The following is a 64069-nucleotide window of genomic DNA, read 5'->3' as shown; positions in this document are numbered from 1 at the left end:
GACCCCAAGAGAAAAACAAGGAAAGACGTTATGATGAACGGAGTGGAAGAATAGACACACACACGCACCCACACACGCACCCACACATGCACGCAAACACGCACACACAACGAGAGGAAACAAAAACTGTGAAAGATGTGGTACAGAGTTGGAGTATTTCTGTTTTCCTCCCTCTTTCATGAGGTCAAATATACTTTTCCTGAGCCTGCTGGTGCACTAAGCAGCACCCAGGTTTTACCAGGGGAGATTCCCACCTCCGGCCCTGCTGCGTGTCATTCCCTCCGTATTTCCACTCCCTGTCTGCCTTGGATTCACTATCCGGTCCATAAGACACGTGTTTTAGCCCAAAAATACAATTTTGGAGGTAGCGATGGACTGTGGACTGTGGGTAGCAATGGGCTATAGATCTGTGGGTGATTCATATGGATTGATTTACCTATAACAAATGTTCAGATATGAATTTAACAACAGGTGCAATAGACTGCAAGGGAAGATAAAAACAAGGAAATAAGTGACGATGAATGGAATGGAAGAATAGACAGAAGGATTCATACTCCAACTACAGACACAATACAGATTGCTTGCAGCTTTTCTGCGACTGTGTAAATATGTAACAATAGGTTCATTATCCAGAATGGCTTCTGGATAATAATTCACGTGACTCTCTGGTACGGTGTGGCATACATGGTGTATCACACTTTCCGCCGCCAGCCACCTACTGGGACATGGACTGTTTAAGTGTCACAGTGCCTACATAACATAAACACATAACATTACCCACACACGCACGCACGCACTCACCCACCCAAACACACACCCACACATCCACATATACACACCCACACATGCACCAACACATGCACATGAATCGAATGATTGAACAGTTTTGTGTGGATTGTGAACAGTTTCTTTGTAATGTGTGTCGCTGCAGGCTATGCACACATTTTCTGGCTGTTATGAATAAGCATACAGAGTCTCACACAGAGTCTAACAAAGAGTCTCACACAGTCTCACAGAGTCTCATGGGTGTGTCTGTATTAACCCTGTTGTTTGAAATGGCTTCCTGAACCTAAGGCTCTTCCCGCTTCATTTGTTTAGTATTTGCCTTTAGATCAGTTATTAGATCAGAGTTGTTTTTTTTACAGTTCATCCAGCTTTTTTTCAACTATTTGTGTGTTCAGCATGATAATTAGTCCTGTATTAGAATGTGTTGTACTGTATTGGATACAGAAACAGGGATACTGTATTCTTTATGTGGGGACAGCGCCCTCTAGCTTTCACCACCAACTCCACAGGTCATGCATTGCTCCTAGTTTTAAAGGAATTCCCAAATGTTCTTTTAATATCTGAACTTATACAATTCTATCCTACTATTAACTACATGACTAAAAGCGTCATCTTAGGACTTCCAGTGAATTCAGAGACAGGTAATTAAGGAGGAGGTATACTACGGATGAAACCCTGTATCTTTTGACTCCATTATCCCGTTATCCCATTCTGTACTTCTCTTTTCCCACTCACCCCTGGTCTTGGGTGGTCCTGGAGTGGTGTCGCTCTCCCTGGAGGAGCTGGGTCAGCGTTGGGACCGTCCCAGACTCCATCCCCGTCTCAGAGGTCAGTGTTGGGACTGTCCCAGAACCGATCCCGGGGTCAGAGGCCAGCTGGCCTGAGGAGGGGAAGGCCTCAGACAACACGTCCATCTGCACACACACACACACACACACACACACACACACACACACACACACACACACAGACAGACAGACAGACAGACAGACAGACAGACAGACAGACAGACAGACAGACACAAAAAGAAAGACCAGATGGTTAGGGGACTAGTAACACATCTCACAAATTAATTAAAATAAACATCTGTACAATACTTACCGGTATATATCATGTTGTATAGCAAGTTATTTACAGTATTAATATCTGAAGGAATGCATATTCAAAGTTGTGTAATAGCAATTTTCTTTTTTTATATTTGACTTGTGTCATTTTATGCCTGTAGGCCACAGAAAATGTTTTGCCTGGGAGTGGAAACCAGGTTGCCAGTGGCAAGCTGCTGGAGGGCTGGGTATGAAAGTTGACATTTCTATGATTGGTTAAATGCAGTTTGTTGCCAGGGTACAGCCAACAGCCCCAGGAATCTAGGAAAAGATGGGGCGCTCGCAGGGTGCTGTGAAGATGAGTCCTTGATGTTAACTACTGTGTGAAATGTCTTCCCTGAAAGCCCTGACACGGAATTCTGCTATTCCTTGTGCTGAGTAGGATTTTATGGTAAACTTCTTTCTGTAACCTTGGGGCCTTTTTGAGTTGCTTACAATATGCACTGCACAATGTACAAATACATTATATTAAAATTTTACTTCATGTAAGACCTGCCCAGGGTCTGCAGCTGTAAACTAGGCTTCTCAGACACATTTACAGAAATGTTTTTGATTGTGTACTGTCCCTGACTAATAAACAATAAATTGTATTGTGATCTCTAGTTCTCTAAGTGTGACACTTTCATATAATCATGATGGGTGGCCGAATATTTAAACATGATGATTTAAAAAGCATCAAGAAAATTAAACAGCAAGCTGAGGTTTATGAGGGGAGGTAGGAAGCAAGACTACTGTACCACATTCTGATTGGACGAGAGCCTCCCTCTCTGCTCTTCCCCAGCAGTGATTGGCCACAACTGTGCTACTGGGTCTCCACTCGCAACCAATGAGCCCTGAGAGAAAGCTGTCCAGCAGTCGTCTGATTGGTGGAATGAGTCGTCCGTCCAGCCAGATGTCCATTGGGTTAACTCCCCTGTAAATGACAAGCATTCATACACAGGCACACCCACACACATAACCATATTTAACAGACAGAATAAATTAAGATAAAATATTACCTATCGGAAATGTAACAAAAGAGATTGTAACGGTGGTTGAACACTACTGGGTGAGACATACAGTATGTATTGCTCCTAGAGCCACTTGTCAATCAGATTGACAGAATTGGATCACTTTGTGAACGGATTGACTAAACGTTCACAAAGTGATCCAATTCTGTGCTGAGCGATCAAAGAACAGCACAGACAGCAGGCTATCGATCAGGGCTGTAGCCCACGCCTTGGCAGCGAACAGTAAATGCATATTATGGGCTGTACAGGGAGGAGCTAAACTCTTTGTGTGTTATTCCTTTGTCTGTTGGTCTGAGAGTAGTCGAGAGAACTCCTAGAAAGGTTTTGTGTGTGTGTGTGTGTGTGTGTGTTTGTGATAGCCCTCATGGTAGCCACAGCTTGGGAGGCAATGGGTAGGAGAGGCAGCCACGCACAAACACACACACCTCTTAACCCTGTTTTGAATGATTTATACCACCCAACTAGTAATATGAGAGAGAGAGAGAGAGAGAGAGAGAGAGAGAGAGAGAGAGAGAGAGAGAGAGAGAGAGAGAGAGAGAGAGAGAGAGAGAGAGCGCGCTAAGGAGTCTAGGAATCCAGGTCACAGCAGATTATTATGTTCTTTTTCCACTGGAGGATCAAGAGCTGACCCACTCTGACCCACACCAGACCAGTGATTGAGACAAGACCCCATCACTGACACAGAAACACACACATCGAGTAAGAGCGGAATAAGTGGTGACATACAACTTAGCCAAACACGCTCCTGGTCTGGCCTTAGTTAGCCCATTAGCCCGGATTGGCCATAGTTATCCCTGTACTGGTCCTAGTTAGCCTTAGTTAACCCTGGTTGGCCTTAGTTAACCCTGGTTGGCCCTAGATATCCCTGGTCTGGTTTGACTGAAAGGCAGCCAACTGAAGCTAACACAGAACAGAGAAGACGCTTTTGGTGTGTTTATGTGTGTGTGTGTGGGTGCATGGGTATAATATGTATATTTAAAGTACATATACAGTTTATGTACTTTAGTTTATATATATATATATATATATATATATATATATATATATATATATATATAGCAATACATAAGCATATACAACTAAAAGCAGACACAAACATGAACATGTTTGTGAGGTTATACTGAACACCTGACCCACACAGACACTACACAACACAAACACTCCCATGGGCAAAGTGGAACTTAAGCACAGAAATCCTGCCATGTGGATACACTCCATTTCACATAATCATGCAAGTCATTTGGCTAATGCTGAATGGCTAAAGCTGTGCCCTCACACGGATCACAAATAAGTGTGTGTGTGTGTGTGTGTGTATGTGTGTGTCCAGTGACACTCGATAGTGGTCATTGTGACACAGCAGATACAAACTACAAGGTTACAAGCCATTGCGTCCTCACATGCACTCCTGCCAAATGACGATGAAGAGGGGTGGAAAAAGTGCCAGACTTTTATCACGAGCAATGAATACAAATAAAAAAATAGACAGAAAAAGGGATGCATTCAGTAACACACTGAGTGTATTAAAATCGCTTTACCTCTCTCATGTTATTAGAGGTTTGGAGATGTGATTTACAAAATCAGTGTGTGTAGACAGGTGTTTTAGTAGTCTAGGATTTAGTATTCTGTGCTTGTTTTGTTTTGGCAGACATCTTGAGATCTCAGGATATCTTAGGAGATTGTGTTTGTTCTCAGAGTACTTCTAGCCAACAACAGCTTTATCGGCTGTCACAAGAAGCCCACACTCATTTAAACAAACCCAGACAGACAGACAGACAGACAGACAGACACACACACACATGCGCACACACACACACACACACACACACATGCGCACACACACACACACACACACACACACACACACACACACACACACACACACACACACACACACACAAAATGAAGCAGGTGGATAGAGAAAGGAAGGGAGGTGGATATAGAGGGAGAGGTAGAAAGAAAGAGGGAAACATGACGAGAGATAACTAAAAGAAAAAGACAGAGGTATGTATGCAGGTCAAAAAAGAGATAGAGAGAAAGAGAGAGAGGGAGAGAGGGAAAGATAAATAGAGAGAGAGAGGAATGCACACAGGTTGACAAGAGAGAGAGCGATACAGATAGAAAGGGAAATTTAATGAAAAAGAAAGACAAAGAAAAAGAGACACAAAGAGAGAGAAAGATAAATAGAGAGAGAGAGAGAGAGAGAGAGAGAGAGAGAAAGGGAGTGAGAGACATAGAAAGCAACAGCGCAACAGAACAACAGAACTAACCAGGTACTCACCAGTGTTTTCTGTGTTCCCACAAGCCCCTGGAGCGGAAGGAGAAAATCCCTCGCTCCAGCCGGGCTCTGCGTCCGCCTGCATGAACCCCCCAAACTCATCTTCCTCCTCCTCCTCCTCCTCATGAGTCTCTCCGTTCTCCTCCGCCTCCCCCTGCCCCCTTTGCTCGGTGGCCACAATGGCGCTCTGCTCCAGGCTCCTCTCTTTAAGTCTCTCCTCCTCCTCCTCCTCCTCCTCCTCCTGACCGGGCTCCTCCATGCTCTCAGACAGCGTGGCTACCTGCCCCTCCTCCTCCTCCTCCTCCTCCTCCGGCACTCCTCTTACTCCCTCCCTGCTCCCTACTTCCACCCTGCTCTCCGTCCACGCGCTCTTCCCGCTGGCCCCCGGGCGTTGTGGGTCCGTTGCCATGGCTCCCGGCGGCAGAGGAGGGGGGGCGGGATTAGCCGTGGCATGGGCTTTATAGGGGGGATCAGGTAGGGGGGGGCCGGCGGCGGTATTTGTAATGGTAGGAATTAGTGAGAGGGGGCAACAGGTCACTCCAGCCTCTACAGGGTTTTGTCCTCCGTCTCTCCTCTGCCTCATCCCCTCCTCCTCCTCCTCCTTCAGTGGAGGTGGGGACAGAGAGGGTGCACAGCTTGCCTCTTGTGTCCATTCAGTGGCGAATTCCTGGAGTCGCTGTCCCTCTGCAGTGAAATCTGAAGCCTTCAGCACGTCTCGCCTTTCCCTCTTCTCCCGTTGCGGCTGCAGCCTGATGTATTCGGCCTCGCCCTCCCCTAACTTCCCCTCTGAGTTGCCGTGTTTTTCATCATCCGTCATCCCAGCACTGCCATCTTGAAGGCTTTCGTCGTGCTTATTATTCTCCTTCTTCTTCTCCTCTCCCGTAATCTCCGGGCTGCCATCATCCCCTCTAAGCTCTGGCACTGTCTCGCCATCAACAGAACTCTCCAAACCTGGCTCGGCTCGACTCTGTTCCTCTGCCAGCTCGTCTCCTCCTCTCCCCTCCTTAAACTCAACCCCCCTGCAATCCTCTTCATCTCCTAGCCTCTTATCTTCCTCCCCCGCTGCAGCCTTCGTCAACATCCCCCGGACTGCTTCTGGGACGGATCCTCCCTGGAGGCCGTCTACCTCTCTGAGCCCTGGGGCAGGGTCAGCGGTGTTCGCCTCGTCGTTACCCGCCTTCCCCTCATTTCTACAACTCAACGTTGCCTGATTACAGGAGCCCCTCTGCTCTTCTGATAACACCACCTCGGGTTCATTACAGTTTACATCGCCCTTCTCTTTCAGAGGCTTCCCCTCATGAAAAGGCTCTTTTGTGTATAAATCCCCAGAAGAGGATTCTCGTGGCATGAGCTGGTCTGATTTCACACACAACTCAAGTGGACGACCTTTACTATCGTCCTCCCGGTCCTCCTTCTCTGCACTGCCCCGCTCAGCGCTCTCTGCATGGCTGTTGTTGTGATTCGTGTCAGCAGTGCTGCTCGCTTGCTGCCCCTGCATGGTGTTGGGGCTTAGTTCAGCAGGGAAGGTGCTGCCCTCTACAGGTGTGGCTGAGGTAAGACGGTGTAGGCCCTCTTCACAGCAGGAGGCTGTTTCCACGGTGCACTCGTCGGACCACACTCGATGGTTTCCACCGTCCTCTTGTGGGTCCTCACAGGGACTTTTGGAGTCCTGTGTTGGTTCTGTGTCTGCTACTGCTGGGATTGTATCTACATTGAGCCTCACGTCTTCACAGTGTTTCTGCACAGGGTTCCGGACTACCAAGGTAGGAGATGAGGGGCCATCTGGTGGTGGCAGGCTATTGTCCAGGTACTCACTGTGGGGTCTAACATCATGAGTCAGAGGAGTGTTCCCCATGCCATTGTTGAGCTCCTCACAACTTGGGTTTCTCAGAGTCTGGCCAGCGTCTGTGTTCCTGGTGTTTTGGGAGCAGGGCTGTCCTTTGTTCTCTGAATAAGTGCACATTTTTGTCTGTAGGGGTTCATTTATTTCTCTAATGTCCTTGTCATGGCTTTTTTCAGACGCCTCGCTGTTGCTGGAGGATTCTAGGTAAAAGCAATTTGTCTGCGAGTCAGCGTTTGGCACCAACACAATGGAGTCAATAGGCTTTGACCTGCTCTTCTCCTCCTCCTCCCTCTCCTTCTCCTGCTCTCCCTTTTCTTGTCCACCATTTGTCTTCCCTCCGTCCTTGGTCTCCAGCCCGTTCATCTCACGCTCGTCCGCCGCCTGAATCTTGTATTCCTCCGGTCTCTGCCGCGCGCCTGACCGCACCGCTCGCCTCGCACATCGAGCGCAGTTCCTGGCCAAAGTGTTGTGACAGCATCGGCAGCTCCGTGTGCATCCTGCACCGCCCTCCTGCTTACGGCCTCCTCCGACCTCCTTAGCGCCCTGGAGGTTGTTGTGGAGCTCGCCTTTGTCTCCCCCTTCCTGTCTTTCTCCCAGGATGACTTCCGTGCCGGCCTCTTCCCGGCCTCTCCTCTGGCCGCCCGGGCCGGTGGTTTTGTTCTGTCCCGGGCCGCTGGCATTGCAGGACTTCCTCCAGCGCCGGCCCGAACGCACCCTGACCCGGTTCGACCCGCCGCTTTGTAGTGCCGCTGGAGGGGGAGGAAGAGGAGGCCCGCCGGTTCTTTTGCCCGCCTGGTGCCCCCCGCCTCCTCCTCCTCCTCCGCCTCCTACTCCACTGACCTTCCCTCTAAGCCAGCTCCCCACCAAGGCAGAGGCCCCGCCGGCGGTCAGGCCCGGGCCCTTCCCCAGGGACCAGCCTCCAGGCTTAGTCGTGGAGTAGAGGCAGCTTCCCTTCTCAGTCCGGAGGAACAGGCACTGGGTCTGGGTCTGCGTCTTCCCCCCTACCTCAGAGGTCTTCAGCGTTGCTACGGTGACCAGAGCACCTATTCCGGCCTGCCTGGCGTCCAGCCCCACCGGAAGCCCGTAGCCCATGCCGCCCAGCTCCCCAGCGGGGTACATGTCTGCAGGCCTGGGGCAGGAAGTCAGCCTCCCATGGGTGCTGGTGGTGGTGGTGGGTCCGATGGTGGGAGCATGCCCTCCACCCCCCAGCTCTCCCCTGGTCTTCAGGCGGTTCTTGGAGCAGAGGGCCCAGGCCCGGAGGCCCCTGACCAGCGGAAGGTCGCCCAGACTGAGCTCCATGCGGCTGGGGAAGGGCCCTGGGGCCCGGGGGCATGCCTGGAGGCCCTCTCCGCCTGTGGGGCCGGTCATGTTGAGGCATGGGTAGTTGTTGTTGTTGTTTTGCTGGAGCATCGCGCTCGACACAGGTCTCATATAAGGTTCAGCGACCGGGCTTTGTGTGTCTCTTATTAAGATCGTTCAGCAGCAATCACATGTATATTAGGATTTCAAAGAGCATGAGATGAGAGATGAAAAAATAACCCCAGCCATCATTGAGGAGTGAAAATATCTCGATCTCAAGGGCTCAAGGGAGAACTGCTCTACTTTACCAGTCGTACTGTCAGGGTTTCATTCCAATCGGACGCGCGTTGAGGCTGATCCGATGGTAAAAATGCTGACACTACGTCCCTCTCGTGTTAGGTCTTAGGTTCTGAGAAAGGACGAATAAAAAAAGGATCCAGACCTTTTCCTGGGAAGAAAGATGTGATCGGTGGTCACCGTTTCTCCGAGACACCGACGGGGCCACACTGCTTCTGAAGAGCAGGGAAAAAAACGGTCGTGGGTCAGGAGGACTGTAAACAGGAACTGTAAACACCGCCGAGGAAGATGAGGAAGACGAGGGCCGCGGGGGCCTGCTTCATCTCCCGCAGAGCTCCACAGTTTCCCTGCTGACAGCGCTGTGTGAGCGCTGGAGTGGGAGGCTGGCGGTGGAGGGGGAGCAGCGCTGGATCCTGTCAGAGCGACGAGGCAGAGCTCTGAGTCACACGCCCGCCACACAACCTGGAGGAGGGAGACACAAGGCTGTCAGACAGACAGGCTGGAGGGAGACACAAGGCTGTCAGACAGACAGGCTGGAGGGAGACACAGGGCTGTCAGACAGACACGCTGGAGGGAGACACAGGGCTGTCAGACAGACAGGCTGGAGGGAGACACAGGGCTGTCAGACAGACACGGTGGAGGGAGACACACAAGACTGTCAGACAGACAGGGTGGAGGGAGACACAGGGCTGTCAGACAGACAGGGAGGAGGGAGACACAGGGCTGTCAGACAGACACGGTGGAGGGAGACACACAAGACTGTCAGACAGACGCGGTGGAGGGAGACACACAAGACTGTCAGACAGACAGGGTGGAGGGAGACACAGGGCTGTCAGACAGACACGGTGGAGGGAGACACACAAGACTGTCAGACAGACAGGGTGGAGGGAGACACAGGGCTGTCAGACAGACACGGTGGAGGGAGACACACAAGACTGTCAGACAGACGCGGTGGAGGGAGACACACAGGGCTGTCAGACAGACAGGGAGCAGGGAGACAGGAGGCTGTCAGACAGACAGGGAGCAGGGAGACAGGGGGCTGTCAGACAGACACGTTGGAGGGAGACACACAAGGCTGTCAGACAGACACGTTGAAGGGAGAGTCTGTCTGACAGACAGCCTTGTCTGTCTAACAGCCAATCTGTCTAACAGTCTGTCTAACAGTCTGTCTAACAGCCGAGGCTGTCAGACAGACAGGAGACAGGGTTTTTGAGCTCTTAAGGGAATTGTTGTTTTCCGCCTCCAAACTAATAAAACTGTGTTCTCACAGATTGGAGCACAAATAATAATTTGGAAGCGGTTCAACCACATATAGGATTTTTTACAAGTGATTTATTGATTTGACTCTGGTTTGTCATATCACTGTCTGAGGATTAATTTGACCGGTAGGACTTAACATGCATGAGGGTCGAACCACGACTGCACATGGAGTAAAAGTCCCGGTCAACGTCCAGGCAGACCTCATACGCGCGGCACGGCACTGCGTGGGTGTGTGCCGTCAAAGGTCATCGAGCACAAAGTGTCCTTCTCACCAGCCGACCACGCACCCACGCTCACACGTGCAACACACACACACACACACACACACACACACACACACACACACACACACACACACACACACACACACACACACACACACACACACACACTCTCTCTCTCTCTCTCTCTCTCTGTCCAAAGCCAATACTGTAGGCTAATAAAAGACAGACTTTCAAAGCATACCACGGATATGGATATACGCACATCAAAGCCAGTAAAACCTGAATATCCAGCAGCGCATGTCAACATCTAGGGATGCTGTAGTACTTACTGATGTTCTGCTCCGGGGTTTACGGCGGGTTTTCACAGCAGTTTCAGCATCTAAAATCTCCCTTTCTTTGTTCAGTAGCCTAGGTGGAGAGCATCTTCTGTTATCGAAACGATACACCCTGCTTCGGTCTTCATGGCCCCATCCTCAGACTCACCACCACGACGTCCTCATCCTCTGACGATCGGCCTGCACGAAGACCCACAGCCGTCAGAAACCGTCAAATGTACAATATACGGGGGCCACCCACTTCCAATCCATAATTTTCCATCAATCCATCAAGCTAATAATCAATATTGTTTACCTCTCCGTAGAGCCATTGCGAATACGTTTATCCATCGCGGCGTAGCATCGTGCGTCGCCGCATCTTTACCGCAGTAGCCTCCGGAGCGTGCGCGCGCGGTGAGCTCAGCGACCAGGATGACGGTGGGCTATTTCACTTGCAGCCCACTCTCTCTCTCTCTCTCTCTCTCTCTCTCTCTCTCTCTCTCTCTCTCTCTCTCTCTCTCTCTCTCTCTCTCCCTCTCTCCCTCTCAGCCTCGTAGCCTACGTCCTCACCGCATCATCACCGCGACTCGTGAGTAGATCGAGTATGGACGAAAAAAGGAAAACACGGACACGGACACACAAGAGGGAGACGACGTCATGCGCCTCTGCGTACGGTCCCACTTGTCCACCACCGTCTCCTCCAGAGGTCCTCCTCCTCTCTCATCCTATCTCCTCCTCTGCTGCTGTCATCACACCTCCATCTATGGGTGGTACTGCCCCCCCCCCCCCCCCCAGAAGGGGTAGGCTAACTGGTTTACGCGTGGTTTTTAATACGTGAAAAAGGGCAGCAGGCAATATGCTGGGCTGACTATGAAGTCCACATGGAAGATAGAGGCCAGGTGACTGAGTTAGCTTAGGCTAGCTACTACCTTCACAATTGACGGTAGTTATCTAAGCTATAGTTGTTCGTCGTGTAGTACTAGTCAATATGCCTACAGCTCGCGTTCCTCGGAGGCTATATTTATTAAAGATCGAAATAAAGAATTTAATTAATCTGACCGTTTCATAATTGAGGGTAACTGTCATGGCTTTACGCATTATCGTCCGGAAGAGGGCGCTGTTTCATATTTCATAATGAAACATCCGTAGGCCCCTACATGGATCATGGATGTAAAATAACAACCTAGTCGGTAATGAATAAATAAACAGAATATAATATTATTATATTATATTATTATATTATATTCTTATTACACATCCATGATGTAGGCAGACTTTTTATTTTTCAATCTTATTTTTTAGATTGCTTTCATCCTTCCAAGAATAAGTAACTATGGATGGATGAAATCCTTCTCAATTATCTACATCCACTCTTAAGATACGTTCCTCTGTAATAATGTGAAAATGAACTGAAATCATTATTACTTTATTAAATCTGAATTTAATATTTTTTTAATAAAATAACAAAATACAACAAAACTCAAGACCATGCCATGCAAGGAAGAGGTGAAAAATCGAATGAAAACACTCAATTCATGGTTTTGTTTATATATATATATATATATATATATATATATATATATATATATATATATTAAACATCATTCTCTCTAATCCTCATAATTGACAAACAATTTCCTTTGGAAATCAACTTAAATTCTATATGAAAAACAATCTAATAGACTATTTATTTAATACAGTCTATATAAAGAATTGCAATGATGGAGATAGGCTACTGGATATATCTACTGCTTCTCAATACCATGATAATACAGACAATTGCGACTCTACGTTTGTTAAACTATAAATTGTCAGAATCGCTGTTTTGATGCAAATGATCACACAGTTCTAAGCTCACCAAAGCAGAAAACCACAAGGTTTCCATTCCAAAACCCTTTAAGTTATATCCACATATACATTTGGACAAAAAGATAATCTCAACATGAATGAAAACAGAGGAGACAGGTCAAACTACATGGTTTACAGTGGTTATGATGCTACTGCCACTGGCCACTGTGCAGATAAATAAATAAATAAATACAAACACAGATTCGGAACACAAACATTTTGTGGTGAACTATTTTCTAATCTCTTTTTTGTTCTCTCTGTTACACAATCAAGACAATTTTCAATAATCCCTCTTCGTGAATCTGTAATTAGATGCTTGAAATAAATGTTGATTGTTGAGAGAAACTTAAATCGCTCAAGTCGCAAGACTTGGAGGCCTTTATCTAAACAGAAAAAAACAGTTATTTTATGTATATATATATCAATGTATTGTAAATCCTTAATCTTAACTTTTAAAGAAAAGCTTGAATTGAGAGTGAAGCTTGCCAGATAATAAAATACACACAATTGGACCTAATGTGACTTGAACTGTGGATTTCTTACCAAAATAAACATACACAAAAGTTTAAAGTATACAGCACACTACTACTCTTTTGACAGTACAACTTGAATCCTATGCCCCGTTTTCATGCGGAACGATAACCCAGAATACTTGCAGGCTCCCTGCTACACTCTGCTGCTATGTGTTCTGTTTCCTGAAGCACGTCCATTTATTTTTGTTGCTGGTGATAAGAATGACATGTAGAACATAAACCTTAACATAAAATCAACCTATGCATTTCAAATTCACACAAACATATTTTCAAGACAAACATTATGAAACTTCAATCAAAAAACAAAAAATATTATAACTGAATTTGTATATGAAAATATCATTTTGTATTGAAAGGGATACTGCTTGAAACAGCATATTTATTCATTTATTTACATAAATATTAAACCTTTGTGTTTGAAAAATGCCATATTCTAGCTAGTGAGTAATTATATAATCAAATCCATTTTGTGTAGAGTAAGGAAAATATAGGATGGCAATCAACAGGTATTAAATCTGAACATTTCTAAAAAAACATTTACAGAAACCAGCAAAACCAACCTGAATATAATCATCACTAAACTCACAACTCTTACTTTTCAGTAACGGTAAAAATAAAATAGTGGTCACATAAAAAAATACATCAAAGAAAAATAAGAAATATATTACTCTATTGCTCTGACTGTAACAGCTGGTGAAGTATAGATGTTTTTTTTTTTTAGCAAACTCATAACTCACCTATTTTATTTTAATATACATATGCTGCACTTCACTGTTTTGTTACTCCAAAACCCAATTCCGTTGCACACGATTAGCATATAACCAAATGCCATCTTCGGCTAATTAACAAAAACGACTTTTACCCTCATTGCTCGTAATCCAACACCCTGTGCGTGGTCGTGGTGACTGACCCCTCGCCTGTCCGTGTTTCTGTGGCAACCACCTGTCGGGTGGTTCTGGTGGTCTTGGTCACCGTGGTGACGGACCCCTCCTGCACGGTGGAGACGTGATGCTGCTCGGACCTATGGCTGGAGCTGAAGTCCATGGCTGACGAGTGGAGGGAGAACATCCCGGAGACCCCTTCCTCGCCGCCGACCTCGCCACTGACCTCTGACCTCCGCTGGGCCCGGGGCGAACCCTCCGGGGTTATCTGGAGGAAGCCTTGGTGCGGAGGGGGTGCAGAAAGCAAGGAGGGGGTGGAGATGGAGGAGGAGGTGGATGGAGGAGAGGTAGGAGGAAAGAAGAAGCAGCAGGTATCAAGTCAACAGGAGCCGTAAAGAGATGTGAGAAAGCCATCAGTGGAAGGGTGGATGAGGTGTAGGGACAATGGAAGATGGGCAGAGTAGTTGTAGGGAGAGTATAATATATAATATAATATATAATATATATAATTATATATATTATATAATAATATATAATATTTGAGGAGTGTAGTGAAGACAGAGTAGGCAGTGGGAATTATGAAGTTTGAAAAAATCTCAGTCTAATAAAAGACAAAAAAAGAATGATGAAGAATGTTAACTGTAAACCCATGGTGACTTTGTTATAACAAAAATAATACCTAAAATCGAACACACACATTACAACACACCCACAAAGAGTTGCAGTCTGCTTCACTTAGTTTAAATTAATTTACCTAAATAAGTATTTACATTTAAATGAGTGTGACTATTGAATGCTAAGATTGTGTGATGCCTACCTGTTGAGTGTGGCTTTAGGCTAAACTTGGGGACCTTGAACCATGAAGAAGCCTCTGTTGCATCTGTCCCCTGGGTCTCCTCCCATGCTTGGAACTTTGTTGAGCTGAAACCCATGGAGTACCCAGCCATAAGCGGGTCTGGAGACTCTGAGCTATCCCTGTCTAGCATCTCTGATCTTGCAAGAGACTTCACAACATCACCCCTCTCTTCTGTTCCTGCTGTTTCTTTAGCGCACTCCCCACTTGTTGTCAGACTATACCCTGCAAAGGACACCTTGCCGGATTGCCCCTTCATTCCTTTTTCATGAGCAACTCTGCCTTCTGGTGATGAATCTGTAACTAGTTTTGCACTCAGTTCAGCGTCCTCCTCAACTGCTTCCGCCATCTTGGTGTATGGAGAGGTGAATGCCACCTTGGGCAGCTTCATTCTACCACTAGTCTTGGTTTTATCATCCTTCGATCCCATGTGGAATTCTTTCTCACCATCGAGGCCGGAACTTGAGCTCTCAACCTTAAGTGATACTTTGTCGTTGGCGCCCGTCTTCTCAAAAGTTGGCTTAATTTGGATTTTTGGTATTCTTACTTTGGCATCTCCTATTTCCAAGTTCCCAGTTCCTTCCTCATCGGGGACACTAGCAGACACGGCAAGCTCCTCTCCCTCTGTATTTACCCGCACAAACATAGCTTTTTTTACTTTGGGCAATGTCTCATAGTGTATGTCAGTCTGATGAACATCCATCCTTCCCTCAGGAGAGGAAATAGCTGGTAATGCAACCCCAAATTTAGGGATTTTGATTTTCTGGCCTTTACCCATTTTAGAATCATATTCCTGTGAAGCACTGATATCATAGTCTATGTCATGTGTGCTTGGTGCTTTAACTTCTTTAGCTAACGAGAAAGCACCCTCTCCATTTGAGCTGCCTGAGACCTCCATTTTACCACTCATCCCTTCAATCTCTTTGCCTTTGCCACATTTATTCAACTCTATATTTGCTTCACCACTGTTTTTCATTTTGGGCATCCCAATCTTGAATTTAGTGCCTTTAACCTTAGTGCCCTTGCCCTTTCCACTGGCTTCTGGTGTGTTGAGTTCGATATCAGGGAGTTCAATCTTTTTGTTAACTATATCCACATCAACCTTTAAGTCAGAGCATGGGACTTCTGGAATTGATATATGAGCAGATGGAAGTTTGCCATCTGGCCCCTTAAGTTTGCCCCCCTTAATCCTTTTCTCTGATTGCTCAAATTCTCCTGTTTTACCTTTGGGAAAAGATATGGCTACTTTTGGCATCTTGATTTTTGGTGTTTTGAACGTCAATCCTTCTTTGTCTTCTGCAGATTTAACAGAGGGCATACAGAGTTTAGGGTCAGGCCCTTCTAAATCTGATGTTACTTCTATACCAGGCCCTTTAAATTTGCATTCCTCTACCTCAGCTTCAAGATCCACACAAGGTTTATCTGACTTTGGTAATTTTCCTTTAGGTAGCGATATATGGACATTTGGCATTTTAAAATGCCCACCTCCCTTTCCTTTCATCTCCATTTCAACATCAGGTCCTTGAATCTTTCCAGATTGTCCTTGAGGAAGAGTAATGTCCACATTTGGCATTTTGATTTGAGGCTTGTTAAACTTTCCTTTCTTTCCTTCAACTTCTACTTCCGGTGAATTAATATCCCCTACCAATGTTTTTCCTTCCATTTCAGTGTTGGGTAAATCCACATATGGTGTATTAGCCTTTCCAATTTTTACTTTAGGCAAGGTTAAGTCAACGTTTGGTAGTTTGACATGGGGCATATTAAACTTGCTTCGTCCTTGTCCGTCTATTTCAACATCTGATACATCCAATTCTCCTGATCCTTTGAGTTCCATTTCTGGCCCTTTCATTTTTGCAGACATCCCTTTTGGAACTGATATGTTGCTGTCTGGAAAACTGACATTTTGGATTTTGAATTTTCCTCTTTCTTCCCCAGCCAGTGACACATCCATGTCTGTTTTGGGGGCAGACACATCAATTGTTGGCATTTTAGGGATTTTTAGGTTTCCTTCGTAACCTCTTATATCAGCTTCTGATACGTCTACCTCTACTTTGGGAAGAATAACCTCTGTTTCTGGTGTCTTTGTTGCTTGCAGTGACAGTTCGACTGCTGGTATTTTGACCATGGCCTTTGCATCAAGGTCTCCACTCGTCTTGCCCCTGCCTCCTTCCTTGGACCCAAAGCCTGAAAACCTGGGAAGTTGAATTGTGACGTTAGGTGCATGAAACCCACCCTTATGCATGTCTCCATCTAATGTTGCATCAACATCTCCCTCAGGGAGAGAAACAGATGCATTTGACGTCTTTTTAGAGATTCCAAATGAGGGCATTTTGATTTTAGGCTTGTTAACTTTGACTTTAATATTTCCTTCACCATCATCAAACTCTAATGATGGTGCTCTTATTTCACCTTCAGTAGGGCTGAGGGATATATCTCCCTTTGGAATTTTCCCCTCTAACTCTCCACTCTTGGGTCTCCCCCCAAATTTGGGAAGCGCAAACTTTGGAAGTCTGAGAGACACATCAGGCATTTCAAAACTGCTGCTGGAGGACGGCCTCCCACCTTCTGCTTTCAGTAGCTCCTGTTCCTCGTCGTCCTCCGTAGGTTTGGTCAAGTTGAAGTCAAAGTCCACCTTAGGAGCTGAGATGTCAACTTTTGGTAGTTTTACAGTGGGGAGTTTAATTGATCCACCTATGCCTTCTGTCTCCACTGGAGACATGTCAAAATGTCCTTCAGCTTTTCCTCTTGGGGGTAAAACACCTGGCATCTCCACCTTCATGGAAAACTTTCCACCTTTGATATCCGGGCCATCTATGTTGACATCAGGTCTTTTCCCTTTCATTTTGGGGACGGAGAGATCTATTGAGGGCATGTGGAATTTACCGCCTTTGGCACCGTGTGCATCAATGTCGATATCCCCTCCTGCTTTTCCTTTAGGGAGTGAGATATCGATGTTTGGCATCTCAATCTTCTTACCCTTAAGATCTGGGCCTTTCAATTTTAAATCTCCTTCTGGGAGGTTGATCTTTGGTAGTGAAACATCGAATTTGGGCATTTTAAATTTGCCGCCCTTTCCTTCAATGTTTATTTCACCCTCCGCTTTTCCTTTGGGGAGGGATATATCAACGTCTGGCATCTCCACATTCTCTTTCAAATCTGGTCCTTCCAGTTGAACGTTACCTCCAGGTAGATTTACCTTAGGTAATGAAACATCGAATGAAGGCATGGCAAACTTTCCACCTTTGACATCCGGGCCTTCTATGTTGACATCAGGTCCTTTCACTTTCATTTTAGGTAGAGAAAGATCTATGGAAGGCATGTGGAATTTACCTCCTTTGCCAACATGAGCGTCAATGTCGATATCCCCTTCTGCTTTTCCTTTAGGGAGTGAAATGTCAACATCTGGTATGTCCATCTTTCCCTTCATATCAGGCCCTTCTATTTTAACTTTGCCCTCAGGTAGTTTTACCTTTGGTAGTGAGATATCAAATTCAGGCATTTTAAATTTCCCACCCTTTCCTTCAATGTTCATTTCAGGCTCAGCTTTTCCTTTGGGAAGGGAGATATCAACATCTGGCATCTCCATCTTTCCCTTCAAATCTGGTCCTTCCAGTTTAACGTTGCCTCCAGGTAGATTTCCCTTTGGTAGTGAAACATCGAATGAGGGCATGGCAAACTTTCCACCTTTGACATCAGGGCCTTCTATGTTGACATCAGGTCCTTTCCCTTTAATTTTGGGGAGGGAGAGATCTATTGAGGGCATGTGGAATTTACCACCTTTGGCACCGTGTGCCTCAATGTCGATATCGCCTCCTGCTTTTCCTTTAGGGAGTGAGATATCGATGTTTGGCATCTCAATCTTCTTACCTTTAAGATCTGGGCCTTTCAATTTTAAATCTCCTTCTGGGAGGTTGATCTTTGGTAATGAAACATCGAATTTGGGCATTTTAAATTTCCCACCCTTTCCTTCAATGTTCATTTCAGCCTCAGCTTTTCCTTTGGGAAGGGAGATATCAACATCTGGCATCTCCATCTTTCCCTTCAAATCTGGTCCTTCCAGTTTAACGTTGCCTCCAGGTAGATTTACTTTTGGTAGTGAAACATCAAATGAGGGCATGGCAAACTTTCCACCTTTGACATCCGGGCCTTCTATGTTGACATCAGGTCCTTTCACTTTCATTTTAGGTAGAGAAAGATCTATGGAAGGCATGTGGAATTTACCTCCTTTGCCAACATGCGTGTCAATGTCGATATCGCCTCCTGCTTTTCCTTTAGGGAGTGAAATGTCATCATCTGGAATGTCAATCTTTCCCTTCATATCAGGCCCTTCTATTTTAACTTTGCCTTCAGGTAGTTTTACCTTTGGTAATGAAACATCGAATTTGGGCATTTTAAATTTCCCACCCTTTCCTTCAATGTTCATTTCAGCCTCAGCTTTTCCTTTGGGAAGGGAGATATCAACATCTGGCATCTCCATCTTTCCCTTCAAATCTGGTCCTTCCAGTTTAACGTTGCCTCCAGGTAGATTTACTTTTGGTAGTGAAACATCGAATGAGGGCATGGCAAACTTTCCACCTTTGACATCCGGGCCTTCTATGTTGACATCAGGTCCTTTCACTTTCATTTTAGGTAGAGAAAGATCTATGGAAGGCATGTGGAATTTACCTCCTTTGCCAACATGCGTGTCAATGTCGATATCCCCTTCTGCTTTTCCTTTAGGGAGTGAAATGTCGACGTCTGGCATGTCCATCTTTCCCTTCATATCAGGCCCTTCTATTTTAACTTTGCCCTCAGGTAGTTTTACCTTTGGTAGTGAGATATCGAATTTAGGCATTTTAAATTTCCCACCCTTTCCTTCAATGTTCATTTCAGCCTCAGCTTTTCCTTTGGGAAGGGAGACATCAACATCTGGCACCTCCATCTTTCCCTTTAAATCTGGTCCTTCCAGTTTAACGTTGCCTCCAGGTAGATTTACCTTTGGTAGTGAAACATCGAATGAGGGCATGGCAAACTTTCCACCTTTAACATCAGGGCCTTCTATGTTGACATCAGGTCCTTTCCCTTTCATTTTGGGGAGGGAGAGATCTATTGAGGGCATGTGGAATTTACCACCTTTGGCACCGTGTGCCTCAATGTCGATATCGCCTCCTGCTTTTCCTTTAGGGAGTGAAATGTCAACATCTGGAATGTCAATCTTTCCCTTCATATCAGGCCCTTCTATTTTAACTTTGCCCTCAGGTAGTTTTACCTTTGGTAATGAAACATCGAATTTGGGCATTTTAAATTTCCCACCCTTTCCTTCAATGTTCATTTCAGCCTCAGCTTTTCCTTTGGGAAGGGAGATATCAACATCTGGCATCTCCATCTTTCCCTTCAAATCTGGTCCTTCCAGTTTAACGTTGCCTCCAGGTAGATTTACTTTTGGTAGTGAAACATCGAATGAGGGCATGGCAAACTTTCCACCTTTGACATCCGGGCCTTCTATGTTGACATCAGGTCCTTTCACTTTCATTTTAGGTAGAGAAAGATCTATGGAAGGCATGTGGAATTTACCTCCTTTGCCAACATGCGTGTCAATGTCGATATCCCCTTCTGCTTTTCCTTTAGGGAATGAAATGTCGACATCTGGCATGTCCATCTTTCCCTTCATATCAGGCCCTTCTATTTTAACTTTGCCCTCAGGTAGTTTTACCTTTGGTAGTGAGATATCGAATTTAGGCATTTTAAATTTCCCACCCTTTCCTTCAATGTTCATTTCAGCCTCAGCTTTTCCTTTGGGAAGGGAGATATCAACATCTGGCATCTCCATCTTTCCCTTCAAATCTGGTCCTTCCAGTTTAACGTTGCCTCCAGGTAGATTTACCTTTGGTAGTGAAACATCGAATGAGGGCATGGCAAACTTTCCACCTTTAACATCAGGGCCTTCTATGTTGACATCAGGTCCTTTCCCTTTCATTTTGGGGAGGGAGAGATCTATTGAGGGCATGTGGAATTTACCACCTTTGGCACCGTGTGCCTCAATGTCGATATCGCCTCCTGCTTTTCCTTTAGGGAGTGAAATGTCAACATCTGGAATGTCAATCTTTCCCTTCATATCAGGCCCTTCTATTTTAACTTTGCCCTCAGGTAGTTTTACCTTTGGTAATGAAACATCGAATTTGGGCATTTTAAATTTCCCACCCTTTCCTTCAATGTTCATTTCAGCCTCAGCTTTTCCTTTGGGAAGGGAGATATCAACATCTGGCATCTCCATCTTTCCCTTCAAATCTGGTCCTTCCAGTTTAACGTTGCCTCCAGGTAGATTTACCTTTGGTAGTGAAACATCGAATGAGGGCATGGCAAACTTTCCACCTTTAACATCAGGGCCTTCTATGTTGACATCAGGTCCTTTCCCTTTCATTTTGGGGAGGGAGAGATCTATTGAGGGCATGTGGAATTTACCACCTTTGGCACCGTGTGCCTCAATGTCGATATCGCCTCCTGCTTTTCCTTTAGGGAGTGAAATGTCAACATCTGGAATGTCAATCTTTCCCTTCATATCAGGCCCTTCCATTTTCACTTTGCCCTCAGGTAGTTTTACCTTTGGTAGTGAGATGTCGAATTTAGGCATTTTAAATTTCCCACCCTTTCCTTCAATGTTCATTTCAGCCTCAGCTTTTCCTTTGGGAAGGGAGATATCAACATCTGGCATCTCCATCTTTCCCTTCAAATCTGGTCCTTCCAGTTTAACGTTGCCTCCAGGTAGATTTACCTTTGGTAGTGAAACATCGAATGAGGGCATGGCAAACTTTCCACCTTTGACATCAGGGCCTTCTATGTTGACATCAGCTCCTTTCCCTTTCATTTTGGGGAGGGAGAGATCTATTGAGGGCATGTGGAATTTACCACCTTTGGCATCGTGTGCCTCAATGTCGATATCCCCTTCTGCTTTTCCTTTAGGGAGTGAGATATCGATGTTTGGCATCTCAATCTTCTTACCCTTAAGATCTGGGCCTTTCAATTTTAAATCTCCTTCTGGGAGGTTGATCTTTGGTAGTGAAACATCGAATTTGGGCATTTTAAATTTCCCGCCCTTTCCTTCAATGTTTATTTCACCCTCCGCTTTTCCTTTGGGAAGGGATATATCAACGTCTGGCATCTCCACATTCCCTTTCATATCTGGTCCTTCCAGTTGAACGTTACCTCCAGGTAGATTTACCTTAGGTATTGAAACATCGAATGAAGGCATAGCAAACTTTCCACCTTTGACATCCGAGCCTTCTATGTTGACATCAGGTCCTTTCACTTTCATTTTAGGTAGAGAAAGATCTATGGAAGGCATGTGGAATTTACCTCCTTTGCCAACATGCGTGTCAATGTCGATATCCCCTTCTGCTTTTCCTTTAGGGAGTGAAATGTCAACATCTGGCATGTCAATCTTTCCCTTCATATCAGGCCCTTCTATTTTAACTTTGCCCTCAGGTAGTTTTACCTTTGGTAGTGAAATGTCGAATTTAGGCATTTTAAATTTCCCACCCTTTCCTTCAATGTTCATTTCAGCCTCAGCTTTTCCTTTGGGAACTGAGATATCAACATCTGGCATCTCAATCTTTTCCTTCAAATCTGGTCCTTCCAGTTTAACGTTGCCTCCAGGTAGATTTACTTTTGGTAGTGAAACATCGAATGAGGGCATGGCAAACTTTCCACCTTTGACATCCGGGCCTTCTATGTTGACATCAGGTCCTTTCACTTTCATTTTAGGTAGAGAAAGATCTATGGAAGGCATGTGGAATTTACCTCCTTTGCCAACATGCGTGTCAATGTCGATATCCCCTTCTGCTTTTCCTTTAGGGAGTGAAATGTCAACATCTGGCATGTCCATCTTTCCCTTCATATCAGGCCCTTCTATTTTAACTTTGCCATCAGGTAGTTTTACCTTTGGTAGTGAGATATCGAATTTAGGCATTTTAAATTTCCCACCCTTTCCTTCAATGTTCATTTCAGCCTCAGCTTTTCCTTTGGGAAGGGAGATATCAACATCTGGCATCTCCATCTTTCCCTTCAAATCTGGTCCTTCCAGTTTAACGTTGCCTCCAGGTAGATTTACCTTTGGTAGTGAAACATCGAATGAGGGCATGGCAAACTTTCCACCTTTGACATCAGGGCCTTCTATGTTGACATCAGGTCCTTTCCCTTTCATTTTGGGGAGGGAGAGATCTATTGAGGGCATGTGGAATTTACCACCTTTGGCATTGTGTGCCTCAATGTCGATATCGCCTCCTGCTTTTCCTTTAGGGAGTGAGATATCGATGTTTGGCATCTCAATCTTCTTACCCTTAAGATCTGGGCCTTTCAATTTTAAATCTCCTTCTGGGAGGTTGATCTTTGGTAGTGAAACATCGAATTTGGGCATTTTAAATTTCCCGCCCTTTCCTTCAATGTTTATTTCACCCTCCGCTTTTCCTTTGGGAAGGGATATATCAACGTCTGGAATCTCCACATTCCCTTTCATATCTGGTCCTTCCAGTTGAACGTTACCTCCAGGTAGATTTACCTTTGGTAGTGAAACATCGAATGAGGGCATGGCAAACTTTCCACCTTTGACATCCGGGCCTTCTATGTTGACATCAGGTCCTTTCACTTTCATTTTAGGTAGAGAAAGATCTATGGAAGGCATGTGGAATTTACCTCCTTTGCCAACATGCGTGTCAATGTCGATATCCCCTTCTGCTTTTCCTTTAGGGAGTGAAATGTCAACATCTGGCATGTCCATCTTTCCCTTCATATCAGGCCCTTCTATTTTAACTTTGCCCTCAGGTAGTTTTACCTTTGGTAGTGAGATATCGAATTTAGGCATTTTAAATTTCCCACCCTTTCCTTCAATGTTCATTTCAGCCTCAGCTTTTCCTTTGGGAAGGGAGATATCAACATCTGGCATCTCCATCTTTCCCTTCAAATCTGGTCCTTCCAGTTTAACGTTGCCTCCAGGTAGATTTACCTTTGGTAGTGAAACATCGAATGAGGGCATGGCAAACTTTCCACCTTTGACATCAGGGCCTTCTATGTTGACATCAGGTCCTTTCCCTTTCATTTTGGGGATGGAGATATCTATTGAGGGCATGTGGAATTTACCACCTTTGGCACCGTGTGCCTCAATGTCGATATCGCCTCCTGCTTTTCCTTTAGGGAGTGAGATATCAATGTTTGGCATCTCAATCTTCTTACCCTTAAGATCTGGGCCTTTCAATTTTAAATCTCCTTCTGGGAGGTTGATCTTTGGTAGTGAAACATCGAATTTGGGCATTTTAAATTTCCCGCCCTTTCCTTCAATGTTTATTTCACCCTCCGCTTTTCCTTTGGGAAGTGATATATCAACGTCTGGCATCTCCACATTCCCTTTCATATCTGGTCCTTCCAGTTGAACGTTGCCTCCAGGTAGATTTACTTTTGGTAGTGAAACATCAAATGAGGGCATGGCAAACTTTCCACCTTTGACATCCGGGCCTTCTATGTTGACATCAGGTCCTTTCACTTTCATTTTAGGTAGAGAAAGATCTATGGAAGGCATGTGGAATTTACCTCCTTTGCCAACATGCGTGTCAATGTCGATATCCCCTTCTGCTTTTCCTTTAGGGAGTGAAATGTCAACATCTGGCATGTCCATCTTTCCCTTCATATCAGGCCCTTCTATTTTAACTTTGCCCTCAGGTAGTTTTACCTTTGGTAGTGAGATATCGAATTTAGGCATTTTAAATTTCCCACCCTTTCCTTCAATGTTCATTTCAGCCTCAGCTTTTCCTTTGGGAAGGGAGATATCAACATCTGGCATCTCCATCTTTCCCTTCAAATCTGGTCCTTCCAGTTTAACGTTGCCTCCAGGTAGATTTACCTTTGGTAGTGAAACATCGAATGAGGGCATGGCAAACTTTCCACCTTTGACATCAGGGCCTTCTATGTTGACATCAGGTCCTTTCCCTTTCATTTTGGGGAGGGAGAGATCTATTGAGGGCATGTGGAATTTACCACCTTTGGCATTGTGTGCCTCAATGTCGATATCGCCTCCTGCTTTTCCTTTAGGGAGTGAGATATCGATGTTTGGCATCTCAATCTTCTTACCCTTAAGATCTGGGCCTTTCAATTTTAAATCTCCTTCTGGGAGGTTGATCTTTGGTAGTGAAACATCGAATTTGGGCATTTTAAATTTGCCGCCCTTTCCTTCAATGTTTATTTCACCCTCCGCTTTTCCTTTGGGAAGGGATATATCAATGTCTGGAATCTCCACATTCCCTTTCATATCTGGTCCTTCCAGTTGAACGTTACCTCCAGGTAGATTTACCTTTGGTAGTGAAACATCGAATGAGGGCATGGCAAACTTTCCACCTTTGACATCCGGGCCTTCTATGTTGACATCAGGTCCTTTCACTTTCATTTTAGGTAGAGAAAGATCTATGGAAGGCATGTGGAATTTACCTCCTTTGCCAACATGCGTGTCAATGTCGATATCCCCTTCTGCTTTTCCTTTAGGGAGTGAAATGTCAACATCTGGCATGTCCATCTTTCCCTTCATATCAGGCCCTTCTATTTTAACTTTGCCCTCAGGTAGTTTTACCTTTGGTAGTGAGATATCGAATTTAGGCATTTTAAATTTCCCACCCTTTCCTTCAATGTTCATTTCAGCCTCAGCTTTTCCTTTGGGAAGGGAGATATCAACATCTGGCATCTCCACCTTTCCCTTCAAATCTGGTCCTTCCAGTTTAACGTTGCCTCCAGGTAGATTTACCTTTGGTAGTGAAACATCGAATGAGGGCATGGCAAACTTTCCACCTTTGACATCAGGGCCTTCTATGTTGACATCAGGTCCTTTCCCTTTCATTTTGGGGATGGAGATATCTATTGAGGGCATGTGGAATTTACCACCTTTGGCACCGTGTGCCTCAATGTCGATATTGCCTCCTGCTTTTCCTTTAGGGAGTGAGATATCAATGTTTGGCATCTCAATCTTCTTACCCTTAAGATCTGGGCCTTTCAATTTTAAATCTCCTTCTGGGAGGTTGATCTTTGGTAGTGAAACATCGAATTTGGGCATTTTAAATTTCCCGCCCTTTCCTTCAATGTTTATTTCACCCTCCGCTTTTCCTTTGGGAAGTGATATATCAACGTCTGGCACCTCCACATTCCCTTTCATATCTGGTCCTTCCAGTTGAACGTTACCTCCAGGTAGATTTACCTTAGGTAATGAAACATCGAATGAAGGCATGGCAAACTTTCCACCTTTGACATTCGGGCCTTCTATGTTGACATCAGGTCCTTTCACTTTCATTTTAGGTAGAGAAAGATCGATGGAAGGCATGTGGAATTTACCTCCTTTGCCAACATGCGTGTCAATGTCGATATCCCCTTCTGCTTTTCCTTTAGGGAGCGAAATGTCAACATCTGGCATGTCCATCTTTCCCTTCATATCAGGCCCTTCTATTTTAACTTTGCCCTCAGGTAGTTTTACCTTTGGTAGTGAGATATCGAATTTAGGCATTTTAAATTTCCCACCCTTTCCTTCAATGTTCATTTCAGCCTCAGCTTTTCCTTTGGGAAGGGAGATATCAACATCTGGCATCTCCATCTTTCCCTTCAAATCTGGTCCTTCCAGTTTAACGTTGCCTCTAGGTAGATTTACCTTTGGTAGTGAAACATCGAATGAGGGCATGGCAAACTTTCCACCTTTGACATCAGGGCCTTCTATGTTGACATCAGGTCCTTTCCCTTTCATTTTGGGGATGGAGAGATCTATTGAGGGCATGTGGAATTTACCACCTTTGGCACCGTGTGCCTCAATGTCGATATCGCCTCCTGCTTTTCCTTTAGGGAGTGAGATATCAATGTTTGGCATCTCAATCTTCTTACCCTTAAGATCTGGGCCTTTCAATTTTAAATCTCCTTCTGGGAGGTTGATCTTTGGTAGTGAAACATCGAATTTGGGCATTTTAAATTTCCCGCCCTTTCCTTCAATGTTTATTTCACCCTCCGCTTTTCCTTTGGGAAGGGATATATCAACATCTGGCATCTCCACCTTTCCCTTCAAATCTGGTCCTTCCAGTTTAACGTTGCCTCCAGGTAGATTTACCTTTGGTAGTGAAACATCGAATGAGGGCATGGCAAACTTTCCACCTTTGACATCAGGGCCTTCTATGTTGACATCAGGTCCTTTCCCTTTCATTTTGGGGATGGAGATATCTATTGAGGGCATGTGGAATTTACCACCTTTGGCACCGTGTGCCTCAATGTCGATATTGCCTCCTGCTTTTCCTTTAGGGAGTGAGATATCAATGTTTGGCATCTCAATCTTCTTACCCTTAAGATCTGGGCCTTTCAATTTTAAATCTCCTTCTGGGAGGTTGATCTTTGGTAGTGAAACATCGAATTTGGGCATTTTAAATTTCCCGCCCTTTCCTTCAATGTTTATTTCACCCTCCGCTTTTCCTTTGGGAAGTGATATATCAACGTCTGGCACCTCCACATTCCCTTTCATATCTGGTCCTTCCAGTTGAACGTTACCTCCAGGTAGATTTACCTTAGGTAATGAAACATCGAATGAAGGCATGGCAAACTTTCCACCTTTGACATTCGGGCCTTCTATGTTGACATCAGGTCCTTTCACTTTCATTTTAGGTAGAGAAAGATCGATGGAAGGCATGTGGAATTTACCTCCTTTGCCAACATGCGTGTCAATGTCGATATCCCCTTCTGCTTTTCCTTTAGGGAGCGAAATGTCAACATCTGGCATGTCCATCTTTCCCTTCATATCAGGCCCTTCTATTTTAACTTTGCCCTCAGGTAGTTTTACCTTTGGTAGTGAGATATCGAATTTAGGCATTTTAAATTTCCCACCCTTTCCTTCAATGTTCATTTCAGCCTCAGCTTTTCCTTTGGGAAGGGAGATATCAACATCTGGCATCTCCATCTTTCCCTTCAAATCTGGTCCTTCCAGTTTAACGTTGCCTCTAGGTAGATTTACCTTTGGTAGTGAAACATCGAATGAGGGCATGGCAAACTTTCCACCTTTGACATCAGGGCCTTCTATGTTGACATCAGGTCCTTTCCCTTTCATTTTGGGGATGGAGAGATCTATTGAGGGCATGTGGAATTTACCACCTTTGGCACCGTGTGCCTCAATGTCGATATCGCCTCCTGCTTTTCCTTTAGGGAGTGAGATATCAATGTTTGGCATCTCAATCTTCTTACCCTTAAGATCTGGGCCTTTCAATTTTAAATCTCCTTCTGGGAGGTTGATCTTTGGTAGTGAAACATCGAATTTGGGCATTTTAAATTTCCCGCCCTTTCCTTCAATGTTTATTTCACCCTCCGCTTTTCCTTTGGGAAGGGATATATCAACGTCTGGCATCTCCACATTCCCTTTCATATCTGGTCCTTCCAGTTGAACGTTACCTCCAGGTAGATTTACCTTAGGTAATGAAACATCGAATGAAGGCATGGCAAACTTTCCACCTTTGACATCCGGGCCTTCTATGTTGACATCAGGTCCTTTCACTTTCATTTTAGGTAGAGAAAGATCTATGGAAGGCATGTGGAATTTACCTCCTTTGCCAACATGCGTGTCAATGTCGATATCCCCTTCTGCTTTTCCTTTAGGGAGTGAAATGTCAACATCTGGCATGTCTATCTTTCCCTTCATACCAGGCCCTTCTATTTTAACTTTGCCCTCAGGTAGTTTTACCTTTGGTAGTGAGATATCAAATTTAGGCATTTTAAATTTCCCACCCTTTCCTTCAATGTTCATTTCAGCCTCAGCTTTTCCTTTGGGAAGGGAGATATCAACATCTGGCATCTCCATCTTTCCCTTCAAATCTGGTCCTTCCAGTTTAACGTTGCCTCCAGGTAGATTTACCTTTGGTAGTGAAACATCGAATGAGGGCATGGCAAACTTTCCACCTTTGACATCAGGGCCTTCTATGTTGACATCAGGTCCTTTCCCTTTCATTTTGGGGAGGGAGAGATCTATTGAGGGCATGTGGAATTTTCCACCTTTGGCACAGTCTGCCTCAATGTCGATATCGCCTCCTGCTTTTCCTTTAGGGAGTGACATATCAATGTTTGGCATCTCAATCTTCTTACCCTTAAGATCTGGGCCTTTCAATTTTAAATCTCCTTCTGGGAGGTTGATCTTTGGTAGTGAAACATCGAATTTGGGCATCTTAAATTTCCCGCCCTTTCCTTCAATGTTTATTTCACCCTCCGCTTTTCCTTTGGGAAGGGATATATCAACGTCTGGCATCTCCACATTCCCTTTCATATCTGGTCCTTCCAGTTGAACGTTACCTCCAGGTAGATTTACCTTAGGTAATGAAACATCGAATGAAGGCATGGCAAACTTTCCACCTTTGACATCCGGGCCTTCTATGTTGACATCAGGTCCTTCCACTTTCATTTTAGGTAGAGAAAGATCTATGGAAGGCATGTGGAATTTACCTCCTTTGCCAACATGCGTGTCAATGTCGATATCCCCTTCTGCTTTTCCTTTAGGGAGTGAAATGTCAACATGTGGCATGTCTATCTTTCCCTTCATATCAGGCCCTTCTATTTTAACTTTGCCCTCAGGTAGATTTACCTTTGGTTGTGAAATATCGAATGAAGGCACAGAAAACTTTCCACCTTTTACATCCTTGCCTTTCATGTTGACATCAGGTCCTTTCACTTTCATTTTTGGGAAGGAAAAGTCTACTGAGGGCATGTGGAATTTACTGCCTTTGCCAACATGTGCGTCAGTGTCGATATCCCCTCCTGCTTTTCCTTTAGGGAGTGAAATGTGAACTTCTGGCATGTCCATCTTTCCTTTCATCTCCTGCCCCTCTATTTTAACGTTGGCCTCAGGGAGACTTATCTTTGGTCGTGAAATATCGAATTTAGGCATTTTAAATTTCACACCTTTTCCTTTAATGTTTGTTTCAGCCTCTGCTTTTCCTTTGGGAAGGGAGATATCAACAACTGGCATCTCCATCGTTCCCTTCAAATCTGGTCCTTCCAGTTTAACGTTTCCTCCAGGTAGATTTACCTTTGGTGATGAAACATCAAATGAAGGCATGGAAATATTTCCACCTTTGACATCAGCGCCTTCTATGTTGACATTAGGTCCTTTCCCTTTCATTTTGGGGAGGGAGAGATCTATTGAGGGCATGTGGAATTTACCTCCTTTGCCACTGTGTGCCTCAATGTCGATGTCCCCTCCTGCTTTTCCTTTAGGGAGTGAAATATCGATGTTCGGCATCTCAATCTTCTTACCCTTAAGATCTGGGCCCTTTAATTTTAGATCACCTTCTGGGAGGTTGATCTTTGGTACTGAAACATTGAATGAAGGCATGCCAACCTTTCCCCCTTTGACTTCTGGTCCGTCTATGTTGACATCAGGTCCTTTCACTTTCATTTTAGGTAGAGAAAGATCTATAGAAGGCATGTGGAATTTACCTCCTTTTGCAACATGTGCATCAATGTCGATATCCCCTTCTGCTTTTCCTTTAGGGAGTGAAATGTCAACATCTGGCATGTCCATCTTTCCCTTCATCTCTGGCCCTTCTATTTTAACTTTGCCCTCAGGTAGATTTATATTGGGTAGTGAAATATCAAATTTAGGCATTTTAAATGTTCCACCCTTTCCTTCAATGTTCATTTCAGCCTCAGATTTTTCTTTGGGAAGGGAGATATCAACTTCTGGCATTTCCATCTTTCCCTTCAAATCTGGTCCTTCCAGTTTAACGTTGCCTCCAGGTAGATTTACCTTTGGTAGTGAAACATTGAATGAGGGCATGGCAAATTTTCCATCTTTGACATCTGGGCCTTCTATGTTGACATCAGGTCCTTTCACTTTCATTTTAGGTAGAGAATGATCTACAGAAGGCGTTTGGAATTTACCTCCTTTGCCAACATGTGCGTCAATGTCAATATCCCCTTCTGCTTTTCCTTTAGGGAGTGAAATGTCAACATCTGGCATGTCAATCGTTCCCTTCATATCAGGCCCTTCTATTTTAACTTTTCCCTCAGGTCGATTTATATTGGGTAGTGAAATATCAAATTTGGGTTTAAATTTCCCGCCCTTTCCTTCAAAATTGATTTCACTTTCAGCTTTTCCTTCGGGAAGGGAGATATCAACATCTGGCACCTCCATCTTTCCCTTAATATCTGGTCCTTCCAGTTCAACGATACCTCCGGGTAGATTTAGGGCAGGTACTGAAACATCGAAAGAGGGTATTGAGAATTTTGTGCCCTCTCCTTCAATTATCAAGTCACCCTCAACTTTTCCTTTTGGAAGTGAGACATCAATGTCTTGCATTTCCACATTTCCTCCTTTTAATTGGCCCTTGGGGAGATTCAGGCCAACTTTTGGTAATTTGAAACCTGCCTCTATTTCTTGGCCCTCCATTTTTAAGTCTCCCTTTGGAGAATGCATTTTTGGGAGAGATATGTCGAATTCAGGCATTTTGAACCTTCCATCTCCTCCCATGTAATGTTCCATTCCCAAATCTCCTCCATGAAGTTTATTCTTTGGAGGGGATATATCAACTGAGGGACAGTCAATTTTAATTCCACCTTCTAGACTTTGAAATTCCACATCTGGTAATTCAATCTTTGGCAACGAGATATCTGCTTTTGGCACACTGATATTGGGCCCTTTGAATGAAGGGCCCTCAATTTCATCAGGAACTCTTCGACCAGTGTCAAAGTCAAAACTGACTCCAGGCACTGATACATCTATTGAGGGCATTTTCATCCCCTCTTTCTCACAATGGGAGACCTCCATATGAGATTTTCCCTTCCCTTTTGGCAATGAGATATCCACAGATGGCATTTTCACTGATGGCTTTTCCTTAGACACTTCCATCTCAGCAATACTGCCATCAACCCCCCCTTGGACCTTTGTTGTAAGTACTTTGATATCTCCTCCAACCATTCCTTTCATTGGTGACAGAGAACAATCGACATCTACAGTAGGAGGTGCTACATCAATATTGGGCATTTTTGTACTTTCAGCCTTCATTTTAAAGTCACCGTCAATCTCATCAGAGTGGCGTGAGAGTCGTACTTTTGGTAGTTTCAGCTTTGGCATTCGTACTTTTCCATCTCCTTTCCCCACATCTGCATCTCTGCTTATCTTTGGGACTTTACATTTTCCTCCAAGGCCCTTTGCATTAATGTCTCCTTTAATGTCAACTACAGGAGCCTTGATTTCTACTTTACCTTTGGACACATTGGGCAAAGATGCTTCAGCTTTCCCTGAAGGGAGAGCAAACTCAACCTCTGGTGTATTAACCTTAGCCCTTCCCTTTTCCATGTCCAGGTAACCACCACCTTTATTACCTGACAAACAGAATTCTACTGATGGTGGGTGCAGTTTCATTTCTGGTGGTTTCAACTCCACTGAGGCTGAGGATGGGACAGAGGTTGTGGTTTTGGTCTTCGGGAAGGTAATTCCAAATTTGGGGCCTTTGACCTTGCTGTCGACTTTAGTTCCAGATACATCCACGTGTTCCACGAATGGTCCTGTTTCCACTTCTGTGCTTGCTCTCATCTTAGGAAACCTGTTAAATAAAGAGAGTACAACTTGTGTTACAACCTAAAGACATAGGCAGTACTTGCAAAACAATGGCTGACAGATAGCCATGCAGTCATAAACAATGTTTCTAGTATGAAGGTGAGGCACTAGGAAACACTAGGAAAGCAGACCAACCTGATTCTCTTCTTTCTCTTTCCTGAGACTACTCCTTCAGTTCCATCTGCTGTGGCTTCAATGCCGCTCCTCTGTTTCATCTTGGGAAGGCAGAACTCCACGTCCACGTCGCTTATGTCCACCCTGGGGGGAGTTCCCTCGACCACCAGCTCCTCTCTCCCCCTCTTCTCCTTCAGCCTCTTCAGCCCGAAGCGGCCTCCTCTCGTCTTCTTCAGCTTGAATGGCTTGGTGCTCTTAGCACTCTGAAACATACAAATTGATTCATTTATTCTCTATGTGTTGTACATTCAGATGTCAGAATTATGCGAAAACATGATGCTGTAGTTACCATTTTAGGCACCTTGGCTTTGGGCCCCTTGGCCTCCAGGCTAGGGGCCGCAGGTCTCACAATGACCTCGCTTCCAGTGACCGTCCTCTTCACCAGGAAGCTGACCTTATATGGCTCTGCGCACTGCAGGATCTTCAGGGCATCTTCGTATTTGACGTTGTCGAAGTAGACTTTGGCACTCAGGAGCTGATCCCCTACAGAGAGACCAACGTAGCCGTGAACTAAGGATAAGCTGTTGTAAGGGCCTTTGAGCAAAGCAGTGTCCATGCCTTCTTCAAGGTTGAAGATACTCATTTGTTTCTTTCTGTGATCCTTGTTTTTGTGGAATTGGCCATCATTGGGTGTGTACATTTACATTTAGGGCCTTTAGCTTTTATCCAAAGCGACGAAGCACATTTGTCAGAAGAAAGAGAAACAATATATCGCTGTCGGTACAGCGATAAATGTCAATGGATTATTGTATTAATGCATTAAAGTGGCATGGTCATGGAAGAGAGGCACTATATATATGAAGTTTATTAGGATTACCTTAGTGTATAAATTCTTTCCTCCTTCGCTCATCCCTAGTCCAAAATGTGGTTTGTGTGTATTCCTCTAGTGGACTGAACTGGTACCTTGCTGCAGGCTGAAGTGTAAGTGAGGGATGAGTTCCTCTAGACTGGTACCTTGATGCAGACTGAGGTGTTAGTGAGGGATGAGTTCCTCTAGACTGGTACCTTGATGCAGACTGAGGTGTTAGTGAGGGATGAGTTCCTCTAGACTGGTACCTTGATGCAGACTGAGGTGTTAGTGAGGGATGAGTTCCTCTAGACTGGTACCTTGATGCAGACTGAGGTGTTAGTGAGGGATGAGTTCCTCTAGACTGGTACCTTGATGCAGACTGAGGTGTTAGTGAATGATGAGTTCCTCTAGTCCGACTGGACTGGTACCTTGCTGCAGACTGAGGTGTTTGGCAGCAGGGGAGTCTTTGAGGACGTCCTTGATGAAGATTCCTTTCTGTCCTCCACCCGTCACACTGTAGCCACTAGCTCCCGCCTCCGCCTCCGTCTCCACGGTGATCTCCACTGGCTTGATGGCCTCGGCCTCCTCCTGACATACACACACACACACACACACACACAAAAACATATGGAAGATGAAAACACGGACATGCACTTGTACACACACAGGAGTACAGAATACAGACACACACACGCACAAACACACACACATGTTGTCAAAACCCTTTTTTTTACGATGATTGAACTTATGATTTCTTCTCCAGTATTTGCCTACAGGACGTACCACCGTCTGCTCCTCAGTGGATGAAGAGTCCATGTCGGCTCGGGTCAGACGGCGGCTTGATGCTCTCAGCTGAGTCCTCTTCAGACTCAACACCTGCTTCAACTCAGCGTGGAGCCTCTCCTTCTGAACCTACACCACCCAGATACACGCACACACACACACACACACACACACACACACACACACACGTGCACACAGACACACACCCACAGACACACACACACACACACACACACACACACACACACACAAATACTGTTTAGTGTGGTTAAAGTAAGCATCAAAAGATTGTAATTAAAGACATGATAAAGGTTGATATATTTAAGCAATAGATAACGACAGGCTGTGGAATGTTGTCATTATACCACTGTTAAGGGGCGTTGTTCGTCCCGACGCGCAGTGGAGGGACGACGACCCCCTTAACTGTGGTATAATGAGAACATTTTATAAAAGTAGTCCCTCCTGGCTACCTGCGTCCTTCACAGAGAAGGCTAGAGACAGTAGCTTGGTTCGCCGCCAATTTAGCCTACTATCGAGCAGTTCACTCACCTTTGCTTATTGCTTTACAACATTTCCACCCTCTCCAGCAATCAACATATTTTTAGGCTTCAGTGAACTATGCTATTGCTTTTATATATAAATAAACAACAGTTCAAGTTAGGCGCGGAGTGATACGGCACTCTGTAAACTGAATGGGCGTCATAGCTGTGTGTACTCATTATACAACAGTTGGGAACCAATCAGATCGCTTGATTTAAGCCACCCGTTTTATAATGATTTGTAGTTTTGTAGTCACAAACATAGGAATTGTAGGATTTTTCCTCTTATAACAACATCTATTCAGATATTGATTGATTCAAGTAGGACAAATACAGCAAAACAACAATGTAAGCTTTCCCAATAAAGTCACAATTAAACTATATATTTGTAGGTAGTAGGCACTGATTTCACAATGTAAGGCAAACCTTATTTCAGTACATGAGTTACCATACATCCAAATTTTACACACATAACTTAAACACACATAACATAAAGGCCAGCCTGACTTTTAACCAATAACATATCTTGTTTTCCATTTTTGTCATAGGCCCTTGCAAGTGGTTCCATTTGGATTACAATCCAATCAAATCCCAAAGAACCAAATCATTCACCTCTATGTTTCGTTCTGCTCTAATTAAGTTTGATCAACGGAAGGAAGAGAGTCATTAAGTACTTGATACTTGATCAATGTTAGCTCGTGGCTATCGTTTCCCACCCGACACCAGAGGAATGCTAGCAATGTTTTCCTCATCTCACATGGACCAGAGTGTTTACAGCTGAATCTGAGCACCTGGCGGAGTGCAGATCTGCCACGCTCGGGAGTTCTTTGTGGTCACTCTGCCACCTGCGACTGGCTGAAAGAAGCCAGGCTGGTGTTTCTGCTGAGCCAGGGGGAAACGGTACACAGGTGTTTTTGTTGAGCCTGTGGATGAGCTCAGCACATCCATGGGTCTATTGTTTTGTGTACTGGGTGGTGGAAGCGCAGAGCAGATAGAGGGGGATCATCAGATCATGAGGCTCGCCAGGTGGTGATTAATGAATAAAGTGCCGATTCATGATTCAGTATCGCATTTTTTATGTGAATAGTAGAAATTGTATGTTCCTTTCAATGAAATTGTTCACTTTATTTGCTATTCATGTCAAGATTTGTGTGTGAGCAGTTTTTTGTATATATGGGTTAGAGTGTTTGTTAGGGTATGCATGTGTGAATAATTTAGCCTTTGTATATGTTTTTAGGTGTTTGTTTGTGTCTGTGTGTGTGAGAACATTTGTGTACACTATGTCTACAGTATATGTGTGTGTATCTGCATAGTTCTTATGTGTACAGTTTTTTTGCATTTGTGTGTGTGTGTGTGTGTGTGTGTGTGTGTGTTCTCACCACTCTCTCAGGGCTCTCCTGCTCCTCAGTAGACCCGGCCGGGTGCAGGTTGGTGTGAGGGGATGAGGGGGGTCCGTCAGTGGGGGGCGACCGCCTCTTGTGTTTTACCTGTAGGCACAGGTGAGGGGCAGGGCAAACAACAGTTGAGGGGCGGGACAAACAACAGGTGAGGGGTGAGGCAACACACAGATGAGGGGCGGGGCAACACACAGGTTAGGGGTGGGGCAAAACACATCCAATATTGTTCAAAGTTGATCAAAGTTTTTGATCCAATATTGATTTTATGCTTTGATTGTTCTAAGCCTCACATGTAATGTGACACGGTATCAAAGCATCTGATCAAAGACTAAAAGTAAATGTAGGTCAGCGGTACAGTACGTGTATGTACATCTGGTGCTACGGTCTCCAGCAGGTCTCCATGATGAACCAATGCCAAGTTACATAGAATTGATTTGAATGAGACAGTTATGATTAAAAAATATGGGGGGGAGGCATAGTGTAATTGGGTGGCTTGTGTATTTTCACAACATTTAATTCCATTCATGGCATGAAGAAAAAGTTTTATCTACTTCCCTACATAGTCCTGGACCGTTGAGGAATTTTAACTTTGCAACTCCAAAGGTTAAAGATGACTTACGGCTTGTTCTGAAGCCTGGCTGTAAACATTGCTGTCCTCTTGCTCAGAGTCTGTAACAGAGAGTGGATAAAAGTTGAAAACATAATTGAATACATCAATTCCAAAGAATGCTATGCTACCACAAAATACACAAAACAGAATAGCAATATTATTGGTAAATGCTGGCTCTTCTTTGGTCTTAGATATATTTTCCCTATATTTATATATGGAAAAAACAAGGACAAAACAATATAGATATTGTCTTACCACTGTGGCCACTCTAAGCACTTTTGACACCAAATGCCTCACACTTACCCATTCATACACCCGTTCTTAAACATATGTACCCATTCAGACACCCATCCATCAATTCATATGCACATCCATGCACTTCTTCACCCATTTATTCACCCATTCATACACCTATTCATTCATTCATACACATATTGACCAACAAACAACAGCAGTAGGAACTCCCTCCCCAGCAGAATGTGTCCCTGGCCACACCCCACTGAATGCCATCATTCATTCATTGGCACAAGATCACGGAAGACCAAATTAAAGCATAAAGTGAATGTGTGCGGATGTCATGCCTGTGCGTCTGCGTATCTACTTAAGATACGCAGGATCTAGTGACAGAGTGAGAGAGAATGAGAGAGAAGGACATAGAGAGAGAGAGAATATCACAGAGAAAGACAGGCCTATGGCACTGCCGTCTTTGAGATTCTTCAAGAGGATTCCGGGCTTTGCTATCTGGCCAGACAGTTTCATGAACCATGGTGACATCTCTGAGGGATTTAATAAGCCATGTAACACGATATATAATCACACACCCTGATCAGTTCCATGTAGCCTATAAATGTCAACCGCGTGTACACCTGGGTCCACCCCAGGGATTCCAGTTCAACGTCTGCGGGCTGTGGCTGGTTACAGACTCAAAAAGATAGTGTGTATGAATCGGTGGTAATGTGTGTCTGCCAGCATGTGTGTATGTGCACGTGTGTGTGTGTGTCTTTCAGCATGTATCAGCGTGTGTGTCTGTCAGCATGTGTGTGTGTGTGTCTCTGTCAGCGTGTGTGTGTGTGTGTGTGGCTCTGTGTATGTGTATGTGCATTAGGGTACACAGTGTGGAGTGTCAGCATGCATGCCTGGAGCAGTCTGGAGGTGTCTGGTGTCCACTGGGGTCCAGGGAGGCATAGCACACATTCATCCCAGCCAGGGACACTCTCCCCCGGCCAGGGACACTCTCCCCCGGCCAGAAACACTCTCTCCCCCAGACAGAGACACCCTCCCCCCAGACAGAGACACCCTCCCCCCAGACGGGGACACTCTCCCCCGGCCAGGGACACTCTCCCCCCGGCCAGGGACACTCTCCCCCCAGACAGGGACACTCTCCCCCCAGACAGGGAGCCTCTCCCCCAGACTGGGAGCCTCTCCCCTGGACAGGGACACTCACCCTGGACTGGGACACTGCCCCAGTACCACTGGGACAGATCTGCACTGATCCACATCGTAAACACCTACAGCAAAAACTGTTCCTTTTCCCACACTTGTAAAATGAATGTTTTTCCTTGAACAACACACACACGAAAACACAAACTACAAGATTTAAAGAAGAATTAAACTTCACATACTTTCATTCATTCATTCAATCACTCAGCCATGTATGAATTGATAAATCGTGGACTCTTGGGACTGGGTCTTGTGGACTTCCAATAGAGATGTCAAGAGGTGAGAAATGATGCTGTCATCAGCGTGGGTCATGGATGTGTAATGAGAGGTGTGGGAAGGGTGCTCCAGCAGGTGATGCTGAGCCCTGGCTAGGCCCGATAACACTCAACAGCTAGACAGACAGGTAGTGGAGGCATGCCTCAGATGGTTGCAAACCATTAGCCGCATGTTGCTTAATGTCAAGGGTTGCTAGTGCTGCTAGCAGCCAGTAGCTAACATAAATGAGGACCAAAAATAAAGACTAGGGGTAAGTGAATCAGAAAGAAATTCATTAAAAAATATTTGAATTGAATATTCTTATTTCAGCTCTTGTGATTATAAGACTCATAGATCATGGAAATGTAAACCATTTATCAACCAAGCAAATAGACTCGTATGTCAACACCAACATGACTTAACACTAGCCCAGTAGCCTATAGACCAGGGAACACACAGCACCTCTGAGTGACTGACAGCACCAGGTGGAGCATGGTGCAACTCTCTGCTCCCACCAGAGGAAGGGAGGAGCAGGAGGGGGAGGGAGAGACTGAAGAGGTTGGAGGAGGAGGAGCAGCTGGAGAAGTGAGAGATTAAAGAGTAGAGGAGGGGGAGAAGGAGTGAGAGATCAAAGAGGGTGGAAGAGGAGAGGGAGAGAGAGATTGAAGAGGAGGACGAGGAGGAGGTTGAGGAGTGAAAGATGAAGGAGGAAAGAAGGGGGAGAAGGAGTGAGAGATTGGAGAGGAGGAGAGAGTGAGATTGAAGAGGAGGAGAGGGAGTGAGATTTAAGAGGAGAGAGAGTGGGATTGAAGAGGAGGAAGAGGAGGAGGAAGGCGGGAAGGGTTTACATTCTTTCTCTTCAGTCTTATTTTAGACCAGAGTCCAGACATTGCTTACATCTGCAGGTCTCTGCAGGCTTCACCTACTACCAGGACATTCTATGCTCCACATTCTATACTATATATACACTACACAATACTCCTGACACACACACACACACACACACACACACACACACACACACACACACACACACACACACACACACACACACACACACACACACACACACAGATGCACCCACGCGACAGTAACACATCGTGGCATTGGGTACTACTGAATCCCTTAGCGCAATAACATGGAAAGATTGAAGTTAAATTGTGTGTGTGACTGGCTTGTTGATTACGATTTGCCATTACTTTTCAGGCATTAAGGAGACATGGGACATCATGGGACATCCAGAAATGTCCCATGAAGGAGCAGGTAAACCTCCAGGTCAAACCGTGGACACCAACTATACTACTAACTATACCCTAACTATTACACTATGTTGTTTACATTCGGTGGACAGTTATCCAAAGCATCAACACAGCATGTGCACACATTATTAACAAGGTTGACCCCAGTGGGAATCGAACCCTGCACCCTTGCAGTGCTCAGGCCATGCTCTACCAGTTAAACTGTACAAGACCACTAGCTCCTGCTCCACCTCGACATGTAGTCTACTGGTTTAGTTGTAGAGGGAGCAGTCAGGGACTGCTGGAGTTTTTGAAGCCAGTAATAGTCCTTAATGCCACCAACAGACAAACCCCATTCCTCTGGCTTTAGCTGACAGTGTAGCAGGATTAGGTTGTCTCTGTTAAACCTCATGATGAGGGAACAGAAGACACAAGGGATTGGGGATCTCTGTTGGGAACTGTAAATACTGCTGTGAAATGGAACCTCCAGGGCCGGCGCTAGCCATTTGGGTGCCCTAAGCACAAATGCATTGTGGTGCCCCTCTGAAAATCTACAATCAAACATCAATTCAGTAATTGTCAGTACGTTTCTCTTTATTTCCAAAATAACTTCTCAACATTAATGTTTTGCAAAATGTAATGTGCAAATAAAGAGAAATTAAAATCTTGATAAAAGACTACACTAATTTTGCATTAACAATAGCACCAAACATTAACATAAGTCCTGAACTAGTAGTTGATGGTTGTTGGTCAGGGCTGGGTGCTGTTGCAGAGTCTGCAGAGATTGGTGGTTGATGATGTGTGCTTGAACTGCTGGTGGATGGTTGATCATCTAAATCTTCCTCCTGGTCTTGAGGAACTCCTTGCACATATCTAAGCGTTGACCCTGCATTCAGAAATACAAGAAAAAATACTCAGGGATTGTACACTGAAATACAGTTTTGCACCTTGATTCAAAAACAATATTACATATTAATTACAGGTTTATGTAAGCCAATGTGTAAATCACTGATGCATGACAACATTTAAAACTATTTTACCTTTAAGACAATGATTGATGGCTCACAATATAAAAAGAAATACATAATTTGAAAACTATGAATGTGAAGGGAGGGGGATCTACATAACTAAGATTTCTTTATTTTCTTTCAAATTGTAGTTTCACCTGCAGATGTCGCCCTGCAGATGCAAGGTTTCTCAGAATTCATGTTACCAGGAGCCATTCTCCATTCATCAACTCATTACTTTAAAGTATCATCTGTAGCATTACTTTTTCCACTACAGTACACAATTGCATACTCGTTGGTTCACAGTACACATGCATAACGTCATAACGTAGGCTACATGACAAACGCCAAATAAACATCCTGAAATACAGTAGACCTAGGCCTATATAAGTAAACTTGGCTAATACTTGGCTGACGACTTCTGATGGCTAAAAGAATATAGGAGCTAACGTTAGTTTGTTGACGTTAACGGTAGCTACATAACAAACGCCAAATAAACGTCCTGAAATGCAGTAGGCCTATATAAGTAAACTTGGCTAATACTTGGCTGACGACTTCTGATGGCTAAAATAATATAGGAGCTAACGTTAGTTTGTTGACATTCATACAAGGACTAAATTACAGAATTAGCCATTTTTATTTAAAACATTGTCTTACCTGCCATCGACGTGTGTGCATCATCTCGCTGTCTCTTCTTTTTTCTCTTATCCGCCCCCGACTCTTGATGCCTTTTCGAGGCCATGTCCAAACACAGGTGTCTGCCAAACTTGAGAATGATCTAATCGAACATACCACTGGGATGTGGGGGAGGGGGGCACCAAGGGGAGAGAGAGAGGGCCGCACAGGAGACGCATCTTTTTCTCGAGCAAATGTTACTTTTGTATTGCTATATACACGTTTTACACATGTTCATTTTAAATATATCGCGTTATTATGATTATTATTATGATGATGATTTTTTTGGTGCCCCCCAGACACTTGGTGTCCTACGCGCAGTGCGTGTTCTGCGTGTGCGGAGCGCCGGTACAGGGAACCTCACACCTCTCTATGTCAGATAACAGAGTGAATCTGACAGAGAATAAAGCTAGGGTAGGCAATGTATTTTAGAAGCATATTTTTATTCTATTTTCAATAAAGATGACTATCTTGATCAACAGCAATCAATACATTTAATGGTCCGACAAAACAAAGAAAACGAATGCAGTCTTTTTGTCCCTTCAGACTGGGTGCACTCGGACCGAGCTGATGCTCAGACTCTGAAGACCACCTGTCCAGGTCCCGGAGATGACCCTGTGGTGCACCGTCACCTGCTGGTGTTCCACCAGGGGGTGGGACGCTAGCGTTGGGTGGTTCAGGACTTTTTGTTTTGATCAGTGGTGTAATAATGTGACTCCCCACTGGACACAGATGTGAGATCCTCGCCACAAAGGCCAGTTCAACTAATTCAACCATCAAACCGCCAAACTCGTGTTCTCTGGTGACTCATTACGATAAGATACGATACAATTTTATCAATCCCCCGTATGAGAAATTTGTTTGTTGCAATAGCCCAGCAGTAGTAGAAAAACACAGGATAAACACAGGATAATATATATCCTGTGTCAGATATTTTCCGGAATTCAACAGAAGGGTTTTTGTCATTTAACTGAAGTCCATTTAATGGAAGCTATTTCAATGAACTACTTCTTGAGTCACAGCAGCGGTAATAACTAGTCTGGTGGTAACACAAGGCCGCACAGAGGCTGCATCTTACGTTTATGAGGAGTGTGTATGTGTATGACACGTGAAGGATTTTGTGCTTCCTAGTTTATAGAAGAAGTAACATTGAGTGAGTGACAAACAGATGAAGTCTTGCAGTCGTAGCTGCAATGAATGACTTGTCAGAAAAGCAGGGTAGCTCTCACACACACACACACACACACACACACACACACACACACACACACACACACACACACACACACACACACACACAGGGTCATGAGACTGCAGTTGGACAGAGACAGCAGGACTATTGTGGTGGTAACAAATACCTCAACCAATCAGATCAGCCCTTCAACCAGAATGAGGGAATCAAAGTCACCAATTCTGAGTTAGTGGAATCAACAGTGTTAGGAGCCCCTGTTCTTATTATGGGACACCTATTCTACTATGCTCTACTCCGCCATACTATATTCTGCTGTACTCTGCTATACACTGCACTCAAAACGTCTCTACTGTTGACCTATAGGACTGTATAAGGGACTGCATGGTTACATAACTGACATGTCTCTCGTGTGTGATACATTAGTCATTTTGAGCATGTGAGTGTGCAGCACATCATTACAGCAGGAGTACATCCATACCTCCAGAAAGAGACCTCACTCAGTGAGTAGTGGAGGTAGGTTAAAAAAGTAGAAGTTCTGCCATGTATTCCAGCCCATCCCTGCCTTAAACAAGTGGAGCCCTCTCATTGGTTGAACATTGAGGGTCAGTGCCAATTAGCAAATCCAAATGATTGTCTTAAAAATACAGGGGAGGACTTTTACTTTCTTAACAGATACAACTTCCACTATTTGATGGTTCTGGTAGAAACCACTTTACTACTGGAAACACAACATGATGTGCCCACCAGAGACCTAACCCAAGAAACGGTTGCCCTAGTTGTGATAGAGTGCCCTAGTAGTAGTAGTAGTAGTAGTAGTAGTAGTAGTAGGTTTATGTGTACCAGTGCGGAGGAGATGGCAGAGTGTCAGGGTTATTTTGGAGCAGGCCTATAGAAAGATCGCAGGGTGTATCCGGCTGCCCCAAGACTGGGAAACCAGCCACACCCCGGGCACGGGGCTGCTTGCAGGAAATGCCTCCTTGTAAACAGGAAACATAGATATTTCTGTCCGATAGTGCGCACAGTGACAAGACAAAAACAACTTGGGTTGTCTCCGGTGTTTACGTGATGATGATTGGATCTTCACAAATCCAATTGGGGTTTAAACTCAATGTAAAGTACCGGCTGTTCTGTAAATTGTACTCCCTCTCCCTTTAATTTGATTGATACGTGAGCGTTTGCCAAGGATGAAGTCTATTCTTCTTCGGTGGTCCTCCCAGCTTTCCTGTTTAGGTTGCCCAATCCACTGTTGACCTGGCTTCCTGGTCTGGACCAATCCCCAGCCACCTACACCCAGGGCCGTATGCAGGAAGTCCAACCCATTCATCTTTGCTCCTGGGTTGATTTATTCGTGGCTCGTGTACACTTGCACACAAATCATTTTAGTCTTTCCAAAAATATATTCCTGCAAGGCAGTCCAGCCCAGCGTAAGTAACCCAGAGCATATTAGTGGTTAATATGTACATTTCATCTAAGTAGAAGGGGGTGTTATTGATACAGTTGTGGAAAACATAGTCCTTTCATCAGCATTTCAACATGGCCGAGCGAACCCATAGAATCACCTTAGCCAAAGAGTGTTTTCCAATGAATTGGATAACATCACAACATACACAACTACGGCAACATCCCTTCATACGGAACGATGGAGAACACCACCAGACACGATTAGATGTCCTGCACGTGCAAGTGATGACCGAACACAGTCAAGAGAAGACCCACACACACAAACACACAGGCAGAGACCGACACACACACACACACACACACACACACACACACACCAGCGCATCATGAACTTTCCCCAATGCATGTCCTCAGTGGCCTGACCCCTCCTGATAGCTACTCCTGACCATCCACTGCCCTCTATTCTACAGCCAGGGTGCAGGGCCCGTACCGCACTACCCACCCAGAGCCTGGTCCCCCAGCAGCATACCAGGGCTGGTGGTGGGGCTGGGGGTGGTGGGGGATATCAGTCCAGGCCAATGGAATGGAAAAGAGAGGATTGCAGATCCTATGACCCACCAGGGTGCAGCTGTCCTTTCTGGCTCAAATGAAGACTGTGTGTGTGTGTGTGTGTGTGCATGTGCATGTGTGTCTGTGTGTATGTATGGCATTGGGGAGCATAGCCATGCCTGGCCTTGCCTCACCCAACTAAACAAGGAATCTGTTTATATGTGTATGTGTGTGTGTATGTGTGTGTGTGTGTGTGTGGTTAGAATCAGGCGGTTGTCACGTGATGCTTTCCCTGTTCGCTGAGGTGTGTTGTGTGTGTTACTGCAGGTGTCAGAATCACCGACAGCACTTAAATCCTCAGAGTCCCCAGACTCAGAGCACACTGTATCATTCCGTGGGGGTTAACTCCGCCCACCTCCACCCAACCCCCCAGTACATTAAAACAAACTTCCCCAAACCCATCGGACATTGAAGGCCAATCTCAAGTCAATGTCAAGTCAATTATATTCGCACAGCCCTTAATCGCTGTAGTTACGGTCTCGAACTATCTCACCTAAGTACAAACACAAATAGCGAAGGCGTATCTTGTAGCTAGCGGGTTGCCATGCTATTGTGGGAGGCCATACCCCATACCCCCACCCCCCCCCCTCCCACCACCCTCCCCACACTGCTGGCCTGCCCGGCACGCAGGTCCTCTTACTAGCGGGGGTTATTATTAGCCGCCTGATCACCCTTTTCGTGTTGTGCTGCAAAACATCGTCCGTGCGCGACGGTGGTGGCGGCGGCGGCGATGCGAGCGTGCACGGCGGTGATGCGAGCGTGCACGTCGGCGATGGGAGTGTGCATGGCGGCGGGGGCTGACAGGTAGGAGGGAGTAAGGCACAAGTGGCAGCTGTCTGGCTAAAAGGGTCTGTGCGTTAAAAACAACGCACCATTGTTATGTTTTTTTTTTCCTCCCGTACGCAAAAAATGTGCACACTGCACGTGGGTACGAAGACCGTTGGTGAAATACCTCCAGCCGTGCTCCAGAGCAACCCGCATAACCTCACAACCAGTGTGTGACGCATGACACACAACACCCAGTAGTGCCTTAGTAGCGGTATGGTACCATCGCTTTAGTGTTATTGCATTCTTATTGCATTCATGTGGTCTAATTTAATGCCAAATGTTATTCAGTTCACAGGGTCACGTACATAGTTTTCTACTCCTCGCACCGCCACAAAATCAATAACCCACTTAAATTCCACCTCTCATACCTCTGACCTCACATTTTAATATCTGATCAATCAACTCAGAATCAACTCATTTAACATCTGATTAATCAACTCATGCCACCTCACATGCCAACTTGAGTTGTCATAACCCTTTCCTAAATATAAAACACCTGACAAAAGGTGTCTCCCAGCTGCAACTTAACCTAAAGTCCAGCCTCAGGTGTGCATCCCTCCCTGTCTCTCTCAGCCCACCTCTGTTTTCTAAACTCCAACTGTGTACATACTTGTCGTCCTCTCTTGTTTACTCACTTTTGTTGTTGACCGCCTGGTTCCCTGTTTCCCTGTCTGTCTTCCAGGTTTTACAGCCTGACTGGTGCTCCCCTCACTGAGCGCTCAGGTCTGGCCTGGGCCCAGGGCATCTCTGGCAGCCCGCTCTGGCCTGCCTGATTGGCCAGAGGGCAGGGAGATGCCCCCATATTTGGGCGGTAAAGGGGCGGCGCTAACTGGAAGTGGGATGGGTTTGGGGAAAGGGAGTTTGTGTGATAAAGACTGTCTATGTAGCCAGTGTTACTACACATTAGTCTGCATTAGTCCTAATCTACTCAACACTGCCCTGCTGTTTGTACTAGTCCCTGTTGGGTGGGAAGAGCAAGGCACTCCCACTCTCAGGGTTAGGGGTTCCATTCCATATTTACCTCAATGGATAGAGCTCGGCACACATATTGGGAAATCTGGGATGAGTATCTCAGGAAGAATACGTCAGGTCATTATCATTGCCAGGTTTAAAAGTTAAGATAAGATAAGATCACATCCAAAAAGGTCCAACCCCTGATGTTGTCTCTTTAAGGAGATTTATGAGGGCTTATTGACCTTACATAGTATTTTTAGGTTTGTTTGCTGTTGTTGAGTTTAGATTGGAATCCCCCAGCAATTAATTAATTAATTACCAAAATTAAAATAAAACAAATTAAATAAACAAGCCAGTTATTACAATGATGGGACATTATTTATAACCTGGAAGGCTGGTTATAGAAGCAGCGTAGAGGATCTCTGTTTAGAGAAAGTGTGACTGCTCTTTTCCCGGACAGCAGCTGGCCTAGTTAACGGGAATGGTAGTCTGTGTGTGTTTGTGTGTGTGTGAGTGTGTGTGTGTTGGGGTTGGGGGAAGGGGTTGTTGGTGGGTTTTTGTAGGCATAGAGGGAAGAAGTGTGAGAGATTGTGTATACTATTTGGGTGTGTGGGTGCGAGGGAAGGTGAGTGTGTGTGTGTGTGTGTGTGTGAGAGAGTGTTTGTGTGAGAGAGTGTTTGTGTGACTGCATGTGTGCATGCGTGTATGCATGTGTGTTGGGGTGTGTGTTGGAGTGTGTGTGTGTGTGTGTGTGTGTGTGTGTGTGTGTGTGTGTGTTCGTCCGTATCTCCTGTGTATATGTTGCCCTCCATAATGCTGATTTGTGGTAAACCAGCTGTCCGGACAGTCATAGTGAGAGCTGATATACTGGTCAACACGCCACACATACCCAAACGCACTGAAGAACAAGCTAGGCTAACACAGAGACAATGTACAAGCTTAGAGTTTGCTTGCTCAGCGCCATACTATCCCCATAACAGGTAAACCAAATAACTACTCTTTATACTCATGCAAAAGTAAACATACCAAACCAGCATAATATATATATAACCATATGATACCCATACACCCAAATACCCATGTTTGTATACATCTACTTTATAACCCTATTCCCCCAGCCTGGGAACCAAATTAATCTGAGTGCTCTTCTTTTATTTGCTCTGGCATATGCGTCTTGCCCCCCTCCCGTTCAGACAGACTTCCAGCAGACCTGGTCCAGGTCAGGCCAATCACAGCCCTCTGTACTGACTGTACAGCGCAGCGTCCTATTGGAGCGCCGGTGGGGCATTTAATAAACAACCAAGATGGCTGCCGCTGATGTGTCACACCATACGCTGCTCTGATTGGTTGTAGATCTATCTAATTGCGTTCAGAGGCATTTTGATCTCCGCCCCTTTGAAATCAAAAATGAATTGAGAGGTTCTTCAATAATATGCCTTTGAGATTTGGCCTGGCTACTATTCCCAGATACACCTGTATGCCCATTCACTTCCAGTTCTACACGGATGATGTTTCTATGGTATACAGCATGTTGCATGAGTGAATGAACCAATGGACAGGAGGATGATAGAAGCAGAATAAATGATGGATGGATGGATAATATATAGAGATAGTTGGATGATAAATAAATGGATGGATGTTTAAATGATTGACAGGTGGACGATGATGTAGATGGGAGAATAGGCGTGTCAAAAGGTTTGAGTGCTATCCTGTGTATATGTTGTGTTTCCCTGTTTGTGTTTCGAGGACATGCACACATGCACACCCAAAGACACACACACACACACACACACACACACACACACACACACACACACACACACACACACACACACACACACAAACACACACCCAAATCCGCTGAGGAAGCAGAAACTAAACAGGCACCAGTAACTGTCATCAGACACACAATGGCTACTTCCTCAACCTGCTCTACTGTGACCCCTGAAGTGTGTGGCCCCTGTGTTTTGGGGGGCCATAAACAACTGTCATGAACAACCATTTAGAGTATAACTAAGAGCCAGAGGCCACTGCATTCCAGTGTGTTTTTGTGTGTGTGCATGTACGTGTGCCTGTGTCTCAAACAGCCTCTAAAGACTATTATGATGAACACAACAATACAAAAGTATTTATAAATATAAATATATACAAAAAATGTCTAGATAGACATTTTTTACTGTCCGGATTACAAATATTGGAAACACAATCGTAAAAAGACAAGAATGTAAGCATCAAACACCGAGACGGCGAGTCTGAAAGATAGAATAGAGACGGCCAGACGGACGGGCCGATAAACACACACATAAAACATCGACACACGCACACACAGGAACTGACCAGCGCTGGAGGACGGCGACCAGGTGACCCTGAAGATCCCACGCAGACACTCACACATGGCGTCCCGGGAGAGAGAGAACCGCCCGGTCCTCACACACACACACACACGGCGGCCGGCGGACTGGCTCCACACCGGGGGACACGGGGCCCACACTCTGGGGGGGGGGGGCCTCCGTGGGGGTCCTCCGGGGTAAAGGTACGGACCGCTGGGTGATGGCACAGAGCGTTCTCCGTTTGACCGTCAGGGATGATCAATCAGGACGACCGAGGGGGAATGACTCGTGGTTTGGGGAGCAGAGAGAGCGAGAGGGATAGAGAGAGCGAGGGAGGCAGAGAGAGAGAGCGAGAGAGAGGGGGAGAGAGGGGGGGGGGGGTTGTTCAGAGATGGATGACTGAACAAACAGGTGGATGAATGGAGGGATGGTTAGAGAGAGTGAGGGAGGGACAGGGAGACAGAGAGAGAGAGAGAGAGAGAGAGAGAGAGAGAGAGAGAGATTGCATGTATAAACAGAGGGGGGAGAGAAACAGGCCTGTCCCAGTGCATTGACATGGTGCAGTTTGGGAGAGTGTGTTTTTGTGTGAAAACGCATGTAGTAGCATGTGTGTTTATGGATCAGTGACGCGACCAAAAGACTTGATAGACAGACAGACAGACGGACAGATGTGTGTATTTACATAGACGTATGGAAATTAGAATTTTCATATTTATACACATATACACATGCAGGAAGATACTTGTGTGTTTATGTGTGTGTGTGTGTGTGTGTGTGTGTGTGTGTGTGTGTGTGTGTGTGTGTGTGTGAACGCTTGGCTCAGCAGTTTGTGCCGCTTGTCCACCAAAGCCCCGCTCCATTGTGCGGGTCGTCCGGGGGCTTTAGGTCAGACCGACCGGGGGGGGGGGGGGGGGCCTGTTCCTGGGCTTACGTTGGCAGACACAACCATGGGACCACCAGCACCAGCCCTCTGCCTGTAATATAAGTCCCTGTTGATGAGACTTCTGCCCACGCGTTGACACAAGGACCAGCGGGCTACAGCAGGCACACAGGAAGAACCTCCTCCGCTGTTTGATTAATGCTATAAGAAGCACAGACACACACACACACACACCTCCTCTGGGTGGGTGGTGCCCCCTCTCCCTGGGCAGCATTAGTTGGGTAGTGTCTGGTACCATCTGGGTGGTACAGAAGCGCTACGTGATGAAACTGATGAACACAGATGAAGATGATGTTTACTGGGACAGCAGGAAAAAGATACAGAGTTAATGGGTCAATTTGGAGAGGCGTGGCCGAATCGTCCCAAAATACGCCTGTTGTGGAACGAGGAATTACATCTTTTTTTCTATTTACACTCAACTGCCGTGGTCTGGGCTGAGGAGTTACTTAAGATTAAGCAGCCATACTCGGGTTCGGGGTGTCTAATAATGTGGACCTGTGAAGCACTTTGAGACTGTAACTGTGATCCCTGGTGCTGTAAATAGGATTTAAGAGCTAGAATTTGAGTATTATTTGTTAGAAATGCGGCTGCCACAGCCACCCGTCTTAAATATCCATGAAATATCGGTTTTCGGCACAGAGGGGTATCTCTCACCGATTGGTTTCGAGGAATCCATCTTGCCTGTCAATCACAGGCGCATGAACTCAAAACTTCTCTAACCCTAATAGACCTCTGAAGAATAAGGTTTTTGAATGATCGGAAATAACAAACTCTGTAGGTGGCGACGAAGTAAAAGCTGCGTCACGTTTTGAACGACACTTTTTCCATCTAGTCTCCACTGACGTTTTGGATTGGCGGTGCCGTTAAAGTAGTTAACTATTATGAAGAAGCATTATGCTAACGCGGATCTGCGCAGACTTTGGACTTCACAACTCTCCCAAATGTGTAGTTCAAAACATAGCTTTTACTTCTTTGCCACCTACAGAGTTTGTTATGTACGATCATTCAAAAACGCCATTGTAATTTCCCATAGATATTTGACCATGGACCTATAAAGAATGGACACCGGATTGAAAAATGGCGCCCATTCATTCCTATGGAAACTGCTCAGTGGCGCAGGGCAACATCAAGGACAGAATTGCTTCTGCATCATGGGAGCCTAGCCACACCCTAGTGCATGACGTTACGGATGTAGAAATATTCTCGTTCTCTAGCATTGTTAGCATTGTAGCATCATCAGCGAGAGGTCTGAGCACAGTCGCATTGTTTACCGACCATGGAAGTATAAGTTACTAACCCCCCCGATTAGTCTCTATATGTGATACTATACGTGCACTGAGCCTTCTCGGAGGCCTGGCCAAAACAACATTTGTTTCACTATGACTCCTTTCAGCTGCCCACCCCTCCTTCTCCGGCTAATAAAACGCTTGAGGTGGTGTTTTGAAAAGAGAAAATGTACATTTAAATAGTACATGGTCCAAAGATAATTATGAGTCTTTGATTGATATCCAGAGAAAATTTGCGGAGACACAATCCTGTTCCCCACTTGTATTGGAGTGAACGGGGATATCTACTTCCGGGCCCCATGATTTGAGGGACCCATCCACAGCCCGCTAAAAAACTGCAATACCAGGCTTGGCCACTGAGCACTGGTGGGTTGCGAAAGTAGGCACTGCTCCTGGGGGCCTGTGCTGTGTTCCAATATCCATACTCACTATAGTTTGTTTGAGTACGTAGGGTGTTCCAATTCAGATCGGGCAAAAAGAAGTGTACTGAAAGAACCCGGATGGTGTACTCAAAACGGTCAAACTGCAAAGTGTGGATCGAAGCACACTTTTCGTACTCAACAGCAGCCATCTTAGCCACGTAGCGGAAGAAGGCGGAGCCAGGCTGAGCCAACGTCGGCACATTTTCCACATAGCCTGCATTAATGGAGTCATTTTGTAGCTTTTATAGCTTTTTATAGCTACTAAGCTTAAAGAGTTCACCGAGTTCAAAGTGGGATGTTTATTGCGGGGGAGGAGCCGTGGCGGCGGTCGCGATCGTAATTTCCGGTTAGTGCACCATGGAGTATTCGATTTGGAACGACACTGACAATGACATCTGAAAATCAGTGCACTTAGTCAGTGTGGATAGTGTACTACGTTTAAGTGTACTCATGGAAGTATGGATATTGCAGGGTTGCCAACTCTCACGCATCTGGCGTGACACTCACGCTTTCAGCATCAATCTCACGCTCTCACGCACACGCAAGCGATATCACTCCAAATAGCCCATCTTTGAAAAAAAAATAATAATCAACTTTTTTCCGTCCATTCACTGTTGATCACTCACTACTAGACCACAGAATATACAGGAAACATGCTCGTTAGATCTATCTATCCATCTATTCGGACCGCATTGACTGCAGTGCAGGCTGATCTACAACGTCCTCTGCGCACCTTTCTCTGTCGCCGCTCCCTTCTTTTAGTTGCGCGTGAAACGTTTTGACTGAAAGATGCGTGTTTGGGAAGAAGAAAATAAAGTCTTGGTTAAGGTCTGAGAGCGCAAATAAATGCCTCAAACTAGTGCCGTCATTTTAAAATAACGTTACGTTTGTTTTATTACTGTTGTTTTTTAAACGCAATTAATGCGGATACTCCGCTATTTGGTTTCATTTAGGCTACTTACTCAACACTTAACCTAAAGTTACAGCCAGGGTATCAAAATGAACAAGAACATCAAATGTGTATTTTTATGTGATTCCCAACATTTTAACAAGAGAGAAAGATGGCAAAAAGATACCTCAAAGAGCTTTTCAGAGAACTTCCCTTAAATGGCATGATCCTTTCCAAAAACTCTTCCAGTCTGTCTCCCTCCCTCCTTCCATGTCTTCTGTCTCTCTGTGTGGACCTTGTTGAAATTCAACTAGAAATTGTTAGTTTGGTGTTACTTAGCCTATATTTTATTTATATTACAAGTGCCTTTCGAGCTAAGCACGGAAAAAACAAGTCAATATAGGCTCAGTTTACTGAATCTCTCTATAGGCTATATTTTAATTAGGATATAGTATTTTAATTCTGATTTAACATTAATTCCACGTTGTTACATATTCTCGCAATATAGACCCTAAAGGTTTTCTCATGGTTTGACAGCCTTCCTCAAAACTAAATTACAAGGTGTCTTAATGTAGTCTAGGCTATCAACCAATAACCAAATTACTAAACTAATTAAAGGCCATGACACACTGTTACCTTCTGTTAAATGCCTTCTTTCTGGGTCAGACTGGGAATAAACTCTGAGGTCTTGGTTAAATACATATCTATGGCAGCAGGTATCAGTATACAGCTGTGTTCCCATGTCAATGCATGATTAAATGCATGATTAAAAAATATCTAAACACATTTTGAATGTCCTACGTCAACAACAGCCAATGTCTTTTATATAAGCCTCCGCACGCTCTTCGCACGTCCACTGACATTTTGCAGAGTCTCACTCCAGCCAAAGTCCCAAAGTTGGCAACCCTGGATATTGTAACACAGCACTGCATTTGACAGAGGGAACCGGGAGCCTCGGAGGTCTATGGCTACAAACGACTTGCCAACCTCAGAGACAGCGCCCTCTGCTGGTGGAGCATCGATGAACATCGCTTAAGGCTCAATTATGGTTCCACGTCGAGGCAACGCAAGGGGGTTCATTTACAAGCTCCTGAATCCCGACGGGGTCGCAGAAATAATCGCCGTGGGTGTGGCTGCTTCTGCATGCCACGACCCCCGGCAGCACACATAGCTAACACACAGCGAATAGCAGTGTGCGTGGGTGCGTGAGAGAGAGAGGGAGATAGAGGGAGAGAGTTCACATCAATCTCTTGAGTAAATAGCAGACGCTATGTGACGTAAATGTGAGGCCTTTCAGATTCTTTGCTATCAGCTGTCATTTGTATCAGACACCATGTAGTGTCATGGTGTAGTTGGCATAGCCGCTGAAGCTGTGGGAAATGTATAGTTAGCAAGTCTGGTTTAATGTTTCAGTAGGCCTACTTGAAAAATAACTACGTTTAACTCTATGCAGAAGTTATGCAAAAAGGGGTCAAGATAGTTCACTTTTATTCCGCAATGAAAATTGCAATCATAATATCGATTTATTTAAACTGTTTTTATTTATTCTATACTGAATATTTTTAGATTAAATTTTCATTTGCATAAAACACATTTCGTGATATCACATTTTAAAATGAAAGATTTAGGCTACAATAGTTCCGCCCCCCTGTCGGTCAGACGGTGAACAGCGACATTACAACGTGTACCCGTTACTCGAATAATCCAATGGATAACTATATCAACCTCTTTATGAATACTTTGTCGCTATTAAGCACTTGTTTGACGAGGTTGTTAGGCCATGCCCGAACCAACTAGGATTCTACATCTTTCCACTGTTTAAATTAAGCTTACTTTTAACAACAAACAATAATAAACAACATAATGTTATTGTCAAAAAGAGATGCATGACAGTGCTTCATATAATAAGAGATGTGTTCTATTTGTGTTTGTAGGCGAGTATCCCGCCTTATAGCAAACTGTGTTACTAAACTGTAAAAAGTGTCTTAATAAAATAATTAATTGAATCCATTTTACAATTCATATCAATCAGAGGGTTGTATTTTAATTGAACATGACCCTAAATGTTTGACACCAAAATTGGAATTCCATCGTCCAGACAACGATCCAAACACATGCAACATGACATGTTGTTTATTATTGAAACTGTTGCCCATTTTGTCAATGATGACTTGCAAGACACACATCGAACATAATGAGAGATCTGTTTTCCCACACGAGGTGTACCACGTACTGGAGCATATCGTCGCAACGCACGTCGTTCTCGGCCTTCCTCCTGACAGCGGCGCAAGTTCTCGCTGAAAGATGAGGTGCGTCTCGTCCGTGGGACGAAACCTTTTCATGGCGTAGAAGTTCCCTGAATGAAAGCTTCTACATCTTAGTACTTCTGCAAATCCACCACTGCCAAGACACTCAAATCCTTATTTTTCCATATACACATATGTACACATTTCCATGTACACATACAATACTCTTGTACAGCCTGCCCTTTCTTTTAGTGTCCTATTTCTAGATTATTTTTCTTGTAAGTAGGGCTATAGTAAAGTATGTTCTGTACAGTAGTCAATCAATACATTTGATGGTCATTAGTACCTGAATTAGTACATTTATACAGTGAATAAAGTTGTAATCTCTGTGGTGTATACATTTAAAAACAGCCGACAATTCTTATCTTTAAACAAGTATAAGAGTTGTCCGAGGAAGAGTTGTCCGAGGATGGCCTAGAGAGAGGAGCTTCCTGCTTGATGTCTCTGTGAATTATCTCTCAATGTAGACCTCCACAAGCCCAGAGACTTTGCCGATGGTTCTCCAGAGTGCTTCCGTTATGTCCTTCCAAAGTTCCCCTAAATGTACACAAGTAGGGAGACAGCAGCACTTTTCCTCAGCAACGTTCTCCAGCGCGGGACTGCCATTTTGATCCAGGACCCAGTTGGACCCCCTCTTGCTCCACCATGAGGGGGTCCAACTGATCCTGGTCGACCATCTCCTCCAGCTCCTTGGGAAACCTTTCGTGGAAATGATCTTGGGTGTAGTAGGGGTGTCTGAGCAGCGCAGAGCAGCTCCACCTGTGCACCGGGTCCATCTGCAGACACACCTCCACTAGCTGAGCCAGCAGGGGGTGAGAGAGGCCGTACTTCTCCATCAGGTTGGTGGGGGGGGAGCACCACAGGCAGGGCGCCCAACTCTTGGGCGTATTTCACATTATTGAAATATTGCTGCTCCTGGATGGCAGTCAGAGGTCCTGTTGTGAATTGATGTTAATATGTTTATTATAGTATAAATAATATGTAATGATGCTTGATATTCATGCATCTTTTAGCTTTGTCTTAGGTTACACTTCACCCCCTATGACTTCTTGGTGAATTGCTGAACTGACCCACTTTGGTTATAATCATCTTGATGTGTTCCAGGAATCTTTCGCCTTTCAGGAAGTAGTTTCCCGTGGCCATGAACACCAAGGTGCACCCAACGGCCCACACATCGACAGGCCTAGAAGTCAAAGAAGAAGCAGACCAAACGTAATGTAGTAAGAGTTGTAGCGTTGCTATCAGTACCGGCGCTCCGCACACTCAGAACACGCACTGCGCGTAGGACACCAAGTGTCTGGGGGGGCACCAAATAAATCTGTCTCGTAAAAAATCATCATCATAATAATAATCATAATAACGCAATAAATTTAAAATGAACATGTGTAAAACGTGTTAATAGCAATACAAAAGTAACATTTGCTCGAGAAAAAGATGCGTCTCCTGTGCGGCCCTCTCTCTCTCCCCTTGGTGTCCCCCCCCCCCCCACATCCCAGTGGTATGTTCGATTAGATCATTCTCAAGTTTGGCAGACACCTGTGTTTGGACATGGCCTCGAAAAGGCATCAAGAGTCGGGGGCGTATAAGAGAAAAAAGAAGAGACAGCAAGATGATGCACACACGTCGATGGCAGGTAAGACAATGTTTTGAATAAAAATGGCTAATTCTGTAATTTAGTCCTTGTATGAATGTCTATGCTCATGCCAGGTAATGTTAACGTTACCGTTAACGTCAACAAACTAACGTTAGCTCATATATTCTTTTAGCCATCAGAAGTCGTCAGCCAAGTATTAGCCAAGTTTACTTATATAGGTCTACTGCATTTCAGGACGTTTATTTGTTTGTTATGTAGCCTACATTATGACGTTATGCATGTGTACTGTGAACCAACGAGTATGCAATTGTGTACTGTAGTGGAAAAAGTAATGCTACAGATGATACTTTAAAGTAATGAGTTGATGAATGGAGAATGGCTCCTGGTAACATGAATTCTGAGAAACCTTGCATCTGCAGGGCGACATCTGCAGGTGAAACTACAATTTGAAAGAAAATAAAGAAATCTTAGTTATGTATATCCCCCTCCCTTCACATTCATAGTTTTCAAATTATGTAGATTTTTTTTTATATTGTGAGCCATCAATCATTGTCTTAAAGGTAAAATAGTTTTAAATGTTGTCATTTAATGTGATTTACACATTGGCTTACATAAACCTGTAATTAATGTGTAATATTGTTTTTGAATCAAGGTGCAAAACTGTATTTCAGTGTACAATCCCTGAGTATTTTTTCTTGTATTTCTGAATGCAGGGTCAATGCTTAGATATGTGCAAGGAGTTCCTCAAGACCAGGAGGAAGATTTAGATGATCAACCATCCACCATCAGTTCAAGTACACATCATCAACCACCAATCTCTGCAGACTCTGCAACAGCACCCAGCCCTGACCAACAACCATCAACTACTAGTTCAGGACTTATGTTAATGTTTGGTGCTATTGTTAATGCAAAATGAGTGTGGTCTTTTATCAAGATTTTAATTTCTCTTTATTTGCACATTACATTTTGCAAAACATTAATGTTGAGAAGTTATTTTGGAAATAAAGAGAAACGTACTCAGTGGCGTTTCTACATGTAAAAAACAGGTGGGGCTAGGCTAATATTTTTTATTATAATATTTTTTTTAATAATTAATATTAATATATATATATATATATATATATATTTTTTTTTTTAACTCCACATTAAATGCACGGATGTTTTTGCCAGCGGTTTGGCTAATGCCAAAATCCCTTGGATGGTGGGGACCAAGGCGTTTTACCTCTAATTTTTCCTCCAGACTAAGGGTCTCAAATCTGTGCTCCAACAGATGATCTACCTCAGGGTTTCTCAACGGGGGCGTTCATAGAACCTAGGGGGCGCTGTGAAACTTTGCTTGTGTAGCGGTCATTATTTTTTACTTTTTAAACTTTCATGGTTTTCAAATATTTTCGGTGCAAAAATAGGATAACTGAAATAAAAATCCTTTTAACCCCCTTTCTAACCCCTCTATCGTCTCATCTACTTTTTACTTTATGCTCAGTACCGTCATGATCGCCATAGTAACGCCGATAAACAAATCAACCTCATCGCAGCAGCGTGGTGCTTTCCAAAACTATTTCGCCCTCCCCTGACTTCCACTGGTTGGTTTGCGGGACATGCAAAGCAAGCGGTGGATGGGGCATTACGCTAAGCAACATGAATCGCATCCATATGACATAGTAAGGCAACATAAGACGTGAATAAAGCTAACTCCGCTTAGCATGCTAATTGTAAACAATAGAACGTGCGCATTACATGTAGACCACCGCAACGTCGCTTATTACGTCTGCGAACCGATAAACACTTTCATAAGGTACGCACACCAACCGGCACATACGCATTTAACACTGATGTTACAGGCGCTTAACTTGTATAGTAACAAACTACTTTAATTACTATTTGAACTTAAACGTGCTACTCTCCAACTCAGAACGAAGTGGATAAAGGCTGCACATGCGCAGCGTTGCTAGGCAACGTCACGTAAACAAAGGGAGTCTTTCGTACACATATTGAACCCAAGTTCGCGGGTTAACAGTTCAATAACCAATAAAAATGTACACAAGCACTGTTACGTATTAAACGTCAATAGCTCAATAATAAAACCTTTTAATAAAATTCTGAATACGTGAGGTGAGGACTAGGTCACTCGAGTCATGACTCATCACGCGCGCCACACACATTACGCTGTAGTGGAACGAACCATATATGTCCATGGCGGTACCGGTGGGGCTAGCCCCACCAGGAAGTAAAAGAATCTCCGTCCACTTCAACAGAGAAACACTCTGAGCATGCGCATTTCAAATTTTCAAGCCCAATACACATTACATTGGGCTGGTGGGGCTAGAGCCCCTCTTGCCCCACCGGATGAACTCAGCCGGAAGAAGCAAGCTAGGGTCGACTAAAAATGAACTAAAAGCGCCGAACTTATTATTTTACAGTACTTTCTGGGGAGATTTTTTTATTTTATATATATATATATTATTTTTTTTATATAATATATTTATTATATTTTTATTTTTATTTTTTTTATTTTTCTTGTGAGAGTAGGTGGGGCCGAGCCCCACCTGCCCCTAATGACCAGTCGCCACTGAACGTACTGACAATTACTAAATTGATGTTTGATTGATGATTTTCGGGGGGGCACCACAATGCATTTGTGCTTAGGGCACCCAAATGGCTAGCGCCGGCCCTGGTTGCTATGCTGAAACAGACGTGTGCCATGGTGTCCGTCTATGCCTCCAGTTGAAGAGACCCACTTGTACTCAGGGTCCGTCACCAGCATCTCTGGTGCGCTGAACCACATCGTGTCCGCAGCCCGTGAGAGCGGTACGGCAGCATGGTTGGACGCGCAGGCGGAGCCAAAGTCGGCCAACTTGACGACTCCCGAGCGAGAGACCAGCAGGTTATTAGGCTTGATGTCTCGGTGCATTATCTGGTGGAGCAAACATCATGTGGAAGACTAGCTTTATACCACTTTTATAAAGGAGGCCAGCTGTGGAGTTTGAACGTCTGAAGTAGAAATTAAACAAATAGCCACAGCCTCATAAATAATGGCATTGTTATTATTAAAATTATAATCATCGTTATTATTATCAACAAAATATAATACATTAAATGGATAATGTTATAAATATATATTCACATTGTGGCTGTGGATGAAGTCCACTGCTCTGAGGATCTGGAAACTGTATTTTCTGATCTTCAGACTCTCCAGCCTTTATTCTTCTCGTCAACAACGCTGTGTTCCAGGAGCTCAAAGACGGCATGCATGAGCCCCTTGTGGAGGAACGCTGTCAGTCGGACGACATTGTCGTGCTTTAACACCTGATGACTAGAGAAAGAATTATCATTTATTTGACTTGTTAATGCGCTGTAGTTGGAGAACACTACCACTAGGTGAAGCTAAAGGTCCTTAACGACAGCGGCGCGAGTTCCCGCTGAAAGATGAGGTGCGTCTCATCCGTGGGAAAAAACCTTTTCATGGCGAAGAAGTTCCCTGAATGAAAGCTTCTACATCTTAGTACTTCTGCAAATCCACCACTGCCAAGACACTCAAATCCTTGTTTTTCCATATTTGTAATAGAATAAGTTATCTTGACACGGATGAGTTTGAGGCATATTTGTCATTTTAAAGCTACTAATAAGGAAGGCTGTGTGTCAATGCGTCAGTATGAGTAGAGGTAGGCCTAGGCCAAGCCTAATAAATAGACAACAAAAAATGTAAGTAACTAGCGTGGAACATTTCCACTGATTTAATTTAAGACAAACGTTTCCTTCACCGTTTCATCAATATTCAAAACCACTGATATTGTCTTAATTACAGAGTGCCTTTTACACCGCCTGGCCACACACGACAGACCAAGTCTCCTTTGACTTATTGGATTATGATATTTATTTGTTGCGCACTTACCGGTCACGTGAACATTTTTGGGCCGGGGCCTGTCATCATTTAATCAAAGGTATATAATAAATATTTTTTATCGACTGCGACGGTATTTGAGACATGAAACGCGGTCCATTGGTAAATTTCCTTGAAGGCCATTGGGCTAGTCCAATGAAATCTCTCATCCCTCCCCTTGAGTTGGAGAGAAGTGAGTGTCCGTCTGTGGAAATGGATAATAATAAACCACAAAATCGCAAGGGGGCGCAGATGAGCTGAGAGAAAAAAGGCTCAAAAGCCTACAAGTTGACGCACCTGCTCCACCTGCTCCTCCGCTTTCGATTGGCATGCATTTGAGCGTTTGTCTGCAACCTGCATCAGTAGCAAAGAAAGAAGCCACCTACATTTTACATTGCACGATTCGATTGTCGTCGTCGCAGAGAGGAGAAAACTTCAATAAGTTATCCACAACAAATCAACGAGTGGTCGGCTTCAGAACGCGCTCAACTTTCTGAAGTCAGTCTGGATCGGTCGAAATTGTTGTCAATCTTGACGCAGTACAACAAGCAAACCTATCAAATGTCTTTGCGCAGACGGGCGGGTACACACACGTAGGCTACACACGCACGGACAGAAATACACTGGAATGACACAAAAATGTAGCCTGGCTATTGCCAGAACAAGCTCAATCGTAGATTGCACGTTGGTCTGGGGAGGCTGCTGTCAAGAAATGTATTGCTCTTCTCCAGACCCTGATGCAGGGCGAATTCAAATCGCCGGCAGAATGGGCTGGGGGTACCAGTCTAACATAAATTATGATAGCCCCGCCCGTGAAATTAACAATGAAAATGTTTTGGGATGTGTGTACATCTTCACTAAATAGTATCTGGGGAAATTGTAGGCTGAAAGTCTGCAAATGCTCAACATAGGAAATAATTACAGGGCTCATTTTATTCTTAAAACATGCATAACAATAGTAGCCTGGTTTGGAGGTGGTCACCCTAGTGTGTGTGTGTGTGTGTGTGTGTGTGTGTGTGTGTGTGTGTGTGTGTGTGTGTGTGTGTGTGTGTGTAGCCTTTATAGCCTTTGTTTTCAAATAATGTAGACTTGGTGTCCAACTTACAGTTATTACAGTTATTTTAGCTTGCCATGAAGTCATAGTTTACAGGTGTAACAGCTTACAGTTATTATTATCATGTTATCATCATGAAAGGCTTTGTAAGTAGTGGAAGAGTGTATCAATTTACAATTTAAACAACACAATGTGCGCATATTATATCCTCTGGTATGTCGTGTTCCTCCGCATATCGTATGAATAATCATGGTGGGCCGCCATGGCCAAAAATGGCAGGGTCATTTTTTGGTCCCAGTCCTGCCCTGATAATGAGCTATACATCGGATGACCTCCAACTGTTGTGTCTTTTCGTGCTGTTCATTGTTTCTGGCGTCATAATAAGGAATGCCGCCAATAGCAGCTTACACATTATTGTGTTGATACAGTTAATAAAGTGGAGATCAATTCTTCATTGTTCTGTCTAATCCAAAATCACCTACATTGTCTCACACACACACACACACACACACACACACACACACACACACACACACACACACACACACACACACACACACACACACACACACACAAACACTCAAACATCTGTTAATCACTAAAACCCCAAACACAACAATATACAATCCATAATTTTCTTTATGTGAACTGCTGCAAAATGCTTCTGGGACTGGGATGCATTGGAATATTCAAAAGAAAAAAAAAACTATTTGCAGTTCAACTTTCTGACCACTTGAGGCTCCCCTACTCTTCTGTAATAGCCTGTTGAATACTGTTTCTCTACGTGAACGTCTAACCCTTTGGAATCAATTCATTTTTTATTCGTATCACAAACAAAAGTTTTGGATAATTACGTGGACATTAACAGCCTCTGATTGTTTTTAGTATGGATCATCAGTCAGTAAAAATCACAGATGGGTGGATTCAGAGGTCATGTTTATTCACATTCATTTTGTAAAGATGTATTGATCAAATCAAATAGTAAAATAGACCAGAGTCTTGATTGACAATGACTACATGCTATACTGCATTATTGAATAAAACCTAACCTCCATCAACATAAATTCATGATTAAAATAAATAAATATCATTAAGACCAATCATAAATTTTCATAATTTTCTAATCTTAACCATAGACAGGTAACAATACAAATATACTTTATTATAATAATATTATGTTATATTATAATAATAATAATAATATAACATATTATAATTATTGTATAATTATTTTATTATATTATTACGTTTGCTTCTGTACAACCATTTTACATTTTATAATAGCAACTTTTATTAGCTTTCCTTTGACACCCAGACTATAATTATTACCATTCAATAATCATGCTTTGAAAAACATTTAGGATTCCTCTACCTAAATCATCCTAGAAAATATGATTTAATGAATAGGTCTAACTGTACGGTTCTGATATACAGGCAGTTATATATATATATATATATATATATATATATAAATATATAGTAATACATATAACTATATATATAGTTATATATATCATTGTTTTATAGTTATATAGTTATATATATAGTTTTATATGTATGTATATATATATATAGTTAGATAATTATGGAAAGTTCAACCTAATAGTGAATTCAGCATGCCGTTGTATCTGAGATCCTCTGTGTAGTTCGTCCTTGCTCAGGGCCGTCAGAGGTGATCTGAGTTATAAACGGTCCTTCCCGGTCCGCTTTGCTGCCCCCAGCAGCAGTTTGTTCTAATGGTTTCCTTCAAATGGACCCGCAGCCTTTGCATTGCAATGAAGGAAGTCTTGGGCCGTCAGGCAGTTTCACCCAGGTGAGGTATAGTCATATGGCCCATTAGGCTCATTCATTTAGAGACATTTGAATTGGTATGCACCAAAGTGGATGCCGATCTCATTGGGATTGTTGACCAGGAAATATAATAAAGTCCACAGTACATCAGTTGATCGTATCGTGTCCTTCAAAAAGGGATTTAAGTACTATTTTTTAATTTAGGAGACGCCTTCAACCAAAGCGACTTACAGTCAATTACATGGAATCAAGGAGCTGGTAGAGTTAAGCTTTTTGCACCAGGAGGCCCACAGCTGTCGACCTTGGGGATCAAACCCAGTACCTTTCGGCTTGGTGTAGAAGACCCTGGCCACTCGCTACACTAACCCTCCCCTTTAACAATCATTAAGAGCGGTGGCCGTGAGGGCAGGAGGGCTTTGAGAGTTCCTACTAAATTCATCACATCTGTGTGTAATGTAATTCAAGATCTAAGCAAATGTCTTGCATGACCAAATTAGCTGTAGGTTAAAGGTTGAAATCCCTGCCTTTCATGCCACCGCAATATATTTATGACCTTTATCAAGACGCTCCTGCCGACACATGCATGCCCTCACCCGCCCGCCAGAACACATCCAGACCTAGGCCTTGACTAATCTTGATTTACCAAATTACAGGTGTGCACTCAGGTAGCACAAAGCAAAGTGTGTCGAAGCGAGTGTGATTTGTCAAAAGGAGGATCATTGGTTTCTGGGTTTCTGTTGACCCAAAGCCACCAGGTCGCTGTTTCCCTCCCACATACCATCTTATCAGAGCCAATCCCTTTATTGACCATCATCCCGTAGCCCCGCCCCTTTTACTGCCATCGCCATGAGCTGCTGTCAGGGATAAGGTAATTAGCTTATCGTAAACACATGATTTATAAAAGCTGTATGTAATGCGAGTATCTCAGTGGTTGCAGCCCTGCTTTGATATCTCCTAAAGCGAGTGTGGTGGTTTGATATGTTCCGGGGCCATCTCCACACAATACTTCTCCGTAGGGTTCCTGGTAATCACGCTTCCCTGACCTGGTTCTGGGATGGATTTTCTTAGCTGGGCGGCCTTCAACAACGTCGCGTGCAGCAATGTCAACAAGAAGATACCCAATCGTTATTTATTAGTTTTCCTTCTTCTGTTCTCTTTGTGTGTCTATCATGGCACTGTTAAGAAAGTGAGACAGAGAAAAGGACAGAGAAAGAGGGAGGGAGAAGGAGAGATGAGTTAGAGAGAGGAAGGGAGAAGGAGAGAGGAGACAGAGAAAGGGAGGGAGGGAGAAGGGGAGAGTAGTTAGAGAGAGGGAGGGAGAAGGAGAGAATAGTTAGATAGAGGGAGGGGGGAGGAGAGAAGAGTTAGAGAGAGGGAGGGAAGAGGAGAGAAGAGTTAGAGAGAGGGGGGAGAAGAAGAGAAGTAAGAGAGTGAGGGAGAAGAATAGAGAAGAAATCAAAAAAGAAGATGGAGAGTGATAGGTGAGAGAAAAATAGAAAGGAGGAGATGCGGGGAGGGAGAGGGAGGATGAGGAGGAGGGTAAAGGACAGAGGGGGAAAGAGAAAGAAAGGGAACGGTGTAGAC

General features: G+C 44.4%; 1 protein-coding gene across 1 annotated transcript; it reads right to left on the bottom strand.

Moving 5' to 3' along the window:
• Window positions 1-13815: 13815 nt before the first annotated feature.
• On the bottom strand, window positions 13816-48388 carry LOC311342479 (uncharacterized protein; the record flags this gene model as incomplete). The annotated part of the gene is made up of 11 exons (XM_084467299.1): window positions 13816-13952; window positions 14491-14594; window positions 31867-32087; window positions 32237-32478; window positions 32565-32758; window positions 33494-33653; window positions 33849-33977; window positions 35767-35874; window positions 36404-36453; window positions 45675-45746; window positions 48331-48388. The coding sequence occupies 10 exons, from the start codon at window positions 48386-48388 to the stop codon at window positions 14506-14508; spliced, it is 1323 nt and encodes a 440-aa protein (XP_084323425.1). The 3' UTR covers window positions 13816-13952; window positions 14491-14505.
• Window positions 48389-64069: the final 15681 nt, after the last annotated feature.

Source organism: Micromesistius poutassou (genome assembly GCF_964030765.1).
Source record: "Micromesistius poutassou genome assembly, chromosome: 4".
Classification (NCBI taxonomy): domain Eukaryota; kingdom Metazoa; phylum Chordata; class Actinopteri; order Gadiformes; family Gadidae; genus Micromesistius; species Micromesistius poutassou.
The sequence above is the reverse complement of the archived record's forward strand: the minus strand, read 5'-3'. Positions and strand labels throughout refer to the sequence as shown.